Below are 70,427 nucleotides of genomic sequence, written 5' to 3'. Positions count from 1 at the left end.
CCCTTAGCCATGATGACACCATGAAGTGGCCTAACCCAGAATCTCTGCCTCGGACCTCCCTATATATACCTTCCCAGGACAATGAGGAGCCACACCCTTCACTCTGATTGGTCAGCTAGGCACTCCCCCAGCCAATGGGGGCTTTGGGAGTCTTAGACATCACAAGGTACCACGGTGCCCATCCACATGGGTTAGTGGGTGCTGAGGGAGGCCATGAAACAACTTTCCCACCCTTGACCCCTCTGTGTGTCTGATTCTGGGGAGTGGTGATTCAGGGGCATGGTGTTTCTTCTCGTGACCCTCAGACTTTCCTTCAGTGCCCTTTATTCTTTGACTTGGATGTCCCCCTTCAACACTCCTGCCCCCTCCATCCCTGTATGAACCTCTGCCAAACACTTTTCACCCCATTTCAGCATTTCAGAGTCCTCTAGTCACTTCATCTTTAGACCACCCTCTTCCTATCGGGGGTTCTTGAGGGGCTTAAGGAACTTAAGAGCGAGCAGGTAATTGAGAACAGGTTGGAAGTTCTGTCTACTCCAGTGAGCTTTAGAGACCCCAAGGCTTGGTGAATCTTCAGTCCGTTGCCCCAAGATCTATACACCGTCTCCATAAGATTACACTTCAGAGCAAAGAAAGTGTTAAATGCCTCCTCCACTAATATTGTTGGGGACACTTCAACTCTCATGTTGAGGAGGGAAACTCACTTTGCCCCATCTACCAGAAAGACATTCCCGATTTAGGCAAAAATGAAGAAAAGGAAAGGAAGGTGCCCAAAGGCAAGAGTCCGTTTTCCACTGCGCCCCTAACTCTTGAGTGAATCACTTCCCCAGTGGGCCCACATTAACAGCGATCATCAGATAGGGCCCACTGTGGAGCTGACCAATAGCTGAGCAAGAGAAGTACCAGTAGGTACCTCATTGATAGTTGGTTGCTTATGGGCAGGGCCCAGGGTTGCACTGTCCAACTGCTAGGCAAGACCGGTTGCTTAGTAACAGGATATGGAGTCATCAGGCACAGCAATGGCTACCTGCTAAGGGCTGTGCTCATGCTGCTCTGTTACCGAAGGATACGTTGGGTCCAGTGTGCTTTACTCTGTTTAATGGACTCTGTTCCAAATCAGGATTTGATTTCACAGGCTTCTTTAACTGTTGTACATCATTCTTTTCATTGTATTCCCAGGCATGCCTGTCAGCAGTGCTCATCTATATGCCCCTCCGACAGCTGCCACATGATCACATGTGCCGCATATAGCATAGCTAATATTTCAAAGCCAACAAGAATGTGAAAGCCAGCCCACCTTGAGAACGACTTTCACAAACCTTCACCTCACAGTGATTCTTATTCTATGCACAGTGTAACAGAGCAGAGTGAGCACAGCCCTATGCAGTTAGCCATTGGGCTGCTTCTTTTCAACGCACCCTGATCCTAGGCAGCAGGTGTGGCTCAGCCTTGCTTGGTGCCTCAGAGGGCCCCATTTGCAAGCAGCCAACTGTCTAGGAGTGGCCATTCATTGTCCTGCTCAGCTATTGGTCAGCACCACAGTGGGCCCTGCCCACAGTTACTGTCAATGAGGGACCATTCATTGGGGAAGTGATTAAGTAAGGGTGGTGTGGTGGTCATCAGGTGGAAAGTGAGAGAAGAGAGATTCTGGCATTCTTGTGGAGGGCCTGGAGATCACCCAACGTTGCGCCAGTGGGGGAGCTGGATGGTCCCAGGGGATAGACTGGGGACTACATCCTTTAGTGATTCAGAGCCCTCACTAAGTCCCTCCACTAGCCTTGGCCCAGGCCGTGCGGAGCGGTGAACCTCTCCCCCATCCCTGTCTCTGCAACTTAATAGCAGGTGGCCATCTTTCTGGGTCTCAGGCTGTGAGAACTGGTCTCCTCAGTTGGACAGCTTGAGGAGACAGGACCTATTGTGTTGGGTACCTGGCTCCATCAAGGATGAGAGCTGGGTCGAATATGGGAACCTTGCCCTGAAGGAGCTGCCAATGGAAACCTGTTTCTCTTTGACCAGGATGGGACATTTCACGGTGAAAGGTGTTCCTTGAGACTTTGCCCTCTCTTGGCAGGACAGAAAATGACATTCATCTGATAGAGATATTTAGGCACATCATTACCTGACCATGACCTAACCTTAAGCACAAAGGGTGTGACACCACGAAGTCTGAAACAACTTACCACAACTTTCTCTAACCTTTGCTTTTAAACATACTTACTGAAAACGTTCAGTAACTTTGGGTTCTTAGGGCAAGAGCCACCCTCATCCTTGTATGAATCTGTAATCAACCTTTCCCTGTCCCAAACTCAAACATTTCCTTTTGATGGGCCTCATTCTGCATCAAGCACATGGACTTGCAATTGTGGTAACAACAATACTGTCTAAGGGCTGACTTTGCCTCTCTTAAACAACAGCAGAGACTGGCCAAGTGCTCACAGTCATCCATAATATACCCACTCATTTGGCTTGGCTAAGCTTTAGCCAACCTTCTCTCCTCTGAACTTCAGCTTTCCCCCAAGCTTGAGCAGGCACAAAGCGTCAGACCTTTCTGGCTCCCTTAACAGCTCATTCTAAGAATCAGCTCACTACAGAAAGAAACACTTCCTGTCACACTGCTCCATCATGCTGTCTGTTCATCCATCCCCACCTCTTGACCCATCACACACACACACACACACACACAGATACACAAACTCACGCACACACACAGAGCTGTTGCTCACCCTGCTTATCCTTTCATGTTAACGAAATATCTTTTTCTGTTCCATTTTGAGACATGTTAAGAACGTGTGTTCAAAACATTCTCCCTATTGCAATCAGTTCTTTTCAGTTGCTCAGTCGTGTCCGACTCTTTGTGACCCCATGAATCACAGCACGCCAGGCCTCCCTGTCCATCACCAACTCTGCATTCAGATGCTTATATCTTTGCTTTGCTCCTTTGCTTTTTGCTTCTCTTCTTTTCACAGCTATTTGTAAGGCCTCCCCAGACAGCCCTTGTGCTTTTCTGCATTTCTTTTCCATGGGGATAGTCTTGATCCCTGTCTCCTGTACAATGTCACGAACCTCATTCCATCGTTCATCAGGCACTCTATCTATCAGATCTGGGCCCTTAAATCTATTTCTCACTTCCACTGCATAATCATAAGGGATTTGATTTAAGTCATACCTGAATGGTCTAGTGGTTTTCCCTATTTTCTTCAATTTGAGTCTGGATTTGGTAATAAGGAGTTCATGACCTGAGCCACAGTCTGCTCCTGGTCTTGTTTTTGTTGACTGTATAGACCTTCTCCATCTTTGGTGGCAAAGGATATAATCAATCTGATTTCACTCTTGACCATCAGGTGATGTCCATGTGTAGAGTCTTACTTGTGTGGTTGGAAGAGTGTATTTGTTATGACCAGTGCATTTTCTTGGCGAAACTCTATTAGCCTTTGCCGTGCTTCGTTCTGCATTCCAAGGCCAAATTTGCCTGTTACTCCAGGTGTTTCTTGACTTCCTACTTTTGCATTCCAGACCCCTATAATGAAAAGGGCATCTTTTTGGGGTGTTAGTTCTAAAAGGTCTTGTAGGTCTTCATAAAACCGTTCAATTTCAGTTTCTTAAGCATTCCTGCTTGGGGCCTAGACTTGGATAACTGTGATATTGAATGGTTTGCCTTGGAGACGAACAGAGATCATTCTGTCGTTTTTGAGATTGCGTCCAAGTACTGCATTCCGGACTCTTTCGTTGACTGTGATGGCTACTCCATGTCTTCTGAGGAGTTCCTGCCCGCAGTGGTAGATATAATGGTCATCTGAGGTAAGTCCACACTTTCCAGTCCATTTTCGTTCGCTGATCCCTAGAATGTCGACGTTCACCCTTGCCATCTCTTGTTTGACCACTTCCAATTTGCCTTCAAAGTAGATACCCCATACTCTTATATTTAAACCACAAAACTTGCAGAGCTTGGACTACAAAAGATTTTTGGGGGGAAGAATATTTTACGACTGTAGTTATTTAGAAATACGAGGGGATGATGATCAATATAAGACCAGCTTTTACTCAGTCTTATGTTGATACCTGTATCAAAAATCTCTGTCCTGACTTCTCTGGCTGTCCAGGGGTTAGGACTCCATGCTTTCACTAGAAGGGGAACCGGTTCAATCCCTGGTCAGGGAACTAAGATCCCACAAACTGCATGGTGCCCACCACCCAAAAAATTTATCTGTGTGTGGTGATCCTGTTTGTCATCTGCACCGGGATTTGGGCCAGCTCCACTGCCCTGCCCTTGAGAACACACTGCTCCCACCAATTTCTTAGGAAAACAGTGGCCTAATTGATATTTGGTCTGTTCCCTCCAAACATTATTTTAATCTTTGGGAGTGCTGGTTGTGGGTTTCAGTTGGATCAGCATTTTGTGCCTCCTGAGCACCTTTAGCTGACAGCAAAGGTGAGTGATGCAACAAAGCCCATTATGACGTAAGTGGCCAGGATGTGATTTCTGCCTGCCTCTCTCAGGGGAAGTATGACATTCACCATCCCCATGTGAAACCCTCTTCCCATCTGGGTTCTGGCAATCTAGCCCCTCATGTCATTCCACACCCCAAACAATGGCAGTAACACCACACCACTACTCCTTGCCGCTGAGATCCATTGATAAGCGGGGTTAGCCATCTTCAGTGCAGACTCCTGAGCCAGTCCAGGCCTCTCCTCTCTGGCTAACTGGGGACCTCAGGGTCTGTCCCCCAATGTCTCGGGACCTCGCACCCCTCCCCACTCAGGTGCCCACCTCTTTTCTTCCTTCCCTCCCTTCCCATCAGAAAATTCACACACACACAAATATCATCTTTTCACCCTTTGATGTTTATTTTAATCGCAGCCATCAGTTTACTATGTTAGTGTGAGAGTCAGTCTTTTCCTGGTTAACCATTTCTAAGAAAGCAGACCACTGGAGACACAATTCTAAACTGTCTGACCTTTTCTATTCAGTTACTGGCTGCCCAGGTTGTACTTCTCCAGGGTCTCTCATTCTGGGGTGGCTGAGCTTATCTTCTCTTTTGATTCTGCCCCCTTCTTTGACTCTGACTCATATTTTGGTACCTTTTTCGGCTTGGTTCAGTTTCTCACGTGCACAGGAACGGAGAAAACAGTTTGGTTCTCTTGTTTTCTTCACCTTCTTCGACGGAGTGGCGTACGATCGGATTTTCTTTCTCAAGGTTCCTTTTAGAGGTCTTCTGACCCTCATGGTCATATTTCGTGCCTTGAAAGACAAGAGAAGGCTATGAGTTTTGAGGAAAGAGTATAACAACTGAGTTGGAAAGGAGACTTCATGAAAAGGGAGGTGGCCTGATGAGGACTTTTGCGCCAGGCAAGGGCAGTGTAGAGGTCTTGGGCACCAAAGTCAATGGAGAACCTGGGGAGTGTCGATGGAATCATCTTACCTTCACGCTGCCTCTGTATCTCCGTTGCCAAAGGGTCTTCTTTCTTCCTTTCATCCTTGAAGCAAACCGCACTGCAACTCTTCTTGGCTGCCGTGGCTTCCTAGTTCCCTTAGCCATGATGACACCATGAAGTGGCCTAACCCAGAATCTCTGCCTCGGACCTCCCTATATATACCTTCCCAGGACAATGAGGAGCCACACCCTTCACTCTGATTGGTCAGCTAGGCACTCCCCCAGCCAATGGGGGCTTTGGGAGTCTTAGACATCACAAGGTACCACGGTGCCCATCCACATGGGTTAGTGGGTGCTGAGGGAGGCCATGAAACAACTTTCCCACCCTTGACCCCTCTGTGTGTCTGATTCTGGGGAGTGGTGATTCAGGGGCATGGTGTTTCTTCTCGTGACCCTCAGACTTTCCTTCAGTGCCCTTTATTCTTTGACTTGGATGTCCCCCTTCAACACTCCTGCCCCCTCCATCCCTGTATGAACCTCTGCCAAACACTTTTCATCCCATTTCAGCATTTCAGAGTCCTCTAGTCACTTCATCTTTAGACCACCCTCTTCCTATCGGGGGTTCTTGAGGGGCTTAAGGAACTTAAGAGCGAGCAGGTAATTGAGAACAGGTTGGAAGTTCTGTCTACTCCAGTGAGCTTTAGAGACCCCAAGGCTTGGTGAATCTTCAGTCCGTTGCCCCAAGATCTATACACCGTCTCCATAAGATTACACTTCAGAGCAAAGAAAGTGTTAAATGCCTCCTCCACTAATATTGTTGGGGACACTTCAACTCTCATGTTGAGGAGGGAAACTCACTTTGCCCCATCTACCAGAAAGACATTCCCGATTTAGGCAAAAATGAAGAAAAGGAAAGGAAGGTGCCCAAAGGCAAGAGTCCGTTTTCCACTGCGCCCCTAACTCTTGAGTGAATCACTTCCCCAGTGGGCCCACATTAACAGCGATCATCAGATAGGGCCCACTGTGGAGCTGACCAATAGCTGAGCAAGAGAAGTACCAGTAGGTACCTCATTGATAGTTGGTTGCTTATGGGCAGGGCCCAGGGTTGCACTGTCCAACTGCTAGGCAAGACCGGTTGCTTAGTAACAGGATATGGAGTCATCAGGCACAGCAATGGCTACCTGCTAAGGGCTGTGCTCATGCTGCTCTGTTACCGAAGGATACGTTCGGTCCAGTGTGCTTTACTCTGTTTAATGGACTCTGTTCCAAATCAGGATTTGATTTCACAGGCTTCTTTAACTGTTGTACATCATTCTTTTCATTGTATTCCCAGGCATGCCTGTCAGCAGTGCTCATCTATATGCCCCTCCGACAGCTGCCACATGATCACATGTGCCGCATATAGCATAGCTAATATTTCAAAGCCAACAAGAATGTGAAAGCCAGCCCACCTTGAGAACTACTTTGCAAACCTTCACCTCACAGTGATTCTTATTCTATGCACAGTGTAACAGAGCAGAGTGAGCACAGCCCTATGCAGTTAGCCATTGGGCTGCTTCTTTTCAACGCACCCTGATCCTAGGCAGCAGGTGTGGCTCAGCCTTGCTTGGTGCCTCAGAGGGCCCCATTTACAAGCAGCCAACTGTCTAGGAGTGGCCATTCATTGTCCTGCTCAGCTATTGATCAGCACCACAGTGGGCCCTGCCCACAGTTACTGTCAATGAGGGACCATTCATTGGGGAAGTGATTAAGTAAGGGTGGTGTGGTGGTCATCAGGTGGAAAGTGAGAGAAGAGAGATTCTGGCATTCTTGTGGAGGGCCTGGAGATCACCCAACGTTGCGCCAGTGGGTGAGCTGGATGGTCCCAGGGAATAGACTGGGGAATACATCCTTTAGTGATTCAGAGCCCTCACTAAGTCCCTGCACTAGCCTTGGCCCAGGCCGTGCGGAGCGGTGAACCTCTCCCCCATCCCTGTCTCTGCAACTTAATAGCAGGTGGCCATCTTTCTGGGTCTCAGGCTGTGAGAACTGGTCTCCTCAGTTGGACAGCTTGAGGAGACAGGACCTATTGTGTTGGGTACCTGGCTCCATCAAGGATGAGAGCTGGGTCGAATATGGGAACCTTGCCCTGAAGGAGCTGCCAATGGAATCCTGTTTCTCTTTGACCAGGATGGGACATTTCACGGTGAAAGGTGTTCCTTGAGACTTTGCCCTCTCTTGGCAGGACAGAAAATGACATTCATCTGATAGAGATATTTAGGCACATCATTACCTGACCATGACCTAACCTTAAGCACAAAGGGTGTGACACCACGAAGTCTGAAACAACTTACCACAACTTTCTCTAACCTTTGCTTTTAAACATACTTACTGAAAACGTTCAGTAACTTTGGGTTCTTAGGGCAAGAGCCACCCTCATCCTTGTATGAATCTGTAATCAACCTTTCCCTGTCCCAAACTCAAACATTTCCTTTTGATGGGCCTCATTCTGCATCAAGCACATGGACTTGCAATTGTGGTAACAACAATACTGTCTAAGGGCTGACTTTGCCTCTCTTAAACAACAGCAGAGACTGGCCAAGTGCTCACAGTCATCCATAATATACCCACTCATTTGGCTTGGCTAAGCTTTAGCCAACCTTCTCTCCTCTGAACTTCAGCTTTCCCCCAAGCTTGAGCAGGCACAAAGCGTCAGACCTTTCTGGCTCCCTTAACAGCTCATTCTAAGAATCAGCTCACTACAGAAAGAAACACTTCCTGTCACACTGCTCCATCATGCTGTCTGTTCATCCATCCCCACCTCTTGACCCATCACACACACACACACACACACACACAGATACACAAACTCACGCACACACACAGAGCTGTTGCTCACCCTGCTTATCCTTTCATGTTAACGAAATATCTTTTTCTGTTCCATTTTGAGACATGTTAAGAACGTGTGTTCAAAACATTCTCCCTATTGCAATCAGTTCTTTTCAGTTGCTCAGTCGTGTCCGACTCTTTGTGACCCCATGAATCACAGCACGCCAGGCCTCCCTGTCCATCACCAACTCTGCATTCAGATGCTTATATCTTTGCTTTGCTCCTTTGCTTTTTGCTTCTCTTCTTTTCACAGCTATTTGTAAGGCCTCCCCAGACAGCCCTTGTGCTTTTCTGCATTTCTTTTCCATGGGGATAGTCTTGATCCCTGTCTCCTGTACAATGTCACGAACCTCATTCCATCGTTCATCAGGCACTCTATCTATCAGATCTGGGCCCTTAAATCTATTTCTCACTTCCACTGCATAATCATAAGGGATTTGATTTAAGTCATACCTGAATGGTCTAGTGGTTTTCCCTATTTTCTTCAATTTGAGTCTGGATTTGGTAATAAGGAGTTCATGACCTGAGCCACAGTCTGCTCCTGGTCTTGTTTTTGTTGACTGTATAGACCTTCTCCATCTTTGGTGGCAAAGGATATAATCAATCTGATTTCACTCTTGACCATCAGGTGATGTCCATGTGTAGAGTCTTACTTGTGTGGTTGGAAGAGTGTATTTGTTATGACCAGTGCATTTTCTTGGCGAAACTCTATTAGCCTTTGCCGTGCTTCGTTCTGCATTCCAAGGCCAAATTTGCCTGTTACTCCAGGTGTTTCTTGACTTCCTACTTTTGCATTCCAGACCCCTATAATGAAAAGGGCATCTTTTTGGGGTGTTAGTTCTAAAAGGTCTTGTAGGTCTTCATAAAACCGTTCAATTTCAGTTTCTTAAGCATTCCTGCTTGGGGCCTAGACTTGGATAACTGTGATATTGAATGGTTTGCCTTGGAGACGAACAGAGATCATTCTGTCGTTTTTGAGATTGCGTCCAAGTACTGCATTCCGGACTCTTTCGTTGACTGTGATGGCTACTCCATGTCTTCTGAGGAGTTCCTGCCCGCAGTGGTAGATATAATGGTCATCTGAGGTAAGTCCACACTTTCCAGTCCATTTTCGTTCGCTGATCCCTAGAATGTCGACGTTCACCCTTGCCATCTCTTGTTTGACCACTTCCAATTTGCCTTCAAAGTAGATACCCCATACTCTTATATTTAAACCACAAAACTTGCAGAGCTTGGACTACAAAAGATTTTTGGGGGGAAGAATATTTTACGACTGTAGTTATTTAGAAATACGAGGGGATGATGATCAATATAAGACCAGCTTTTACTCAGTCTTATGTTGATACCTGTATCAAAAATCTCTGTCCTGACTTCTCTGGCTGTCCAGGGGTTAGGACTCCATGCTTTCACTAGAAGGGGAACCGGTTCAATCCCTGGTCAGGGAACTAAGATCCCACAAACTGCATGGTGCCCACCACCCAAAAAATTTATCTGTGTGTGGTGATCCTGTTTGTCATCTGCACCGGGATTTGGGCCAGCTCCACTGCCCTGCCCTTGAGAACACACTGCTCCCACCAATTTCTTAGGAAAACAGTGGCCTAATTGATATTTGGTCTGTTCCCTCCAAACATTATTTTAATCTTTGGGAGTGCTGGTTGTGGGTTTCAGTTGGATCAGCATTTTGTGCCTCCTGAGCACCTTTAGCTGACAGCAAAGGTGAGTGATGCAACAAAGCCCATTATGACGTAAGTGGCCAGGATGTGATTTCTGCCTGCCTCTCTCAGGGGAAGTATGACATTCACCATCCCCATGTGAAACCCTCTTCCCATCTGGGTTCTGGCAATCTAGCCCCTCATGTCATTCCACACCCCAAACAATGGCAGTAACACCACACCACTACTCCTTGCCGCTGAGATCCATTGATAAGCGGGGTTAGCCATCTTCAGTGCAGACTCCTGAGCCAGTCCAGGCCTCTCCTCTCTGGCTAACTGGGGACCTCAGGGTCTGTCCCCCAATGTCTCGGGACCTCGCACCCCTCCCCACTCAGGTGCCCACCTCTTTTCTTCCTTCCCTCCCTTCCCATCAGAAAATTCACACACACACAAATATCATCTTTTCACCCTTTGATGTTTATTTTAATCGCAGCCATCAGTTTACTATGTTAGTGTGAGAGTCAGTCTTTTCCTGGTTAACCATTTCTAAGAAAGCAGACCACTGGAGACACAATTCTAAACTGTCTGACCTTTTCTATTCAGTTACTGGCTGCCCAGGTTGTACTTCTCCAGGGTCTCTCATTCTGGGGTGGCTGAGCTTATCTTCTCTTTTGATTCTGCCCCCTTCTTTGACTCTGACTCATATTTTGGTACCTTTTTCGGCTTGGTTCAGTTTCTCACGTGCACAGGAACGGAGAAAACAGTTTGGTTCTCTTGTTTTCTTCACCTTCTTCGACGGAGTGGCGTACGATCGGATTTTCTTTCTCAAGGTTCCTTTTAGAGGTCTTCTGACCCTCATGGTCATATTTCGTGCCTTGAAAGACAAGAGAAGGCTATGAGTTTTGAGGAAAGAGTATAACAACTGAGTTGGAAAGGAGACTTCATGAAAAGGGAGGTGGCCTGATGAGGACTTTTGCGCCAGGCAAGGGCAGTGTAGAGGTCTTGGGCACCAAAGTCAATGGAGAACCTGGGGAGTGTCGATGGAATCATCTTACCTTCACGCTGCCTCTGTATCTCCGTTGCCAAAGGGTCTTCTTTCTTCCTTTCATCCTTGAAGCAAACCGCACTGCAACTCTTCTTGGCTGCCGTGGCTTCCTAGTTCCCTTAGCCATGATGACACCATGAAGTGGCCTAACCCAGAATCTCTGCCTCGGACCTCCCTATATATACCTTCCCAGGACAATGAGGAGCCACACCCTTCACTCTGATTGGTCAGCTAGGCACTCCCCCAGCCAATGGGGGCTTTGGGAGTCTTAGACATCACAAGGTACCACGGTGCCCATCCACATGGGTTAGTGGGTGCTGAGGGAGGCCATGAAACAACTTTCCCACCCTTGACCCCTCTGTGTGTCTGATTCTGGGGAGTGGTGATTCAGGGGCATGGTGTTTCTTCTCGTGACCCTCAGACTTTCCTTCAGTGCCCTTTATTCTTTGACTTGGATGTCCCCCTTCAACACTCCTGCCCCCTCCATCCCTGTATGAACCTCTGCCAAACACTTTTCATCCCATTTCAGCATTTCAGAGTCCTCTAGTCACTTCATCTTTAGACCACCCTCTTCCTATCGGGGGTTCTTGAGGGGCTTAAGGAACTTAAGAGCGAGCAGGTAATTGAGAACAGGTTGGAAGTTCTGTCTACTCCAGTGAGCTTTAGAGACCCCAAGGCTTGGTGAATCTTCAGTCCGTTGCCCCAAGATCTATACACCGTCTCCATAAGATTACACTTCAGAGCAAAGAAAGTGTTAAATGCCTCCTCCACTAATATTGTTGGGGACACTTCAACTCTCATGTTGAGGAGGGAAACTCACTTTGCCCCATCTACCAGAAAGACATTCCCGATTTAGGCAAAAATGAAGAAAAGGAAAGGAAGGTGCCCAAAGGCAAGAGTCCGTTTTCCACTGCGCCCCTAACTCTTGAGTGAATCACTTCCCCAGTGGGCCCACATTAACAGCGATCATCAGATAGGACCCACTGTGGAGCTGACCAATAGCTGAGCAAGAGAAGTACCAGTAGGTACCTCATTGATAGTTGGTTGCTTATGGGCAGGGCCCAGGGTTGCACTGTCCAACTGCTAGGCAAGACCGGTTGCTTAGTAACAGGATATGGAGTCATCAGGCACAGCAATGGCTACCTGCTAAGGGCTGTGCTCATGCTGCTCTGTTACCGAAGGATACGTTGGGTCCAGTGTGCTTTACTCTGTTTAATGGACTCTGTTCCAAATCAGGATTTGATTTCACAGGCTTCTTTAACTGTTGTACATCATTCTTTTCATTGTATTCCCAGGCATGCCTGTCAGCAGTGCTCATCTATATGCCCCTCCGACAGCTGCCACATGATCACATGTGCCGCATATAGCATAGCTAATATTTCAAAGCCAACAAGAATGTGAAAGCCAGCCCACCTTGAGAACTACTTTGCAAACCTTCACCTCACAGTGATTCTTATTCTATGCACAGTGTAACAGAGCAGAGTGAGCACAGCCCTATGCAGTTAGCCATTGGGCTGCTTCTTTTCAACGCACCCTGATCCTAGGCAGCAGGTGTGGCTCAGCCTTGCTTGGTGCCTCAGAGGGCCCCATTTACAAGCAGCCAACTGTCTAGGAGTGGCCATTCATTGTCCTGCTCAGCTATTGATCAGCACCACAGTGGGCCCTGCCCACAGTTACTGTCAATGAGGGACCATTCATTGGGGAAGTGATTAAGTAAGGGTGGTGTGGTGGTCATCAGGTGGAAAGTGAGAGAAGAGAGATTCTGGCATTCTTGTGGAGGGCCTGGAGATCACCCAACGTTGCGCCAGTGGGTGAGCTGGATGGTCCCAGGGAATAGACTGGGGATTACATCCTTTAGTGATTCAGAGCCCTCACTAAGTCCCTGCACTAGCCTTGGCCCAGGCCGTGCGGAGCGGTGAACCTCTCCCCCATCCCTGTCTCTGCAACTTAATAGCAGGTGGCCATCTTTCTGGGTCTCAGGCTGTGAGAACTGGTCTCCTCAGTTGGACAGCTTGAGGAGACAGGACCTATTGTGTTGGGTACCTGGCTCCATCAAGGATGAGAGCTGGGTCGAATATGGGAACCTTGCCCTGAAGGAGCTGCCAATGGAATCCTGTTTCTCTTTGACCAGGATGGGACATTTCACGGTGAAAGGTGTTCCTTGAGACTTTGCCCTCTCTTGGCAGGACAGAAAATGACATTCATCTGATAGAGATATTTAGGCACATCATTACCTGACCATGACCTAACCTTAAGCACAAAGGGTGTGACACCACGAAGTCTGAAACAACTTACCACAACTTTCTCTAACCTTTGCTTTTAAACATACTTACTGAAAACGTTCAGTAACTTTGGGTTCTTAGGGCAAGAGCCACCCTCATCCTTGTATGAATCTGTAATCAACCTTTCCCTGTCCCAAACTCAAACATTTCCTTTTGATGGGCCTCATTCTGCATCAAGCACATGGACTTGCAATTGTGGTAACAACAATACTGTCTAAGGGCTGACTTTGCCTCTCTTAAACAACAGCAGAGACTGGCCAAGTGCTCACAGTCATCCATAATATACCCACTCATTTGGCTTGGCTAAGCTTTAGCCAACCTTCTCTCCTCTGAACTTCAGCTTTCCCCCAAGCTTGAGCAGGCACAAAGCGTCAGACCTTTCTGGCTCCCTTAACAGCTCATTCTAAGAATCAGCTCACTACAGAAAGAAACACTTCCTGTCACACTGCTCCATCATGCTGTCTGTTCATCCATCCCCACCTCTTGACCCATCACACACACACACACACACACACAGATACACAAACTCACGCACACACACAGAGCTGTTGCTCACCCTGCTTATCCTTTCATGTTAACGAAATATCTTTTTCTGTTCCATTTTGAGACATGTTAAGAACGTGTGTTCAAAACATTCTCCCTATTGCAATCAGTTCTTTTCAGTTGCTCAGTCGTGTCCGACTCTTTGTGACCCCATGAATCACAGCACGCCAGGCCTCCCTGTCCATCACCAACTCTGCATTCAGATGCTTATATCTTTGCTTTGCTCCTTTGCTTTTTGCTTCTCTTCTTTTCACAGCTATTTGTAAGGCCTCCCCAGACAGCCCTTGTGCTTTTCTGCATTTCTTTTCCATGGGGATAGTCTTGATCCCTGTCTCCTGTACAATGTCACGAACCTCATTCCATCGTTCATCAGGCACTCTATCTATCAGATCTGGGCCCTTAAATCTATTTCTCACTTCCACTGCATAATCATAAGGGATTTGATTTAAGTCATACCTGAATGGTCTAGTGGTTTTCCCTATTTTCTTCAATTTGAGTCTGGATTTGGTAATAAGGAGTTCATGACCTGAGCCACAGTCTGCTCCTGGTCTTGTTTTTGTTGACTGTATAGACCTTCTCCATCTTTGGTGGCAAAGGATATAATCAATCTGATTTCACTCTTGACCATCAGGTGATGTCCATGTGTAGAGTCTTACTTGTGTGGTTGGAAGAGTGTATTTGTTATGACCAGTGCATTTTCTTGGCGAAACTCTATTAGCCTTTGCCGTGCTTCGTTCTGCATTCCAAGGCCAAATTTGCCTGTTACTCCAGGTGTTTCTTGACTTCCTACTTTTGCATTCCAGACCCCTATAATGAAAAGGGCATCTTTTTGGGGTGTTAGTTCTAAAAGGTCTTGTAGGTCTTCATAAAACCGTTCAATTTCAGTTTCTTAAGCATTCCTGCTTGGGGCCTAGACTTGGATAACTGTGATATTGAATGGTTTGCCTTGGAGACGAACAGAGATCATTCTGTCGTTTTTGAGATTGCGTCCAAGTACTGCATTCCGGACTCTTTCGTTGACTGTGATGGCTACTCCATGTCTTCTGAGGAGTTCCTGCCCGCAGTGGTAGATATAATGGTCATCTGAGGTAAGTCCACACTTTCCAGTCCATTTTCGTTCGCTGATCCCTAGAATGTCGACGTTCACCCTTGCCATCTCTTGTTTGACCACTTCCAATTTGCCTTCAAAGTAGATACCCCATACTCTTATATTTAAACCACAAAACTTGCAGAGCTTGGACTACAAAAGATTTTTGGGGGGAAGAATATTTTACGACTGTAGTTATTTAGAAATACGAGGGGATGATGATCAATATAAGACCAGCTTTTACTCAGTCTTATGTTGATACCTGTATCAAAAATCTCTGTCCTGACTTCTCTGGCTGTCCAGGGGTTAGGACTCCATGCTTTCACTAGAAGGGGAACCGGTTCAATCCCTGGTCAGGGAACTAAGATCCCACAAACTGCATGGTGCCCACCACCCAAAAAATTTATCTGTGTGTGGTGATCCTGTTTGTCATCTGCACCGGGATTTGGGCCAGCTCCACTGCCCTGCCCTTGAGAACACACTGCTCCCACCAATTTCTTAGGAAAACAGTGGCCTAATTGATATTTGGTCTGTTCCCTCCAAACATTATTTTAATCTTTGGGAGTGCTGGTTGTGGGTTTCAGTTGGATCAGCATTTTGTGCCTCCTGAGCACCTTTAGCTGACAGCAAAGGTGAGTGATGCAACAAAGCCCATTATGACGTAAGTGGCCAGGATGTGATTTCTGCCTGCCTCTCTCAGGGGAAGTATGACATTCACCATCCCCATGTGAAACCCTCTTCCCATCTGGGTTCTGGCAATCTAGCCCCTCATGTCATTCCACACCCCAAACAATGGCAGTAACACCACACCACTACTCCTTGCCGCTGAGATCCATTGATAAGCGGGGTTAGCCATCTTCAGTGCAGACTCCTGAGCCAGTCCAGGCCTCTCCTCTCTGGCTAACTGGGGACCTCAGGGTCTGTCCCCCAATGTCTCGGGACCTCGCACCCCTCCCCACTCAGGTGCCCACCTCTTTTCTTCCTTCCCTCCCTTCCCATCAGAAAATTCACACACACACAAATATCATCTTTTCACCCTTTGATGTTTATTTTAATCGCAGCCATCAGTTTACTATGTTAGTGTGAGAGTCAGTCTTTTCCTGGTTAACCATTTCTAAGAAAGCAGACCACTGGAGACACAATTCTAAACTGTCTGACCTTTTCTATTCAGTTACTGGCTGCCCAGGTTGTACTTCTCCAGGGTCTCTCATTCTGGGGTGGCTGAGCTTATCTTCTCTTTTGATTCTGCCCCCTTCTTTGACTCTGACTCATATTTTGGTACCTTTTTCGGCTTGGTTCAGTTTCTCACGTGCACAGGAACGGAGAAAACAGTTTGGTTCTCTTGTTTTCTTCACCTTCTTCGACGGAGTGGCGTACGATCGGATTTTCTTTCTCAAGGTTCCTTTTAGAGGTCTTCTGACCCTCATGGTCATATTTCGTGCCTTGAAAGACAAGAGAAGGCTATGAGTTTTGAGGAAAGAGTATAACAACTGAGTTGGAAAGGAGACTTCATGAAAAGGGAGGTGGCCTGATGAGGACTTTTGCGCCAGGCAAGGGCAGTGTAGAGGTCTTGGGCACCAAAGTCAATGGAGAACCTGGGGAGTGTCGATGGAATCATCTTACCTTCACGCTGCCTCTGTATCTCCGTTGCCAAAGGGTCTTCTTTCTTCCTTTCATCCTTGAAGCAAACCGCACTGCAACTCTTCTTGGCTGCCGTGGCTTCCTAGTTCCCTTAGCCATGATGACACCATGAAGTGGCCTAACCCAGAATCTCTGCCTCGGACCTCCCTATATATACCTTCCCAGGACAATGAGGAGCCACACCCTTCACTCTGATTGGTCAGCTAGGCACTCCCCCAGCCAATGGGGGCTTTGGGAGTCTTAGACATCACAAGGTACCACGGTGCCCATCCACATGGGTTAGTGGGTGCTGAGGGAGGCCATGAAACAACTTTCCCACCCTTGACCCCTCTGTGTGTCTGATTCTGGGGAGTGGTGATTCAGGGGCATGGTGTTTCTTCTCGTGACCCTCAGACTTTCCTTCAGTGCCCTTTATTCTTTGACTTGGATGTCCCCCTTCAACACTCCTGCCCCCTCCATCCCTGTATGAACCTCTGCCAAACACTTTTCATCCCATTTCAGCATTTCAGAGTCCTCTAGTCACTTCATCTTTAGACCACCCTCTTCCTATCGGGGGTTCTTGAGGGGCTTAAGGAACTTAAGAGCGAGCAGGTAATTGAGAACAGGTTGGAAGTTCTGTCTACTCCAGTGAGCTTTAGAGACCCCAAGGCTTGGTGAATCTTCAGTCCGTTGCCCCAAGATCTATACACCGTCTCCATAAGATTACACTTCAGAGCAAAGAAAGTGTTAAATGCCTCCTCCACTAATATTGTTGGGGACACTTCAACTCTCATGTTGAGGAGGGAAACTCACTTTGCCCCATCTACCAGAAAGACATTCCCGATTTAGGCAAAAATGAAGAAAAGGAAAGGAAGGTGCCCAAAGGCAAGAGTCCGTTTTCCACTGCGCCCCTAACTCTTGAGTGAATCACTTCCCCAGTGGGCCCACATTAACAGCGATCATCAGATAGGACCCACTGTGGAGCTGACCAATAGCTGAGCAAGAGAAGTACCAGTAGGTACCTCATTGATAGTTGGTTGCTTATGGGCAGGGCCCAGGGTTGCACTGTCCAACTGCTAGGCAAGACCGGTTGCTTAGTAACAGGATATGGAGTCATCAGGCACAGCAATGGCTACCTGCTAAGGGCTGTGCTCATGCTGCTCTGTTACCGAAGGATACGTTCGGTCCAGTGTGCTTTACTCTGTTTAATGGACTCTGTTCCAAATCAGGATTTGATTTCACAGGCTTCTTTAACTGTTGTACATCATTCTTTTCATTGTATTCCCAGGCATGCCTGTCAGCAGTGCTCATCTATATGCCCCTCCGACAGCTGCCACATGATCACATGTGCCGCATATAGCATAGCTAATATTTCAAAGCCAACAAGAATGTGAAAGCCAGCCCACCTTGAGAACTACTTTGCAAACCTTCACCTCACAGTGATTCTTATTCTATGCACAGTGTAACAGAGCAGAGTGAGCACAGCCCTATGCAGTTAGCCATTGGGCTGCTTCTTTTCAACGCACCCTGATCCTAGGCAGCAGGTGTGGCTCAGCCTTGCTTGGTGCCTCAGAGGGCCCCATTTACAAGCAGCCAACTGTCTAGGAGTGGCCATTCATTGTCCTGCTCAGCTATTGATCAGCACCACAGTGGGCCCTGCCCACAGTTACTGTCAATGAGGGACCATTCATTGGGGAAGTGATTAAGTAAGGGTGGTGTGGTGGTCATCAGGTGGAAAGTGAGAGAAGAGAGATTCTGGCATTCTTGTGGAGGGCCTGGAGATCACCCAACGTTGCGCCAGTGGGTGAGCTGGATGGTCCCAGGGAATAGACTGGGGATTACATCCTTTAGTGATTCAGAGCCCTCACTAAGTCCCTGCACTAGCCTTGGCCCAGGCCGTGCGGAGCGGTGAACCTCTCCCCCATCCCTGTCTCTGCAACTTAATAGCAGGTGGCCATCTTTCTGGGTCTCAGGCTGTGAGAACTGGTCTCCTCAGTTGGACAGCTTGAGGAGACAGGACCTATTGTGTTGGGTACCTGGCTCCATCAAGGATGAGAGCTGGGTCGAATATGGGAACCTTGCCCTGAAGGAGCTGCCAATGGAATCCTGTTTCTCTTTGACCAGGATGGGACATTTCACGGTGAAAGGTGTTCCTTGAGACTTTGCCCTCTCTTGGCAGGACAGAAAATGACATTCATCTGATAGAGATATTTAGGCACATCATTACCTGACCATGACCTAACCTTAAGCACAAAGGGTGTGACACCACGAAGTCTGAAACAACTTACCACAACTTTCTCTAACCTTTGCTTTTAAACATACTTACTGAAAACGTTCAGTAACTTTGGGTTCTTAGGGCAAGAGCCACCCTCATCCTTGTATGAATCTGTAATCAACCTTTCCCTGTCCCAAACTCAAACATTTCCTTTTGATGGGCCTCATTCTGCATCAAGCACATGGACTTGCAATTGTGGTAACAACAATACTGTCTAAGGGCTGACTTTGCCTCTCTTAAACAACAGCAGAGACTGGCCAAGTGCTCACAGTCATCCATAATATACCCACTCATTTGGCTTGGCTAAGCTTTAGCCAACCTTCTCTCCTCTGAACTTCAGCTTTCCCCCAAGCTTGAGCAGGCACAAAGCGTCAGACCTTTCTGGCTCCCTTAACAGCTCATTCTAAGAATCAGCTCACTACAGAAAGAAACACTTCCTGTCACACTGCTCCATCATGCTGTCTGTTCATCCATCCCCACCTCTTGACCCATCACACACACACACACACACACACAGATACACAAACTCACGCACACACACAGAGCTGTTGCTCACCCTGCTTATCCTTTCATGTTAACGAAATATCTTTTTCTGTTCCATTTTGAGACATGTTAAGAACGTGTGTTCAAAACATTCTCCCTATTGCAATCAGTTCTTTTCAGTTGCTCAGTCGTGTCCGACTCTTTGTGACCCCATGAATCACAGCACGCCAGGCCTCCCTGTCCATCACCAACTCTGCATTCAGATGCTTATATCTTTGCTTTGCTCCTTTGCTTTTTGCTTCTCTTCTTTTCACAGCTATTTGTAAGGCCTCCCCAGACAGCCCTTGTGCTTTTCTGCATTTCTTTTCCATGGGGATAGTCTTGATCCCTGTCTCCTGTACAATGTCACGAACCTCATTCCATCGTTCATCAGGCACTCTATCTATCAGATCTGGGCCCTTAAATCTATTTCTCACTTCCACTGCATAATCATAAGGGATTTGATTTAAGTCATACCTGAATGGTCTAGTGGTTTTCCCTATTTTCTTCAATTTGAGTCTGGATTTGGTAATAAGGAGTTCATGACCTGAGCCACAGTCTGCTCCTGGTCTTGTTTTTGTTGACTGTATAGACCTTCTCCATCTTTGGTGGCAAAGGATATAATCAATCTGATTTCACTCTTGACCATCAGGTGATGTCCATGTGTAGAGTCTTACTTGTGTGGTTGGAAGAGTGTATTTGTTATGACCAGTGCATTTTCTTGGCGAAACTCTATTAGCCTTTGCCGTGCTTCGTTCTGCATTCCAAGGCCAAATTTGCCTGTTACTCCAGGTGTTTCTTGACTTCCTACTTTTGCATTCCAGACCCCTATAATGAAAAGGGCATCTTTTTGGGGTGTTAGTTCTAAAAGGTCTTGTAGGTCTTCATAAAACCGTTCAATTTCAGTTTCTTAAGCATTCCTGCTTGGGGCCTAGACTTGGATAACTGTGATATTGAATGGTTTGCCTTGGAGACGAACAGAGATCATTCTGTCGTTTTTGAGATTGCGTCCAAGTACTGCATTCCGGACTCTTTCGTTGACTGTGATGGCTACTCCATGTCTTCTGAGGAGTTCCTGCCCGCAGTGGTAGATATAATGGTCATCTGAGGTAAGTCCACACTTTCCAGTCCATTTTCGTTCGCTGATCCCTAGAATGTCGACGTTCACCCTTGCCATCTCTTGTTTGACCACTTCCAATTTGCCTTCAAAGTAGATACCCCATACTCTTATATTTAAACCACAAAACTTGCAGAGCTTGGACTACAAAAGATTTTTGGGGGGAAGAATATTTTACGACTGTAGTTATTTAGAAATACGAGGGGATGATGATCAATATAAGACCAGCTTTTACTCAGTCTTATGTTGATACCTGTATCAAAAATCTCTGTCCTGACTTCTCTGGCTGTCCAGGGGTTAGGACTCCATGCTTTCACTAGAAGGGGAACCGGTTCAATCCCTGGTCAGGGAACTAAGATCCCACAAACTGCATGGTGCCCACCACCCAAAAAATTTATCTGTGTGTGGTGATCCTGTTTGTCATCTGCACCGGGATTTGGGCCAGCTCCACTGCCCTGCCCTTGAGAACACACTGCTCCCACCAATTTCTTAGGAAAACAGTGGCCTAATTGATATTTGGTCTGTTCCCTCCAAACATTATTTTAATCTTTGGGAGTGCTGGTTGTGGGTTTCAGTTGGATCAGCATTTTGTGCCTCCTGAGCACCTTTAGCTGACAGCAAAGGTGAGTGATGCAACAAAGCCCATTATGACGTAAGTGGCCAGGATGTGATTTCTGCCTGCCTCTCTCAGGGGAAGTATGACATTCACCATCCCCATGTGAAACCCTCTTCCCATCTGGGTTCTGGCAATCTAGCCCCTCATGTCATTCCACACCCCAAACAATGGCAGTAACACCACACCACTACTCCTTGCCGCTGAGATCCATTGATAAGCGGGGTTAGCCATCTTCAGTGCAGACTCCTGAGCCAGTCCAGGCCTCTCCTCTCTGGCTAACTGGGGACCTCAGGGTCTGTCCCCCAATGTCTCGGGACCTCGCACCCCTCCCCACTCAGGTGCCCACCTCTTTTCTTCCTTCCCTCCCTTCCCATCAGAAAATTCACACACACACAAATATCATCTTTTCACCCTTTGATGTTTATTTTAATCGCAGCCATCAGTTTACTATGTTAGTGTGAGAGTCAGTCTTTTCCTGGTTAACCATTTCTAAGAAAGCAGACCACTGGAGACACAATTCTAAACTGTCTGACCTTTTCTATTCAGTTACTGGCTGCCCAGGTTGTACTTCTCCAGGGTCTCTCATTCTGGGGTGGCTGAGCTTATCTTCTCTTTTGATTCTGCCCCCTTCTTTGACTCTGACTCATATTTTGGTACCTTTTTCGGCTTGGTTCAGTTTCTCACGTGCACAGGAACGGAGAAAACAGTTTGGTTCTCTTGTTTTCTTCACCTTCTTCGACGGAGTGGCGTACGATCGGATTTTCTTTCTCAAGGTTCCTTTTAGAGGTCTTCTGACCCTCATGGTCATATTTCGTGCCTTGAAAGACAAGAGAAGGCTATGAGTTTTGAGGAAAGAGTATAACAACTGAGTTGGAAAGGAGACTTCATGAAAAGGGAGGTGGCCTGATGAGGACTTTTGCGCCAGGCAAGGGCAGTGTAGAGGTCTTGGGCACCAAAGTCAATGGAGAACCTGGGGAGTGTCGATGGAATCATCTTACCTTCACGCTGCCTCTGTATCTCCGTTGCCAAAGGGTCTTCTTTCTTCCTTTCATCCTTGAAGCAAACCGCACTGCAACTCTTCTTGGCTGCCGTGGCTTCCTAGTTCCCTTAGCCATGATGACACCATGAAGTGGCCTAACCCAGAATCTCTGCCTCGGACCTCCCTATATATACCTTCCCAGGACAATGAGGAGCCACACCCTTCACTCTGATTGGTCAGCTAGGCACTCCCCCAGCCAATGGGGGCTTTGGGAGTCTTAGACATCACAAGGTACCACGGTGCCCATCCACATGGGTTAGTGGGTGCTGAGGGAGGCCATGAAACAACTTTCCCACCCTTGACCCCTCTGTGTGTCTGATTCTGGGGAGTGGTGATTCAGGGGCATGGTGTTTCTTCTCGTGACCCTCAGACTTTCCTTCAGTGCCCTTTATTCTTTGACTTGGATGTCCCCCTTCAACACTCCTGCCCCCTCCATCCCTGTATGAACCTCTGCCAAACACTTTTCATCCCATTTCAGCATTTCAGAGTCCTCTAGTCACTTCATCTTTAGACCACCCTCTTCCTATCGGGGGTTCTTGAGGGGCTTAAGGAACTTAAGAGCGAGCAGGTAATTGAGAACAGGTTGGAAGTTCTGTCTACTCCAGTGAGCTTTAGAGACCCCAAGGCTTGGTGAATCTTCAGTCCGTTGCCCCAAGATCTATACACCGTCTCCATAAGATTACACTTCAGAGCAAAGAAAGTGTTAAATGCCTCCTCCACTAATATTGTTGGGGACACTTCAACTCTCATGTTGAGGAGGGAAACTCACTTTGCCCCATCTACCAGAAAGACATTCCCGATTTAGGCAAAAATGAAGAAAAGGAAAGGAAGGTGCCCAAAGGCAAGAGTCCGTTTTCCACTGCGCCCCTAACTCTTGAGTGAATCACTTCCCCAGTGGGCCCACATTAACAGCGATCATCAGATAGGACCCACTGTGGAGCTGACCAATAGCTGAGCAAGAGAAGTACCAGTAGGTACCTCATTGATAGTTGGTTGCTTATGGGCAGGGCCCAGGGTTGCACTGTCCAACTGCTAGGCAAGACCGGTTGCTTAGTAACAGGATATGGAGTCATCAGGCACAGCAATGGCTACCTGCTAAGGGCTGTGCTCATGCTGCTCTGTTACCGAAGGATACGTTGGGTCCAGTGTGCTTTACTCTGTTTAATGGACTCTGTTCCAAATCAGGATTTGATTTCACAGGCTTCTTTAACTGTTGTACATCATTCTTTTCATTGTATTCCCAGGCATGCCTGTCAGCAGTGCTCATCTATATGCCCCTCCGACAGCTGCCACATGATCACATGTGCCGCATATAGCATAGCTAATATTTCAAAGCCAACAAGAATGTGAAAGCCAGCCCACCTTGAGAACGACTTTCACAAACCTTCACCTCACAGTGATTCTTATTCTATGCACAGTGTAACAGAGCAGAGTGAGCACAGCCCTATGCAGTTAGCCATTGGGCTGCTTCTTTTCAACGCACCCTGATCCTAGGCAGCAGGTGTGGCTCAGCCTTGCTTGGTGCCTCAGAGGGCCCCATTTGCAAGCAGCCAACTGTCTAGGAGTGGCCATTCATTGTCCTGCTCAGCTATTGGTCAGCACCACAGTGGGCCCTGCCCACAGTTACTGTCAATGAGGGACCATTCATTGGGGAAGTGATTAAGTAAGGGTGGTGTGGTGGTCATCAGGTGGAAAGTGAGAGAAGAGAGATTCTGGCATTCTTGTGGAGGGCCTGGAGATCACCCAACGTTGCGCCAGTGGGGGAGCTGGATGGTCCCAGGGGATAGACTGGGGACTACATCCTTTAGTGATTCAGAGCCCTCACTAAGTCCCTCCACTAGCCTTGGCCCAGGCCGTGCGGAGCGGTGAACCTCTCCCCCATCCCTGTCTCTGCAACTTAATAGCAGGTGGCCATCTTTCTGGGTCTCAGGCTGTGAGAACTGGTCTCCTCAGTTGGACAGCTTGAGGAGACAGGACCTATTGTGTTGGGTACCTGGCTCCATCAAGGATGAGAGCTGGGTCGAATATGGGAACCTTGCCCTGAAGGAGCTGCCAATGGAAACCTGTTTCTGTTTGACCAGGATGGGACATTTCACGGTGAAAGGTGTTCCTTGAGACTTTGCCCTCTCTTGGCAGGACAGAAAATGACATTCATCTGATAGAGATATTTAGGCACATCATTACCTGACCATGACCTAACCTTAAGCACAAAGGGTGTGACACCACGAAGTCTGAAACAACTTACCACAACTTTCTCTAACCTTTGCTTTTAAACATACTTACTGAAAACGTTCAGTAACTTTGGGTTCTTAGGGCAAGAGCCACCCTCATCCTTGTATGAATCTGTAATCAACCTTTCCCTGTCCCAAACTCAAACATTTCCTTTTGATGGGCCTCATTCTGCATCAAGCACATGGACTTGCAATTGTGGTAACAACAATACTGTCTAAGGGCTGACTTTGCCTCTCTTAAACAACAGCAGAGACTGGCCAAGTGCTCACAGTCATCCATAATATACCCACTCATTTGGCTTGGCTAAGCTTTAGCCAACCTTCTCTCCTCTGAACTTCAGCTTTCCCCCAAGCTTGAGCAGGCACAAAGCGTCAGACCTTTCTGGCTCCCTTAACAGCTCATTCTAAGAATCAGCTCACTACAGAAAGAAACACTTCCTGTCACACTGCTCCATCATGCTGTCTGTTCATCCATCCCCACCTCTTGCCCCATCTCACACACACACACACACACTCACACACACACACACACACACAGATACACAAACTCACGCACACACACAGAGCTGTTGCTCACCCTGCTTATCCTTTCATGTTAACGAAATATCTTTTTCTGTTCCATTTTGAGACATGTTAAGAACGTGTGTTCAAAACATTCTCCCTATTGCAATCAGTTCTTTTCAGTTGCTCAGTCGTGTCCGACTCTTTGTGACCCCATGAATCACAGCACGCCAGGCCTCCCTGTCCATCACCAACTCTGCATTCAGATGCTTATATCTTTGCTTTGCTCCTTTGCTTTTTGCTTCTCTTCTTTTCACAGCTATTTGTAAGGCCTCCCCAGACAGCCCTTGTGCTTTTCTGCATTTCTTTTCCATGGGGATAGTCTTGATCCCTGTCTCCTGTACAATGTCACGAACCTCATTCCATCGTTCATCAGGCACTCTATCTATCAGATCTGGGCCCTTAAATCTATTTCTCACTTCCACTGCATAATCATAAGGGATTTGATTTAAGTCATACCTGAATGGTCTAGTGGTTTTCCCTATTTTCTTCAATTTGAGTCTGGATTTGGTAATAAGGAGTTCATGACCTGAGCCACAGTCTGCTCCTGGTCTTGTTTTTGTTGACTGTATAGACCTTCTCCATCTTTGGTGGCAAAGGATATAATCAATCTGATTTCACTCTTGACCATCAGGTGATGTCCATGTGTAGAGTCTTACTTGTGTGGTTGGAAGAGTGTATTTGTTATGACCAGTGCATTTTCTTGGCGAAACTCTATTAGCCTTTGCCGTGCTTCGTTCTGCATTCCAAGGCCAAATTTGCCTGTTACTCCAGGTGTTTCTTGACTTCCTACTTTTGCATTCCAGACCCCTATAATGAAAAGGGCATCTTTTTGGGGTGTTAGTTCTAAAAGGTCTTGTAGGTCTTCATAAAACCGTTCAATTTCAGTTTCTTAAGCATTCCTGCTTGGGGCCTAGACTTGGATAACTGTGATATTGAATGGTTTGCCTTGGAGACGAACAGAGATCATTCTGTCGTTTTTGAGATTGCGTCCAAGTACTGCATTCCGGACTCTTTCGTTGACTGTGATGGCTACTCCATGTCTTCTGAGGAGTTCCTGCCCGCAGTGGTAGATATAATGGTCATCTGAGGTAAGTCCACACTTTCCAGTCCATTTTCGTTCGCTGATCCCTAGAATGTCGACGTTCACCCTTGCCATCTCTTGTTTGACCACTTCCAATTTGCCTTCAAAGTAGATACCCCATACTCTTATATTTAAACCACAAAACTTGCAGAGCTTGGACTACAAAAGATTTTTGGGGGGAAGAATATTTTACGACTGTAGTTATTTAGAAATACGAGGGGATGATGATCAATATAAGACCAGCTTTTACTCAGTCTTATGTTGATACCTGTATCAAAAATCTCTGTCCTGACTTCTCTGGCTGTCCAGGGGTTAGGACTCCATGCTTTCACTAGAAGGGGAACCGGTTCAATCCCTGGTCAGGGAACTAAGATCCCACAAACTGCATGGTGCCCACCACCCAAAAAATTTATCTGTGTGTGGTGATCCTGTTTGTCATCTGCACCGGGATTTGAGCCAGCTCCACTGCCCTGCCCTTGAGAACACACTGCTCCCACCAATTTCTTAGGAAAACAGTGGCCTAATTGATATTTGGTCTGTTCCCTCCAAACATTATTTTAATCTTTGGGAGTGCTGGTTGTGGGTTTCAGTTGGATCAGCATTTTGTGCCTCCTGAGCACCTTTAGCTGACAGCAAAGGTGAGTGATGCAACAAAGCCCATTATGACGTAAGTGGCCAGGATGTGATTTCTGCCTGCCTCTCTCAGGGGAAGTATGACATTCACCATCCCCATGTGAAACCCTCTTCCCATCTGGGTTCTGGCAATCTAGCCCCTCATGTCATTCCACACCCCAAACAATGGCAGTAACACCACACCACTACTCCTTGCCGCTGAGATCCATTGATAAGCGGGGTTAGCCATCTTCAGTGCAGACTCCTGAGCCAGTCCAGGCCTCTCCTCTCTGGCTAACTGGGGACCTCAGGGTCTGTCCCCCAATGTCTCGGGACCTCGCACCCCTCCCCACTCAGGTGCCCACCTCTTTTCTTCCTTCCCTCCCTTCCCATCAGAAAATTCACACACACACAAATATCATCTTTTCACCCTTTGATGTTTATTTTAATCGCAGCCATCAGTTTACTATGTTAGTGTGAGAGTCAGTCTTTTCCTGGTTAACCATTTCTAAGAAAGCAGACCACTGGAGACACAATTCTAAACTGTCTGACCTTTTCTATTCAGTTACTGGCTGCCCAGGTTGTACTTCTCCAGGGTCTCTCATTCTGGGGTGGCTGAGCTTATCTTCTCTTTTGATTCTGCCCCCTTCTTTGACTCTGACTCATATTTTGGTACCTTTTTCGGCTTGGTTCAGTTTCTCACGTGCACAGGAACGGAGAAAACAGTTTGGTTCTCTTGTTTTCTTCACCTTCTTCGACGGAGTGGCGTACGATCGGATTTTCTTTCTCAAGGTTCCTTTTAGAGGTCTTCTGACCCTCATGGTCATATTTCGTGCCTTGAAAGACAAGAGAAGGCTATGAGTTTTGAGGAAAGAGTATAACAACTGAGTTGGAAAGGAGACTTCATGAAAAGGGAGGTGGCCTGATGAGGACTTTTGCGCCAGGCAAGGGCAGTGTAGAGGTCTTGGGCACCAAAGTCAATGGAGAACCTGGGGAGTGTCGATGGAATCATCTTACCTTCACGCTGCCTCTGTATCTCCGTTGCCAAAGGGTCTTCTTTCTTCCTTTCATCCTTGAAGCAAACCGCACTGCAACTCTTCTTGGCTGCCGTGGCTTCCTAGTTCCCTTAGCCATGATGACACCATGAAGTGGCCTAACCCAGAATCTCTGCCTCGGACCTCCCTATATATACCTTCCCAGGACAATGAGGAGCCACACCCTTCACTCTGATTGGTCAGCTAGGCACTCCCCCAGCCAATGGGGGCTTTGGGAGTCTTAGACATCACAAGGTACCACGGTGCCCATCCACATGGGTTAGTGGGTGCTGAGGGAGGCCATGAAACAACTTTCCCACCCTTGACCCCTCTGTGTGTCTGATTCTGGGGAGTGGTGATTCAGGGGCATGGTGTTTCTTCTCGTGACCCTCAGACTTTCCTTCAGTGCCCTTTATTCTTTGACTTGGATGTCCCCCTTCAACACTCCTGCCCCCTCCATCCCTGTATGAACCTCTGCCAAACACTTTTCATCCCATTTCAGCATTTCAGAGTCCTCTAGTCACTTCATCTTTAGACCACCCTCTTCCTATCGGGGGTTCTTGAGGGGCTTAAGGAACTTAAGAGCGAGCAGGTAATTGAGAACAGGTTGGAAGTTCTGTCTACTCCAGTGAGCTTTAGAGACCCCAAGGCTTGGTGAATCTTCAGTCCGTTGCCCCAAGATCTATACACCGTCTCCATAAGATTACACTTCAGAGCAAAGAAAGTGTTAAATGCCTCCTCCACTAATATTGTTGGGGACACTTCAACTCTCATGTTGAGGAGGGAAACTCACTTTGCCCCATCTACCAGAAAGACATTCCCGATTTAGGCAAAAATGAAGAAAAGGAAAGGAAGGTGCCCAAAGGCAAGAGTCCGTTTTCCACTGCGCCCCTAACTCTTGAGTGAATCACTTCCCCAGTGGGCCCACATTAACAGCGATCATCAGATAGGGCCCACTGTGGAGCTGACCAATAGCTGAGCAAGAGAAGTACCAGTAGGTACCTCATTGATAGTTGGTTGCTTATGGGCAGGGCCCAGGGTTGCACTGTCCAACTGCTAGGCAAGACCGGTTGCTTAGTAACAGGATATGGAGTCATCAGGCACAGCAATGGCTACCTGCTAAGGGCTGTGCTCATGCTGCTCTGTTACCGAAGGATACGTTGGGTCCAGTGTGCTTTACTCTGTTTAATGGACTCTGTTCCAAATCAGGATTTGATTTCACAGGCTTCTTTAACTGTTGTACATCATTCTTTTCATTGTATTCCCAGGCATGCCTGTCAGCAGTGCTCATCTATATGCCCCTCCGACAGCTGCCACATGATCACATGTGCCGCATATAGCATAGCTAATATTTCAAAGCCAACAAGAATGTGAAAGCCAGCCCACCTTGAGAACTACTTTGCAAACCTTCACCTCACAGTGATTCTTATTCTATGCACAGTGTAACAGAGCAGAGTGAGCACAGCCCTATGCAGTTAGCCATTGGGCTGCTTCTTTTCAACGCACCCTGATCCTAGGCAGCAGGTGTGGCTCAGCCTTGCTTGGTGCCTCAGAGGGCCCCATTTACAAGCAGCCAACTGTCTAGGAGTGGCCATTCATTGTCCTGCTCAGCTATTGATCAGCACCACAGTGGGCCCTGCCCACAGTTACTGTCAATGAGGGACCATTCATTGGGGAAGTGATTAAGTAAGGGTGGTGTGGTGGTCATCAGGTGGAAAGTGAGAGAAGAGAGATTCTGGCATTCTTGTGGAGGGCCTGGAGATCACCCAACGTTGCGCCAGTGGGTGAGCTGGATGGTCCCAGGGAATAGACTGGGGATTACATCCTTTAGTGATTCAGAGCCCTCACTAAGTCCCTGCACTAGCCTTGGCCCAGGCCGTGCGGAGCGGTGAACCTCTCCCCCATCCCTGTCTCTGCAACTTAATAGCAGGTGGCCATCTTTCTGGGTCTCAGGCTGTGAGAACTGGTCTCCTCAGTTGGACAGCTTGAGGAGACAGGACCTATTGTGTTGGGTACCTGGCTCCATCAAGGATGAGAGCTGGGTCGAATATGGGAACCTTGCCCTGAAGGAGCTGCCAATGGAATCCTGTTTCTCTTTGACCAGGATGGGACATTTCACGGTGAAAGGTGTTCCTTGAGACTTTGCCCTCTCTTGGCAGGACAGAAAATGACATTCATCTGATAGAGATATTTAGGCACATCATTACCTGACCATGACCTAACCTTAAGCACAAAGGGTGTGACACCACGAAGTCTGAAACAACTTACCACAACTTTCTCTAACCTTTGCTTTTAAACATACTTACTGAAAACGTTCAGTAACTTTGGGTTCTTAGGGCAAGAGCCACCCTCATCCTTGTATGAATCTGTAATCAACCTTTCCCTGTCCCAAACTCAAACATTTCCTTTTGATGGGCCTCATTCTGCATCAAGCACATGGACTTGCAATTGTGGTAACAACAATACTGTCTAAGGGCTGACTTTGCCTCTCTTAAACAACAGCAGAGACTGGCCAAGTGCTCACAGTCATCCATAATATACCCACTCATTTGGCTTGGCTAAGCTTTAGCCAACCTTCTCTCCTCTGAACTTCAGCTTTCCCCCAAGCTTGAGCAGGCACAAAGCGTCAGACCTTTCTGGCTCCCTTAACAGCTCATTCTAAGAATCAGCTCACTACAGAAAGAAACACTTCCTGTCACACTGCTCCATCATGCTGTCTGTTCATCCATCCCCACCTCTTGCCCCATCTCACACACACACACACACACTCACACACACACACACACACACAGATACACAAACTCACGCACACACACAGAGCTGTTGCTCACCCTGCTTATCCTTTCATGTTTACGAAATATCTTTTTCTGTTCCATTTTGAGACATGTTAAGAACGTGTGTTCAAAACATTCTCCCTATTGCAATCAGTTCTTTTCAGTTGCTCAGTCGTGTCCGACTCTTTGTGACCCCATGAATCACAGCACGCCAGGCCTCCCTGTCCATCACCAACTCTGCATTCAGATGCTTATATCTTTGCTTTGCTCCTTTGCTTTTTGCTTCTCTTCTTTTCACAGCTATTTGTAAGGCCTCCCCAGACAGCCCTTGTGCTTTTCTGCATTTCTTTTCCATGGGGATAGTCTTGATCCCTGTCTCCTGTACAATGTCACGAACCTCATTCCATCGTTCATCAGGCACTCTATCTATCAGATCTGGGCCCTTTAATCTATTTCTCACTTCCACTGCATAATCATAAGGGATTTGATTTAAGTCATACCTGAATGGTCTAGTGGTTTTCCCTATTTTCTTCAATTTGAGTCTGGATTTGGTAATAAGGAGTTCATGACCTGAGCCACAGTCTGCTCCTGGTCTTGTTTTTGTTGACTGTATAGACCTTCTCCATCTTTGGTGGCAAAGGATATAATCAATCTGATTTCACTCTTGACCATCAGGTGATGTCCATGTGTAGAGTCTTACTTGTGTGGTTGGAAGAGTGTATTTGTTATGACCAGTGCATTTTCTTGGCGAAACTCTATTAGCCTTTGCCGTGCTTCGTTCTGCATTCCAAGGCCAAATTTGCCTGTTACTCCAGGTGTTTCTTGACTTCCTACTTTTGCATTCCAGACCCCTATAATGAAAAGGGCATCTTTTTGGGGTGTTAGTTCTAAAAGGTCTTGTAGGTCTTCATAAAACCGTTCAATTTCAGTTTCTTAAGCATTCCTGCTTGGGGCCTAGACTTGGATAACTGTGATATTGAATGGTTTGCCTTGGAGACGAACAGAGATCATTCTGTCGTTTTTGAGATTGCGTCCAAGTACTGCATTCCGGACTCTTTCGTTGACTGTGATGGCTACTCCATGTCTTCTGAGGAGTTCCTGCCCGCAGTGGTAGATATAATGGTCATCTGAGGTAAGTCCACACTTTCCAGTCCATTTTCGTTCGCTGATCCCTAGAATGTCGACGTTCACCCTTGCCATCTCTTGTTTGACCACTTCCAATTTGCCTTCAAAGTAGATACCCCATACTCTTATATTTAAACCACAAAACTTGCAGAGCTTGGACTACAAAAGATTTTTGGGGGGAAGAATATTTTACGACTGTAGTTATTTAGAAATACGAGGGGATGATGATCAATATAAGACCAGCTTTTACTCAGTCTTATGTTGATACCTGTATCAAAAATCTCTGTCCTGACTTCTCTGGCTGTCCAGGGGTTAGGACTCCATGCTTTCACTAGAAGGGGAACCGGTTCAATCCCTGGTCAGGGAACTAAGATCCCACAAACTGCATGGTGCCCACCACCCAAAAAATTTATCTGTGTGTGGTGATCCTGTTTGTCATCTGCACCGGGATTTGGGCCAGCTCCACTGCCCTGCCCTTGAGAACACACTGCTCCCACCAATTTCTTAGGAAAACAGTGGCCTAATTGATATTTGGTCTGTTCCCTCCAAACATTATTTTAATCTTTGGGAGTGCTGGTTGTGGGTTTCAGTTGGATCAGCATTTTGTGCCTCCTGAGCACCTTTAGCTGACAGCAAAGGTGAGTGATGCAACAAAGCCCATTATGACGTAAGTGGCCAGGATGTGATTTCTGCCTGCCTCTCTCAGGGGAAGTATGACATTCACCATCCCCATGTGAAACCCTCTTCCCATCTGGGTTCTGGCAATCTAGCCCCTCATGTCATTCCACACCCCAAACAATGGCAGTAACACCACACCACTACTCCTTGCCGCTGAGATCCATTGATAAGCGGGGTTAGCCATCTTCAGTGCAGACTCCTGAGCCAGTCCAGGCCTCTCCTCTCTGGCTAACTGGGGACCTCAGGGTCTGTCCCCCAATGTCTCGGGACCTCGCACCCCTCCCCACTCAGGTGCCCACCTCTTTTCTTCCTTCCCTCCCTTCCCATCAGAAAATTCACACACACACAAATATCATCTTTTCACCCTTTGATGTTTATTTTAATCGCAGCCATCAGTTTACTATGTTAGTGTGAGAGTCAGTCTTTTCCTGGTTAACCATTTCTAAGAAAGCAGACCACTGGAGACACAATTCTAAACTGTCTGACCTTTTCTATTCAGTTACTGGCTGCCCAGGTTGTACTTCTCCAGGGTCTCTCATTCTGGGGTGGCTGAGCTTATCTTCTCTTTTGATTCTGCCCCCTTCTTTGACTCTGACTCATATTTTGGTACCTTTTTCGGCTTGGTTCAGTTTCTCACGTGCACAGGAACGGAGAAAACAGTTTGGTTCTCTTGTTTTCTTCACCTTCTTCGACGGAGTGGCGTACGATCGGATTTTCTTTCTCAAGGTTCCTTTTAGAGGTCTTCTGACCCTCATGGTCATATTTCGTGCCTTGAAAGACAAGAGAAGGCTATGAGTTTTGAGGAAAGAGTATAACAACTGAGTTGGAAAGGAGACTTCATGAAAAGGGAGGTGGCCTGATGAGGACTTTTGCGCCAGGCAAGGGCAGTGTAGAGGTCTTGGGCACCAAAGTCAATGGAGAACCTGGGGAGTGTCGATGGAATCATCTTACCTTCACGCTGCCTCTGTATCTCCGTTGCCAAAGGGTCTTCTTTCTTCCTTTCATCCTTGAAGCAAACCGCACTGCAACTCTTCTTGGCTGCCGTGGCTTCCTAGTTCCCTTAGCCATGATGACACCATGAAGTGGCCTAACCCAGAATCTCTGCCTCGGACCTCCCTATATATACCTTCCCAGGACAATGAGGAGCCACACCCTTCACTCTGATTGGTCAGCTAGGCACTCCCCCAGCCAATGGGGGCTTTGGGAGTCTTAGACATCACAAGGTACCACGGTGCCCATCCACATGGGTTAGTGGGTGCTGAGGGAGGCCATGAAACAACTTTCCCACCCTTGACCCCTCTGTGTGTCTGATTCTGGGGAGTGGTGATTCAGGGGCATGGTGTTTCTTCTCGTGACCCTCAGACTTTCCTTCAGTGCCCTTTATTCTTTGACTTGGATGTCCCCCTTCAACACTCCTGCCCCCTCCATCCCTGTATGAACCTCTGCCAAACACTTTTCATCCCATTTCAGCATTTCAGAGTCCTCTAGTCACTTCATCTTTAGACCACCCTCTTCCTATCGGGGGTTCTTGAGGGGCTTAAGGAACTTAAGAGCGAGCAGGTAATTGAGAACAGGTTGGAAGTTCTGTCTACTCCAGTGAGCTTTAGAGACCCCAAGGCTTGGTGAATCTTCAGTCCGTTGCCCCAAGATCTATACACCGTCTCCATAAGATTACACTTCAGAGCAAAGAAAGTGTTAAATGCCTCCTCCACTAATATTGTTGGGGACACTTCAACTCTCATGTTGAGGAGGGAAACTCACTTTGCCCCATCTACCAGAAAGACATTCCCGATTTAGGCAAAAATGAAGAAAAGGAAAGGAAGGTGCCCAAAGGCAAGAGTCCGTTTTCCACTGCGCCCCTAACTCTTGAGTGAATCACTTCCCCAGTGGGCCCACATTAACAGCGATCATCAGATAGGGCCCACTGTGGAGCTGACCAATAGCTGAGCAAGAGAAGTACCAGTAGGTACCTCATTGATAGTTGGTTGCTTATGGGCAGGGCCCAGGGTTGCACTGTCCAACTGCTAGGCAAGACCGGTTGCTTAGTAACAGGATATGGAGTCATCAGGCACAGCAATGGCTACCTGCTAAGGGCTGTGCTCATGCTGCTCTGTTACCGAAGGATACGTTGGGTCCAGTGTGCTTTACTCTGTTTAATGGACTCTGTTCCAAATCAGGATTTGATTTCACAGGCTTCTTTAACTGTTGTACATCATTCTTTTCATTGTATTCCCAGGCATGCCTGTCAGCAGTGCTCATCTATATGCCCCTCCGACAGCTGCCACATGATCACATGTGCCGCATATAGCATAGCTAATATTTCAAAGCCAACAAGAATGTGAAAGCCAGCCCACCTTGAGAACGACTTTCACAAACCTTCACCTCACAGTGATTCTTATTCTATGCACAGTGTAACAGAGCAGAGTGAGCACAGCCCTATGCAGTTAGCCATTGGGCTGCTTCTTTTCAACGCACCCTGATCCTAGGCAGCAGGTGTGGCTCAGCCTTGCTTGGTGCCTCAGAGGGCCCCATTTGCAAGCAGCCAACTGTCTAGGAGTGGCCATTCATTGTCCTGCTCAGCTATTGGTCAGCACCACAGTGGGCCCTGCCCACAGTTACTGTCAATGAGGGACCATTCATTGGGGAAGTGATTAAGTAAGGGTGGTGTGGTGGTCATCAGGTGGAAAGTGAGAGAAGAGAGATTCTGGCATTCTTGTGGAGGGCCTGGAGATCACCCAACGTTGCGCCAGTGGGGGAGCTGGATGGTCCCAGGGGATAGACTGGGGACTACATCCTTTAGTGATTCAGAGCCCTCACTAAGTCCCTCCACTAGCCTTGGCCCAGGCCGTGCGGAGCGGTGAACCTCTCCCCCATCCCTGTCTCTGCAACTTAATAGCAGGTGGCCATCTTTCTGGGTCTCAGGCTGTGAGAACTGGTCTCCTCAGGTGGACAGCTTGAGGAGACAGGACCTATTGTGTTGGGTACCTGGCTCCATCAAGGATGAGAGCTGGGTCGAATATGGGAACCTTGCCCTGAAGGAGCTGCCAATGGAATCCTGTTTCTCTTTGACCAGGATGGGACATTTCACGGTGAAAGGTGTTCCTTGAGACTTTGCCCTCTCTTGGCAGGACAGAAAATGACATTCATCTGATAGAGATATTTAGGCACATCATTACCTGACCATGACCTAACCTTAAGCACAAAGGGTGTGACACCACGAAGTCTGAAACAACTTACCACAACTTTCTCTAACCTTTGCTTTTAAACATACTTACTGAAAACGTTCAGTAACTTTGGGTTCTTAGGGCAAGAGCCACCCTCATCCTTGTATGAATCTGTAATCAACCTTTCCCTGTCCCAAACTCAAACATTTCCTTTTGATGGGCCTCATTCTGCATCAAGCACATGGACTTGCAATTGTGGTAACAACAATACTGTCTAAGGGCTGACTTTGCCTCTCTTAAACAACAGCAGAGACTGGCCAAGTGCTCACAGTCATCCATAATATACCCACTCATTTGGCTTGGCTAAGCTTTAGCCAACCTTCTCTCCTCTGAACTTCAGCTTTCCCCCAAGCTTGAGCAGGCACAAAGCGTCAGACCTTTCTGGCTCCCTTAACAGCTCATTCTAAGAATCAGCTCACTACAGAAAGAAACACTTCCTGTCACACTGCTCCATCATGCTGTCTGTTCATCCATCCCCACCTCTTGCCCCATCTCACACACACACACACACACTCACACACACACACACACACACAGATACACAAACTCACGCACACACACAGAGCTGTTGCTCACCCTGCTTATCCTTTCATGTTAACGAAATATCTTTTTCTGTTCCATTTTGAGACATGTTAAGAACGTGTGTTCAAAACATTCTCCCTATTGCAATCAGTTCTTTTCAGTTGCTCAGTCGTGTCCGACTCTTTGTGACCCCATGAATCACAGCACGCCAGGCCTCCCTGTCCATCACCAACTCTGCATTCAGATGCTTATATCTTTGCTTTGCTCCTTTGCTTTTTGCTTCTCTTCTTTTCACAGCTATTTGTAAGGCCTCCCCAGACAGCCCTTGTGCTTTTCTGCATTTCTTTTCCATGGGGATAGTCTTGATCCCTGTCTCCTGTACAATGTCACGAACCTCATTCCATCGTTCATCAGGCACTCTATCTATCAGATCTGGGCCCTTAAATCTATTTCTCACTTCCACTGCATAATCATAAGGGATTTGATTTAAGTCATACCTGAATGGTCTAGTGGTTTTCCCTATTTTCTTCAATTTGAGTCTGGATTTGGTAATAAGGAGTTCATGACCTGAGCCACAGTCTGCTCCTGGTCTTGTTTTTGTTGACTGTATAGACCTTCTCCATCTTTGGTGGCAAAGGATATAATCAATCTGATTTCACTCTTGACCATCAGGTGATGTCCATGTGTAGAGTCTTACTTGTGTGGTTGGAAGAGTGTATTTGTTATGACCAGTGCATTTTCTTGGCGAAACTCTATTAGCCTTTGCCGTGCTTCGTTCTGCATTCCAAGGCCAAATTTGCCTGTTACTCCAGGTGTTTCTTGACTTCCTACTTTTGCATTCCAGACCCCTATAATGAAAAGGGCATCTTTTTGGGGTGTTAGTTCTAAAAGGTCTTGTAGGTCTTCATAAAACCGTTCAATTTCAGTTTCTTAAGCATTCCTGCTTGGGGCCTAGACTTGGATAACTGTGATATTGAATGGTTTGCCTTGGAGACGAACAGAGATCATTCTGTCGTTTTTGAGATTGCGTCCAAGTACTGCATTCCGGACTCTTTCGTTGACTGTGATGGCTACTCCTTGTCTTCTGAGGAGTTCCTGCCCGCAGTGGTAGATATAATGGTCATCTGAGGTAAGTCCACACTTTCCAGTCCATTTTCGTTCGCTGATCCCTAGAATGTCGACGTTCACCCTTGCCATCTCTTGTTTGACCACTTCCAATTTGCCTTCAAAGTAGATACCCCATACTCTTATATTTAAACCACAAAACTTGCAGAGCTTGGACTACAAAAGATTTTTGGGGGGAAGAATATTTTACGACTGTAGTTATTTAGAAATACGAGGGGATGATGATCAATATAAGACCAGCTTTTACTCAGTCTTATGTTGATACCTGTATCAAAAATCTCTGTCCTGACTTCTCTGGCTGTCCAGGGGTTAGGACTCCATGCTTTCACTAGAAGGGGAACCGGTTCAATCCCTGGTCAGGGAACTAAGATCCCACAAACTGCATGGTGCCCACCACCCAAAAAATTTATCTGTGTGTGGTGATCCTGTTTGTCATCTGCACCGGGATTTGGGCCAGCTCCTCTGCCCTGCCCTTGAGAACACACTGCTCCCACCAATTTCTTAGGAAAACAGTGGCCTAATTGATATTTGGTCTGTTCCCTCCAAACATTATTTTAATCTTTGGGAGTGCTGGTTGTGGGTTTCAGTTGGATCAGCATTTTGTGCCTCCTGAGCACCTTTAGCTGACAGCAAAGGTGAGTGATGCAACAAAGCCCATTATGACGTAAGTGGCCAGGATGTGATTTCTGCCTGCCTCTCTCAGGGGAAGTATGACATTCACCATCCCCATGTGAAACCCTCTTCCCATCTGGGTTCTGGCAATCTAGCCCCTCATGTCATTCCACACCCCAAACAATGGCAGTAACACCACACCACTACTCCTTGCCGCTGAGATCCATTGATAAGCGGGGTTAGCCATCTTCAGTGCAGACTCCTGAGCCAGTCCAGGCCTCTCCTCTCTGGCTAACTGGGGACCTCAGGGTCTGTCCCCCAATGTCTCGGGACCTCGCACCCCTCCCCACTCAGGTGCCCACCTCTGTTCTTCCTTCCCTCCCTTCCCATCAGAAAATTCACACACACACAAATATCATCTTTTCACCCTTTGATGTTTATTTTAATCGCAGCCATCAGTTTACTATGTTAGTGTGAGAGTCAGTCTTTTCCTGGTTAACCATTTCTAAGAAAGCAGACCACTGGAGACACAATTCTAAACTGTCTGACCTTTTCTATTCAGTTACTGGCTGCCCAGGTTGTACTTCTCCAGGGTCTCTCATTCTGGGGTGGCTGAGCTTATCTTCTCTTTTGATTCTGCCCCCTTCTTTGACTCTGACTCATATTTTGGTACCTTTTTCGGCTTGGTTCAGTTTCTCACGTGCACAGGAACGGAGAAAACAGTTTGGTTCTCTTGTTTTCTTCACCTTCTTCGACGGAGTGGCGTACGATCGGATTTTCTTTCTCAAGGTTCCTTTTAGAGGTCTTCTGACCCTCATGGTCATATTTCGTGCCTTGAAAGACAAGAGAAGGCTATGAGTTTTGAGGAAAGAGTATAACAACTGAGTTGGAAAGGAGACTTCATGAAAAGGGAGGTGGCCTGATGAGGACTTTTGCGCCAGGCAAGGGCAGTGTAGAGGTCTTGGGCACCAAAGTCAATGGAGAACCTGGGGAGTGTCGATGGAATCATCTTACCTTCACGCTGCCTCTGTATCTCCGTTGCCAAAGGGTCTTCTTTCTTCCTTTCATCCTTGAAGCAAACCGCACTGCAACTCTTCTTGGCTGCCGTGGCTTCCTAGTTCCCTTAGCCATGATGACACCATGAAGTGGCCTAACCCAGAATCTCTGCCTCGGACCTCCCTATATATACCTTCCCAGGACAATGAGGAGCCACACCCTTCACTCTGATTGGTCAGCTAGGCACTCCCCCAGCCAATGGGGGCTTTGGGAGTCTTAGACATCACAAGGTACCACGGTGCCCATCCACATGGGTTAGTGGGTGCTGAGGGAGGCCATGAAACAACTTTCCCACCCTTGACCCCTCTGTGTGTCTGATTCTGGGGAGTGGTGATTCAGGGGCATGGTGTTTCTTCTCGTGACCCTCAGACTTTCCTTCAGTGCCCTTTATTCTTTGACTTGGATGTCCCCCTTCAACACTCCTGCCCCCTCCATCCCTGTATGAACCTCTGCCAAACACTTTTCATCCCATTTCAGCATTTCAGAGTCCTCTAGTCACTTCATCTTTAGACCACCCTCTTCCTATCGGGGGTTCTTGAGGGGCTTAAGGAACTTAAGAGCGAGCAGGTAATTGAGAACAGGTTGGAAGTTCTGTCTACTCCAGTGAGCTTTAGAGACCCCAAGGCTTGGTGAATCTTCAGTCCGTTGCCCCAAGATCTATACACCGTCTCCATAAGATTACACTTCAGAGCAAAGAAAGTGTTAAATGCCTCCTCCACTAATATTGTTGGGGACACTTCAACTCTCATGTTGAGGAGGGAAACTCACTTTGCCCCATCTACCAGAAAGACATTCCCGATTTAGGCAAAAATGAAGAAAAGGAAAGGAAGGTGCCCAAAGGCAAGAGTCCGTTTTCCACTGCGCCCCTAACTCTTGAGTGAATCACTTCCCCAGTGGGCCCACATTAACAGCGATCATCAGATAGGGCCCACTGTGGAGCTGACCAATAGCTGAGCAAGAGAAGTACCAGTAGGTACCTCATTGATAGTTGGTTGCTTATGGGCAGGGCCCAGGGTTGCACTGTCCAACTGCTAGGCAAGACCGGTTGCTTAGTAACAGGATATGGAGTCATCAGGCACAGCAATGGCTACCTGCTAAGGGCTGTGCTCATGCTGCTCTGTTACCGAAGGATACGTTGGGTCCAGTGTGCTTTACTCTGTTTAATGGACTCTGTTCCAAATCAGGATTTGATTTCACAGGCTTCTTTAACTGTTGTACATCATTCTTTTCATTGTATTCCCAGGCATGCCTGTCAGCAGTGCTCATCTATATGCCCCTCCGACAGCTGCCACATGATCACATGTGCCGCATATAGCATAGCTAATATTTCAAAGCCAACAAGAATGTGAAAGCCAGCCCACCTTGAGAACGACTTTCACAAACCTTCACCTCACAGTGATTCTTATTCTATGCACAGTGTAACAGAGCAGAGTGAGCACAGCCCTATGCAGTTAGCCATTGGGCTGCTTCTTTTCAACGCACCCTGATCCTAGGCAGCAGGTGTGGCTCAGCCTTGCTTGGTGCCTCAGAGGGCCCCATTTGCAAGCAGCCAACTGTCTAGGAGTGGCCATTCATTGTCCTGCTCAGCTATTGGTCAGCACCACAGTGGGCCCTGCCCACAGTTACTGTCAATGAGGGACCATTCATTGGGGAAGTGATTAAGTAAGGGTGGTGTGGTGGTCATCAGGTGGAAAGTGAGAGAAGAGAGATTCTGGCATTCTTGTGGAGGGCCTGGAGATCACCCAACGTTGCGCCAGTGGGGGAGCTGGATGGTCCCAGGGGATAGACTGGGGACTACATCCTTTAGTGATTCAGAGCCCTCACTAAGTCCCTCCACTAGCCTTGGCCCAGGCCGTGCGGAGCGGTGAACCTCTCCCCCATCCCTGTCTCTGCAACTTAATAGCAGGTGGCCATCTTTCTGGGTCTCAGGCTGTGAGAACTGGTCTCCTCAGTTGGACAGCTTGAGGAGACAGGACCTATTGTGTTGGGTACCTGGCTCCATCAAGGATGAGAGCTGGGTCGAATATGGGAACCTTGCCCTGAAGGAGCTGCCAATGGAAACCTGTTTCTGTTTGACCAGGATGGGACATTTCACGGTGAAAGGTGTTCCTTGAGACTTTGCCCTCTCTTGGCAGGACAGAAAATGACATTCATCTGATAGAGATATTTAGGCACATCATTACCTGACCATGACCTAACCTTAAGCACAAAGGGTGTGACACCACGAAGTCTGAAACAACTTACCACAACTTTCTCTAACCTTTGCTTTTAAACATACTTACTGAAAACGTTCAGTAACTTTGGGTTCTTAGGGCAAGAGCCACCCTCATCCTTGTATGAATCTGTAATCAACCTTTCCCTGTCCCAAACTCAAACATTTCCTTTTGATGGGCCTCATTCTGCATCAAGCACATGGACTTGCAATTGTGGTAACAACAATACTGTCTAAGGGCTGACTTTGCCTCTCTTAAACAACAGCAGAGACTGGCCAAGTGCTCACAGTCATCCATAATATACCCACTCATTTGGCTTGGCTAAGCTTTAGCCAACCTTCTCTCCTCTGAACTTCAGCTTTCCCCCAAGCTTGAGCAGGCACAAAGCGTCAGACCTTTCTGGCTCCCTTAACAGCTCATTCTAAGAATCAGCTCACTACAGAAAGAAACACTTCCTGTCACACTGCTCCATCATGCTGTCTGTTCATCCATCCCCACCTCTTGCCCCATCTCACACACACACACACACACTCACACACACACACACACACACAGATACACAAACTCACGCACACACACAGAGCTGTTGCTCACCCTGCTTATCCTTTCATGTTAACGAAATATCTTTTTCTGTTCCATTTTGAGACATGTTAAGAACGTGTGTTCAAAACATTCTCCCTATTGCAATCAGTTCTTTTCAGTTGCTCAGTCGTGTCCGACTCTTTGTGACCCCATGAATCACAGCACGCCAGGCCTCCCTGTCCATCACCAACTCTGCATTCAGATGCTTATATCTTTGCTTTGCTCCTTTGCTTTTTGCTTCTCTTCTTTTCACAGCTATTTGTAAGGCCTCCCCAGACAGCCCTTGTGCTTTTCTGCATTTCTTTTCCATGGGGATAGTCTTGATCCCTGTCTCCTGTACAATGTCACGAACCTCATTCCATCGTTCATCAGGCACTCTATCTATCAGATCTGGGCCCTTAAATCTATTTCTCACTTCCACTGCATAATCATAAGGGATTTGATTTAAGTCATACCTGAATGGTCTAGTGGTTTTCCCTATTTTCTTCAATTTGAGTCTGGATTTGGTAATAAGGAGTTCATGACCTGAGCCACAGTCTGCTCCTGGTCTTGTTTTTGTTGACTGTATAGACCTTCTCCATCTTTGGTGGCAAAGGATATAATCAATCTGATTTCACTCTTGACCATCAGGTGATGTCCATGTGTAGAGTCTTACTTGTGTGGTTGGAAGAGTGTATTTGTTATGACCAGTGCATTTTCTTGGCGAAACTCTATTAGCCTTTGCCGTGCTTCGTTCTGCATTCCAAGGCCAAATTTGCCTGTTACTCCAGGTGTTTCTTGACTTCCTACTTTTGCATTCCAGACCCCTATAATGAAAAGGGCATCTTTTTGGGGTGTTAGTTCTAAAAGGTCTTGTAGGTCTTCATAAAACCGTTCAATTTCAGTTTCTTAAGCATTCCTGCTTGGGGCCTAGACTTGGATAACTGTGATATTGAATGGTTTGCCTTGGAGACGAACAGAGATCATTCTGTCGTTTTTGAGATTGCGTCCAAGTACTGCATTCCGGACTCTTTCGTTGACTGTGATGGCTACTCCTTGTCTTCTGAGGAGTTCCTGCCCGCAGTGGTAGATATAATGGTCATCTGAGGTAAGTCCACACTTTCCAGTCCATTTTCGTTCGCTGATCCCTAGAATGTCGACGTTCACCCTTGCCATCTCTTGTTTGACCACTTCCAATTTGCCTTCAAAGTAGATACCCCATACTCTTATATTTAAACCACAAAACTTGCAGAGCTTGGACTACAAAAGATTTTTGGGGGGAAGAATATTTTACGACTGTAGTTATTTAGAAATACGAGGGGATGATGATCAATATAAGACCAGCTTTTACTCAGTCTTATGTTGATACCTGTATCAAAAATCTCTGTCCTGACTTCTCTGGCTGTCCAGGGGTTAGGACTCCATGCTTTCACTAGAAGGGGAACCGGTTCAATCCCTGGTCAGGGAACTAAGATCCCACAAACTGCATGGTGCCCACCACCCAAAAAATTTATCTGTGTGTGGTGATCCTGTTTGTCATCTGCACCGGGATTTGGGCCAGCTCCACTGCCCTGCCCTTGAGAACACACTGCTCCCACCAATTTCTTAGGAAAACAGTGGCCTAATTGATATTTGGTCTGTTCCCTCCAAACATTATTTTAATCTTTGGGAGTGCTGGTTGTGGGTTTCAGTTGGATCAGCATTTTGTGCCTCCTGAGCACCTTTAGCTGACAGCAAAGGTGAGTGATGCAACAAAGCCCATTATGACGTAAGTGGCCAGGATGTGATTTCTGCCTGCCTCTCTCAGGGGAAGTATGACATTCACCATCCCCATGTGAAACCCTCTTCCCATCTGGGTTCTGGCAATCTAGCCCCTCATGTCATTCCACACCCCAAACAATGGCAGTAACACCACACCACTACTCCTTGCCGCTGAGATCCATTGATAAGCGGGGTTAGCCATCTTCAGTGCAGACTCCTGAGCCAGTCCAGGCCTCTCCTCTCTGGCTAACTGGGGACCTCAGGGTCTGTCCCCCAATGTCTCGGGACCTCGCACCCCTCCCCACTCAGGTGCCCACCTCTTTTCTTCCTTCCCTCCCTTCCCATCAGAAAATTCACACACACACAAATATCATCTTTTCACCCTTTGATGTTTATTTTAATCGCAGCCATCAGTTTACTATGTTAGTGTGAGAGTCAGTCTTTTCCTGGTTAACCATTTCTAAGAAAGCAGACCACTGGAGACACAATTCTAAACTGTCTGACCTTTTCTATTCAGTTACTGGCTGCCCAGGTTGTACTTCTCCAGGGTCTCTCATTCTGGGGTGGCTGAGCTTATCTTCTCTTTTGATTCTGCCCCCTTCTTTGACTCTGACTCATATTTTGGTACCTTTTTCGGCTTGGTTCAGTTTCTCACGTGCACAGGAACGGAGAAAACAGTTTGGTTCTCTTGTTTTCTTCACCTTCTTCGACGGAGTGGCGTACGATCGGATTTTCTTTCTCAAGGTTCCTTTTAGAGGTCTTCTGACCCTCATGGTCATATTTCGTGCCTTGAAAGACAAGAGAAGGCTATGAGTTTTGAGGAAAGAGTATAACAACTGAGTTGGAAAGGAGACTTCATGAAAAGGGAGGTAGCCTGATGAGGACTTTTGCGCCAGGCAAGGGCAGTGTAGAGGTCTTGGGCACCAAAGTCAATGGAGAACCTGGGGAGTGTCGATGGAATCATCTTACCTTCACGCTGCCTCTGTATCTCCGTTGCCAAAGGGTCTTCTTTCTTCCTTTCATCCTTGAAGCAAACCGCACTGCAACTCTTCTTGGCTGCCGTGGCTTCCTAGTTCCCTTAGCCATGATGACACCATGAAGTGGCCTAACCCAGAATCTCTGCCTCGGACCTCCCTATATATACCTTCCCAGGACAATGAGGAGCCACACCCTTCACTCTGATTGGTCAGCTAGGCACTCCCCCAGCCAATGGGGGCTTTGGGAGTCTTAGACATCACAAGGTACCACGGTGCCCATCCACATGGGTTAGTGGGTGCTGAGGGAGGCCATGAAACAACTTTCCCACCCTTGACCCCTCTGTGTGTCTGCTTCTGGGGAGTGGTGATTCAGGGGCATGGTGTTTCTTCTCGTGACCCTCAGACTTTCCTTCAGTGCCCTTTATTCTTTGACTTGGATGTCCCCCTTCAACACTCCTGCCCCCTCCATCCCTGTATGAACCTCTGCCAAACACTTTTCATCCCATTTCAGCATTTCAGAGTCCTCTAGTCACTTCATCTTTAGACCACCCTCTTCCTATCGGGGGTTCTTGAGGGGCTTAAGGAACTTAAGAGCGAGCAGGTAATTGAGAACAGGTTGGAAGTTCTGTCTACTCCAGTGAGCTTTAGAGACCCCAAGGCTTGGTGAATCTTCAGTCCGTTGCCCCAAGATCTATACACCGTCTCCATAAGATTACACTTCAGAGCAAAGAAAGTGTTAAATGCCTCCTCCACTAATATTGTTGGGGACACTTCAACTCTCATGTTGAGGAGGGAAACTCACTTTGCCCCATCTACCAGAAAGACATTCCCGATTTAGGCAAAAATGAAGAAAAGGAAAGGAAGGTGCCCAAAGGCAAGAGTCCGTTTTCCACTGCGCCCCTAACTCTTGAGTGAATCACTTCCCCAGTGGGCCCACATTAACAGCGATCATCAGATAGGGCCCACTGTGGAGCTGACCAATAGCTGAGCAAGAGAAGTACCAGTAGGTACCTCATTGATAGTTGGTTGCTTATGGGCAGGGCCCAGGGTTGCACTGTCCAACTGCTAGGCAAGACCGGTTGCTTAGTAACAGGATATGGAGTCATCAGGCACAGCAATGGCTACCTGCTAAGGGCTGTGCTCATGCTGCTCTGTTACCGAAGGATACGTTGGGTCCAGTGTGCTTTACTCTGTTTAATGGACTCTGTTCCAAATCAGGATTTGATTTCACAGGCTTCTTTAACTGTTGTACATCATTCTTTTCATTGTATTCCCAGGCATGCCTGTCAGCAGTGCTCATCTATATGCCCCTCCGACAGCTGCCACATGATCACATGTGCCGCATATAGCATAGCTAATATTTCAAAGCCAACAAGAATGTGAAAGCCAGCCCACCTTGAGAACGACTTTCACAAACCTTCACCTCACAGTGATTCTTATTCTATGCACAGTGTAACAGAGCAGAGTGAGCACAGCCCTATGCAGTTAGCCATTGGGCTGCTTCTTTTCAACGCACCCTGATCCTAGGCAGCAGGTGTGGCTCAGCCTTGCTTGGTGCCTCAGAGGGCCCCATTTGCAAGCAGCCAACTGTCTAGGAGTGGCCATTCATTGTCCTGCTCAGCTATTGGTCAGCACCACAGTGGGCCCTGCCCACAGTTACTGTCAATGAGGGACCATTCATTGGGGAAGTGATTAAGTAAGGGTGGTGTGGTGGTCATCAGGTGGAAAGTGAGAGAAGAGAGATTCTGGCATTCTTGTGGAGGGCCTGGAGATCACCCAACGTTGCGCCAGTGGGGGAGCTGGATGGTCCCAGGGGATAGACTGGGGACTACATCCTTTAGTGATTCAGAGCCCTCACTAAGTCCCTCCACTAGCCTTGGCCCAGGCCGTGCGGAGCGGTGAACCTCTCCCCCATCCCTGTCTCTGCAACTTAATAGCAGGTGGCCATCTTTCTGGGTCTCAGGCTGTGAGAACTGGTCTCCTCAGGTGGACAGCTTGAGGAGACAGGACCTATTGTGTGGGGTACCTGGCTCCATCAAGGATGAGAGCTGGGTCGAATATGGGAACCTTGCCCTGAAGGAGCTGCCAATGGAAACCTGTTTCTGTTTGACCAGGATGGGACATTTCACGGTGAAAGGTGTTCCTTGAGACTTTGCCCTCTCTTGGCAGGACAGAAAATGACATTCATCTGATAGAGATATTTAGGCACATCATTACCTGACCATGACCTAACCTTAAGCACAAAGGGTGTGACACCACGAAGTCTGAAACAACTTACCACAACTTTCTCTAACCTTTGCTTTTAAACATACTTACTGAAAACGTTCAGTAACTTTGGGTTCTTAGGGCAAGAGCCACCCTCATCCTTGTATGAATCTGTAATCAACCTTTCCCTGTCCCAAACTCAAACATTTCCTTTTGATGGGCCTCATTCTGCATCAAGCACATGGACTTGCAATTGTGGTAACAACAATACTGTCTAAGGGCTGACTTTGCCTCTCTTAAACAACAGCAGAGACTGGCCAAGTGCTCACAGTCATCCATAATATACCCACTCATTTGGCTTGGCTAAGCTTTAGCCAACCTTCTCTCCTCTGAACTTCAGCTTTCCCCCAAGCTTGAGCAGGCACAAAGCGTCAGACCTTTCTGGCTCCCTTAACAGCTCATTCTAAGAATCAGCTCACTACAGAAAGAAACACTTCCTGTCGCACTGCTCCATCATGCTGTCTGTTCATCCATCCCCACCTCTTGCCCCATCTCACACACACACACACACACTCACACACACACACACACACAGATACACAAACTCACGCACACACACAGAGCTGTTGCTCACCCTGCTTATCCTTTCATGTTAACGAAATATCTTTTTCTGTTCCATTTTGAGACATGTTAAGAACGTGTGTTCAAAACATTCTCCCTATTGCAATCAGTTCTTTTCAGTTGCTCAGTCGTGTCCGACTCTTTGTGACCCCATGAATCACAGCACGCCAGGCCTCCCTGTCCATCACCAACTCTGCATTCAGATGCTTATATCTTTGCTTTGCTCCTTTGCTTTTTGCTTCTCTTCTTTTCACAGCTATTTGTAAGGCCTCCCCAGACAGCCCTTGTGCTTTTCTGCATTTCTTTTCCATGGGGATAGTCTTGATCCCTGTCTCCTGTACAATGTCACGAACCTCATTCCATCGTTCATCAGGCACTCTATCTATCAGATCTGGGCCCTTAAATCTATTTCTCACTTCCACTGCATAATCATAAGGGATTTTATTTAAGTCATACCTGAATGGTCTAGTGGTTTTCCCTATTTTCTTCAATTTGAGTCTGGATTTGGTAATAAGGAGTTCATGACCTGAGCCACAGTCTGCTCCTGGTCTTGTTTTTGTTGACTGTATAGACCTTCTCCATCTTTGGTGGCAAAGGATATAATCAATCTGATTTCACTCTTGACCATCAGGTGATGTCCATGTGTAGAGTCTTACTTGTGTGGTTGGAAGAGTGTATTTGTTATGACCAGTGCATTTTCTTGGCGAAACTCTATTAGCCTTTGCCGTGCTTCCTTCTGCATTCCAAGGCCAAATTTGCCTGTTACTCCAGGTGTTTCTTGACTTCCTACTTTTGCATTCCAGACCCCTATAATGAAAAGGGCATCTTTTTGGGGTGTTAGTTCTAAAAGGTCTTGTAGGTCTTCATAAAACCGTTCAATTTCAGTTTCTTAAGCATTCCTGCTTGGGGCCTAGACTTGGATAACTGTGATATTGAATGGTTTGCCTTGGAGACGAACAGAGATCATTCTGTCGTTTTTGAGATTGCGTCCAAGTACTGCATTCCGGACTCTTTCGTTGACTGTGATGGCTACTCCATGTCTTCTGAGGAGTTCCTGCCCGCAGTGGTAGATATAATGGTCATCTGAGGTAAGTCCACACTTTCCAGTCCATTTTCGTTCGCTGATCCCTAGAATGTCGACGTTCACCCTTGCCATCTCTTGTTTGACCACTTCCAATTTGCCTTCAAAGTAGATACCCCATACTCTTATATTTAAACCACAAAACTTGCAGAGCTTGGACTACAAAAGATTTTTGGGGGGAAGAATATTTTACGACTGTAGTTATTTAGAAATACGAGGGGATGATGATCAATATAAGACCAGCTTTTACTCAGTCTTATGTTGATACCTGTATCAAAAATCTCTGTCCTGACTTCTCTGGCTGTCCAGGGGTTAGGACTCCATGCTTTCACTAGAAGGGGAACCGGTTCAATCCCTGGTCAGGGAACTAAGATCCCACAAACTGCATGGTGCCCACCACCCAAAAAATTTATCTGTGTGTGGTGATCCTGTTTGTCATCTGCACCGGGATTTGGGCCAGCTCCACTGCCCTGCCCTTGAGAACACACTGCTCCCACCAATTTCTTAGGAAAACAGTGGCCTAATTGATATTTGGTCTGTTCCCTCCAAACATTATTTTAATCTTTGGGAGTGCTGGTTGTGGGTTTCAGTTGGATCAGCATTTTGTGCCTCCTGAGCACCTTTAGCTGACAGCAAAGGTGAGTGATGCAACAAAGCCCATTATGACGTAAGTGGCCAGGATGTGATTTCTGCCTGCCTCTCTCAGGGGAAGTATGACATTCACCATCCCCATGTGAAACCCTCTTCCCATCTGGGTTCTGGCAATCTAGCCCCTCATGTCATTCCACACCCCAAACAATGGCAGTAACACCACACCACTACTCCTTGCCGCTGAGATCCATTGATAAGCGGGGTTAGCCATCTTCAGTGCAGACTCCTGAGCCAGTCCAGGCCTCTCCTCTCTGGCTAACTGGGGACCTCAGGGTCTGTCCCCCAATGTCTCGGGACCTCGCACCCCTCCCCACTCAGGTGCCCACCTCTTTTCTTCCTTCCCTCCCTTCCCATCAGAAAATTCACACACACACAAATATCATCTTTTCACCCTTTGATGTTTATTTTAATCGCAGCCATCAGTTTACTATGTTAGTGTGAGAGTCAGTCTTTTCCTGGTTAACCATTTCTAAGAAAGCAGACCACTGGAGACACAATTCTAAACTGTCTGACCTTTTCTATTCAGTTACTGGCTGCCCAGGTTGTACTTCTCCAGGGTCTCTCATTCTGGGGTGGCTGAGCTTATCTTCTCTTTTGATTCTGCCCCCTTCTTTGACTCTGACTCATATTTTGGTACCTTTTTCGGCTTGGTTCAGTTTCTCACGTGCACAGGAACGGAGAAAACAGTTTGGTTCTCTTGTTTTCTTCACCTTCTTCGACGGAGTGGCGTACGATCGGATTTTCTTTCTCAAGGTTCCTTTTAGAGGTCTTCTGACCCTCATGGTCATATTTCGTGCCTTGAAAGACAAGAGAAGGCTATGAGTTTTGAGGAAAGAGTATAACAACTGAGTTGGAAAGGAGACTTCATGAAAAGGGAGGTGGCCTGATGAGGACTTTTGCGCCAGGCAAGGGCAGTGTAGAGGTCTTGGGCACCAAAGTCAATGGAGAACCTGGGGAGTGTCGATGGAATCATCTTACCTTCACGCTGCCTCTGTATCTCCGTTGCCAAAGGGTCTTCTTTCTTCCTTTCATCCTTGAAGCAAACCGCACTGCAACTCTTCTTGGCTGCCGTGGCTTCCTAGTTCCCTTAGCCATGATGACACCATGAAGTGGCCTAACCCAGAATCTCTGCCTCGGACCTCCCTATATATACCTTCCCAGGACAATGAGGAGCCACACCCTTCACTCTGATTGGTCAGCTAGGCACTCCCCCAGCCAATGGGGGCTTTGGGAGTCTTAGACATCACAAGGTACCACGGTGCCCATCCACATGGGTTAGTGGGTGCTGAGGGAGGCCATGAAACAACTTTCCCACCCTTGACCCCTCTGTGTGTCTGATTCTGGGGAGTGGTGATTCAGGGGCATGGTGTTTCTTCTCGTGACCCTCAGACTTTCCTTCAGTGCCCTTTATTCTTTGACTTGGATGTCCCCCTTCAACACTCCTGCCCCCTCCATCCCTGTATGAACCTCTGCCAAACACTTTTCATCCCATTTCAGCATTTCAGAGTCCTCTAGTCACTTCATCTTTAGACCACCCTCTTCCTATCGGGGGTTCTTGAGGGGCTTAAGGAACTTAAGAGCGAGCAGGTAATTGAGAACAGGTTGGAAGTTCTGTCTACTCCAGTGAGCTTTAGAGACCCCAAGGCTTGGTGAATCTTCAGTCCGTTGCCCCAAGATCTATACACCGTCTCCATAAGATTACACTTCAGAGCAAAGAAAGTGTTAAATGCCTCCTCCACTAATATTGTTGGGGACACTTCAACTCTCATGTTGAGGAGGGAAACTCACTTTGCCCCATCTACCAGAAAGACATTCCCGATTTAGGCAAAAATGAAGAAAAGGAAAGGAAGGTGCCCAAAGGCAAGAGTCCGTTTTCCACTGCGCCCCTAACTCTTGAGTGAATCACTTCCCCAGTGGGCCCACATTAACAGCGATCATCAGATAGGGCCCACTGTGGAGCTGACCAATAGCTGAGCAAGAGAAGTACCAGTAGGTACCTCATTGATAGTTGGTTGCTTATGGGCAGGGCCCAGGGTTGCACTGTCCAACTGCTAGGCAAGACCGGTTGCTTAGTAACAGGATATGGAGTCATCAGGCACAGCAATGGCTACCTGCTAAGGGCTGTGCTCATGCTGCTCTGTTACCGAAGGATACGTTGGGTCCAGTGTGCTTTACTCTGTTTAATGGACTCTGTTCCAAATCAGGATTTGATTTCACAGGCTTCTTTAACTGTTGTACATCATTCTTTTCATTGTATTCCCAGGCATGCCTGTCAGCAGTGCTCATCTATATGCCCCTCCGACAGCTGCCACATGATCACATGTGCCGCATATAGCATAGCTAATATTTCAAAGCCAACAAGAATGTGAAAGCCAGCCCACCTTGAGAACGACTTTCACAAACCTTCACCTCACAGTGATTCTTATTCTATGCACAGTGTAACAGAGCAGAGTGAGCACAGCCCTATGCAGTTAGCCATTGGGCTGCTTCTTTTCAACGCACCCTGATCCTAGGCAGCAGGTGTGGCTCAGCCTTGCTTGGTGCCTCAGAGGGCCCCATTTGCAAGCAGCCAACTGTCTAGGAGTGGCCATTCATTGTCCTGCTCAGCTATTGGTCAGCACCACAGTGGGCCCTGCCCACAGTTACTGTCAATGAGGGACCATTCATTGGGGAAGTGATTAAGTAAGGGTGGTGTGGTGGTCATCAGGTGGAAAGTGAGAGAAGAGAGATTCTGGCATTCTTGTGGAGGGCCTGGAGATCACCCAACGTTGCGCCAGTGGGGGAGCTGGATGGTCCCAGGGGATAGACTGGGGACTACATCCTTTAGTGATTCAGAGCCCTCACTAAGTCCCTCCACTAGCCTTGGCCCAGGCCGTGCGGAGCGGTGAACCTCTCCCCCATCCCTGTCTCTGCAACTTAATAGCAGGTGGCCATCTTTCTGGGTCTCAGGCTGTGAGAACTGGTCTCCTCAGGTGGACAGCTTGAGGAGACAGGACCTATTGTGTGGGGTACCTGGCTCCATCAAGGATGAGAGCTGGGTCGAATATGGGAACCTTGCCCTGAAGGAGCTGCCAATGGAAACCTGTTTCTGTTTGACCAGGATGGGACATTTCACGGTGAAAGGTGTTCCTTGAGACTTTGCCCTCTCTTGGCAGGACAGAAAATGACATTCATCTGATAGAGATATTTAGGCACATCATTACCTGACCATGACCTAACCTTAAGCACAAAGGGTGTGACACCACGAAGTCTGAAACAACTTACCACAACTTTCTCTAACCTTTGCTTTTAAACATACTTACTGAAAACGTTCAGTAACTTTGGGTTCTTAGGGCAAGAGCCACCCTCATCCTTGTATGAATCTGTAATCAACCTTTCCCTGTCCCAAACTCAAACATTTCCTTTTGATGGGCCTCATTCTGCATCAAGCACATGGACTTGCAATTGTGGTAACAACAATACTGTCTAAGGGCTGACTTTGCCTCTCTTAAACAACAGCAGAGCCTGGCCAAGTGCTCACAGTCATCCATAATATACCCACTCATTTGGCTTGGCTAAGCTTTAGCCAACCTTCTCTCCTCTGAACTTCAGCTTTCCCCCAAGCTTGAGCAGGCACAAAGCGTCAGACCTTTCTGGCTCCCTTAACAGCTCATTCTAAGAATCAGCTCACTACAGAAAGAAACACTTCCTGTCGCACTGCTCCATCATGCTGTCTGTTCATCCATCCCCACCTCTTGCCCCATCTCACACACACACACACACACTCACACACACACACACACACAGATACACAAACTCACGCACACACACAGAGCTGTTGCTCACCCTGCTTATCCTTTCATGTTAACGAAATATCTTTTTCTGTTCCATTTTGAGACATGTTAAGAACGTGTGTTCAAAACATTCTCCCTATTGCAATCAGTTCTTTTCAGTTGCTCAGTCGTGTCCGACTCTTTGTGACCCCATGAATCACAGCACGCCAGGCCTCCCTGTCCATCACCAACTCTGCATTCAGATGCTTATATCTTTGCTTTGCTCCTTTGCTTTTTGCTTCTCTTCTTTTCACAGCTATTTGTAAGGCCTCCCCAGACAGCCCTTGTGCTTTTCTGCATTTCTTTTCCATGGGGATAGTCTTGATCCCTGTCTCCTGTACAATGTCACGAACCTCATTCCATCGTTCATCAGGCACTCTATCTATCAGATCTGGGCCCTTAAATCTATTTCTCACTTCCACTGCATAATCATAAGGGATTTGATTTAAGTCATACCTGAATGGTCTAGTGGTTTTCCCTATTTTCTTCAATTTGAGTCTGGATTTGGTAATAAGGAGTTCATGACCTGAGCCACAGTCTGCTCCTGGTCTTGTTTTTGTTGACTGTATAGACCTTCTCCATCTTTGGTGGCAAAGGATATAATCAATCTGATTTCACTCTTGACCATCAGGTGATGTCCATGTGTAGAGTCTTACTTGTGTGGTTGGAAGAGTGTATTTGTTATGACCAGTGCATTTTCTTGGCGAAACTCTATTAGCCTTTGCCGTGCTTCGTTCTGCATTCCAAGGCCAAATTTGCCTGTTACTCCAGGTGTTTCTTGACTTCCTACTTTTGCATTCCAGACCCCTATAATGAAAAGGGCATCTTTTTGGGGTGTTAGTTCTAAAAGGTCTTGTAGGTCTTCATAAAACCGTTCAATTTCAGTTTCTTAAGCATTCCTGCTTGGGGCCTAGACTTGGATAACTGTGATATTGAATGGTTTGCCTTGGAGACGAACAGAGATCATTCTGTCGTTTTTGAGATTGCGTCCAAGTACTGCATTCCGGACTCTTTCGTTGACTGTGATGGCTACTCCATGTCTTCTGAGGAGTTCCTGCCCGCAGTGGTAGATATAATGGTCATCTGAGGTAAGTCCACACTTTCCAGTCCATTTTCGTTCGCTGATCCCTAGAATGTCGACGTTCACCCTTGCCATCTCTTGTTTGACCACTTCCAATTTGCCTTCAAAGTAGATACCCCATACTCTTATATTTAAACCACAAAACTTGCAGAGCTTGGACTACAAAAGATTTTTGGGGGGAAGAATATTTTACGACTGTAGTTATTTAGAAATACGAGGGGATGATGATCAATATAAGACCAGCTTTTACTCAGTCTTATGTTGATACCTGTATCAAAAATCTCTGTCCTGACTTCTCTGGCTGTCCAGGGGTTAGGACTCCATGCTTTCACTAGAAGGGGAACCGGTTCAATCCCTGGTCAGGGAACTAAGATCCCACAAACTGCATGGTGCCCACCACCCAAAAAATTTATCTGTGTGTGGTGATCCTGTTTGTCATCTGCACCGGGATTTGGGCCAGCTCCACTGCCCTGCCCTTGAGAACACACTGCTCCCACCAATTTCTTAGGAAAACAGTGGCCTAATTGATATTTGGTCTGTTCCCTCCAAACATTATTTTAATCTTTGGGAGTGCTGGTTGTGGGTTTCAGTTGGATCAGCATTTTGTGCCTCCTGAGCACCTTTAGCTGACAGCAAAGGTGAGTGATGCAACAAAGCCCATTATGACGTAAGTGGCCAGGATGTGATTTCTGCCTGCCTCTCTCAGGGGAAGTATGACATTCACCATCCCCATGTGAAACCCTCTTCCCATCTGGGTTCTGGCAATCTAGCCCCTCATGTCATTCCACACCCCAAACAATGGCAGTAACACCACACCACTACTCCTTGCCGCTGAGATCCATTGATAAGCGGGGTTAGCCATCTTCAGTGCAGACTCCTGAGCCAGTCCAGGCCTCTCCTCTCTGGCTAACTGGGGACCTCAGGGTCTGTCCCCCAATGTCTCGGGACCTCGCACCCCTCCCCACTCAGGTGCCCACCTCTTTTCTTCCTTCCCTCCCTTCCCATCAGAAAATTCACACACACACAAATATCATCTTTTCACCCTTTGATGTTTATTTTAATCGCAGCCATCAGTTTACTATGTTAGTGTGAGAGTCAGTCTTTTCCTGGTTAACCATTTCTAAGAAAGCAGACCACTGGAGACACAATTCTAAACTGTCTGACCTTTTCTATTCAGTTACTGGCTGCCCAGGTTGTACTTCTCCAGGGTCTCTCATTCTGGGGTGGCTGAGCTTATCTTCTCTTTTGATTCTGCCCCCTTCTTTGACTCTGACTCATATTTTGGTACCTTTTTCGGCTTGGTTCAGTTTCTCACGTGCACAGGAACGGAGAAAACAGTTTGGTTCTCTTGTTTTCTTCACCTTCTTCGACGGAGTGGCGTACGATCGGATTTTCTTTCTCAAGGTTCCTTTTAGAGGTCTTCTGACCCTCATGGTCATATTTCGTGCCTTGAAAGACAAGAGAAGGCTATGAGTTTTGAGGAAAGAGTATAACAACTGAGTTGGAAAGGAGACTTCATGAAAAGGGAGGTGGCCTGATGAGGACTTTTGCGCCAGGCAAGGGCAGTGTAGAGGTCTTGGGCACCAAAGTCAATGGAGAACCTGGGGAGTGTCGATGGAATCATCTTACCTTCACGCTGCCTCTGTATCTCCGTTGCCAAAGGGTCTTCTTTCTTCCTTTCATCCTTGAAGCAAACCGCACTGCAACTCTTCTTGGCTGCCGTGGCTTCCTAGTTCCCTTAGCCATGATGACACCATGAAGTGGCCTAACCCAGAATCTCTGCCTCGGACCTCCCTATATATACCTTCCCAGGACAATGAGGAGCCACACCCTTCACTCTGATTGGTCAGCTAGGCACTCCCCCAGCCAATGGGGGCTTTGGGAGTCTTAGACATCACAAGGTACCACGGTGCCCATCCACATGGGTTAGTGGGTGCTGAGGGAGGCCATGAAACAACTTTCCCACCCTTGACCCCTCTGTGTGTCTGATTCTGGGGAGTGGTGATTCAGGGGCATGGTGTTTCTTCTCGTGACCCTCAGACTTTCCTTCAGTGCCCTTTATTCTTTGACTTGGATGTCCCCCTTCAACACTCCTGCCCCCTCCATCCCTGTATGAACCTCTGCCAAACACTTTTCATCCCATTTCAGCATTTCAGAGTCCTCTAGTCACTTCATCTTTAGACCACCCTCTTCCTATCGGGGGTTCTTGAGGGGCTTAAGGAACTTAAGAGCGAGCAGGTAATTGAGAACAGGTTGGAAGTTCTGTCTACTCCAGTGAGCTTTAGAGACCCCAAGGCTTGGTGAATCTTCAGTCCGTTGCCCCAAGATCTATACACCGTCTCCATAAGATTACACTTCAGAGCAAAGAAAGTGTTAAATGCCTCCTCCACTAATATTGTTGGGGACACTTCAACTCTCATGTTGAGGAGGGAAACTCACTTTGCCCCATCTACCAGAAAGACATTCCCGATTTAGGCAAAAATGAAGAAAAGGAAAGGAAGGTGCCCAAAGGCAAGAGTCCGTTTTCCACTGCGCCCCTAACTCTTGAGTGAATCACTTCCCCAGTGGGCCCACATTAACAGCGATCATCAGATAGGGCCCACTGTGGAGCTGACCAATAGCTGAGCAAGAGAAGTACCAGTAGGTACCTCATTGATAGTTGGTTGCTTATGGGCAGGGCCCAGGGTTGCACTGTCCAACTGCTAGGCAAGACCGGTTGCTTAGTAACAGGATATGGAGTCATCAGGCACAGCAATGGCTACCTGCTAAGGGCTGTGCTCATGCTGCTCTGTTACCGAAGGATACGTTGGGTCCAGTGTGCTTTACTCTGTTTAATGGACTCTGTTCCAAATCAGGATTTGATTTCACAGGCTTCTTTAACTGTTGTACATCATTCTTTTCATTGTATTCCCAGGCATGCCTGTCAGCAGTGCTCATCTATATGCCCCTCCGACAGCTGCCACATGATCACATGTGCCGCATATAGCATAGCTAATATTTCAAAGCCAACAAGAATGTGAAAGCCAGCCCACCTTGAGAACTACTTTCACAAACCTTCACCTCACAGTGATTCTTATTCTATGCACAGTGTAACAGAGCAGAGTGAGCACAGCCCTATGCAGTTAGCCATTGGGCTGCTTCTTTTCAACGCACCCTGATCCTAGGCAGCAGGTGTGGCTCAGCCTTGCTTGGTGCCTCAGAGGGCCCCATTTGCAAGCAGCCAACTGTCTAGGAGTGGCCATTCATTGTCCTGCTCAGCTATTGGTCAGCACCACAGTGGGCCCTGCCCACAGTTACTGTCAATGAGGGACCATTCATTGGGGAAGTGATTAAGTAAGGGTGGTGTGGTGGTCATCAGGTGGAAAGTGAGAGAAGAGAGATTCTGGCATTCTTGTGGAGGGCCTGGAGATCACCCAACGTTGCGCCAGTGGGGGAGCTGGATGGTCCCAGGGGATAGACTGGGGACTACATCCTTTAGTGATTCAGAGCCCTCACTAAGTCCCTCCACTAGCCTTGGCCCAGGCCGTGCGGAGCGGTGAACCTCTCCCCCATCCCTGTCTCTGCAACTTAATAGCAGGTGGCCATCTTTCTGGGTCTCAGGCTGTGAGAACTGGTCTCCTCAGTTGGACAGCTTGAGGAGACAGGACCTATTGTGTGGGGTACCTGGCTCCATCAAGGATGAGAGCTGGGTCGAATATGGGAACCTTGCCCTGAAGGAGCTGCCAATGGAAACCTGTTTCTGTTTGACCAGGATGGGACATTTCACGGTGAAAGGTGTTCCTTGAGACTTTGCCCTCTCTTGGCAGGACAGAAAATGACATTCATCTGATAGAGATATTTAGGCACATCATTACCTGACCATGACCTAACCTTAAGCACAAAGGGTGTGACACCACGAAGTCTGAAACAACTTACCACAACTTTCTCTAACCTTTGCTTTTAAACATACTTACTGAAAACGTTCAGTAACTTTGGGTTCTTAGGGCAAGAGCCACCCTCATCCTTGTATGAATCTGTAATCAACCTTTCCCTGTCCCAAACTCAAACATTTCCTTTTGATGGGCCTCATTCTGCATCAAGCACATGGACTTGCAATTGTGGTAACAACAATACTGTCTAAGGGCTGACTTTGCCTCTCTGAAACAACAGCAGAGACTGGCCAAGTGCTCACAGTCATCCATAATATACCCACTCATTTGGCTTGGCTAAGCTTTAGCCAACCTTCTCTCCTCTGAACTTCAGCTTTCCCCCAAGCTTGAGCAGGCACAAAGCGTCAGACCTTTCTGGCTCCCTTAACAGCTCATTCTAAGAATCAGCTCACTACAGAAAGAAACACTTCCTGTCGCACTGCTCCATCATGCTGTCTGTTCATCCATCCCCACCTCTTGCCCCATCTCACACACACACACACACACTCACACACACACACACACACACAGATACACAAACTCACGCACACACACAGAGCTGTTGCTCACCCTGCTTATCCTTTCATGTTAACGAAATATCTTTTTCTGTTCCATTTTGAGACATGTTAAGAACGTGTGTTCAAAACATTCTCCCTATTGCAATCAGTTCTTTTCAGTTGCTCAGTCGTGTCCGACTCTTTGTGACCCCATGAATCACAGCACGCCAGGCCTCCCTGTCCATCACCAACTCTGCATTCAGATGCTTATATCTTTGCTTTGCTCCTTTGCTTTTTGCTTCTCTTCTTTTCACAGCTATTTGTAAGGCCTCCCCAGACAGCCCTTGTGCTTTTCTGCATTTCTTTTCCATGGGGATAGTCTTGATCCCTGTCTCCTGTACAATGTCACGAACCTCATTCCATCGTTCATCAGGCACTCTATCTATCAGATCTGGGCCCTTAAATCTATTTCTCACTTCCACTGCATAATCATAAGGGATTTGATTTAAGTCATACCTGAATGGTCTAGTGGTTTTCCCTATTTTCTTCAATTTGAGTCTGGATTTGGTAATAAGGAGTTCATGACCTGAGCCACAGTCTGCTCCTGGTCTTGTTTTTGTTGACTGTATAGACCTTCTCCATCTTTGGTGGCAAAGGATATAATCAATCTGATTTCACTCTTGACCATCAGGTGATGTCCATGTGTAGAGTCTTACTTGTGTGGTTGGAAGAGTGTATTTGTTATGACCAGTGCATTTTCTTGGCGAAACTCTATTAGCCTTTGCCGTGCTTCGTTCTGCATTCCAAGGCCAAATTTGCCTGTTACTCCAGGTGTTTCTTGACTTCCTACTTTTGCATTCCAGACCCCTATAATGAAAAGGGCATCTTTTTGGGGTGTTAGTTCTAAAAGGTCTTGTAGGTCTTCATAAAACCGTTCAATTTCAGTTTCTTAAGCATTCCTGCTTGGGGCCTAGACTTGGATAACTGTGATATTGAATGGTTTGCCTTGGAGACGAACAGAGATCATTCTGTCGTTTTTGAGATTGCGTCCAAGTACTGCATTCCGGACTCTTTCGTTGACTGTGATGGCTACTCCATGTCTTCTGAGGAGTTCCTGCCCGCAGTGGTAGATATAATGGTCATCTGAGGTAAGTCCACACTTTCCAGTCCATTTTCGTTCGCTGATCCCTAGAATGTCGACGTTCACCCTTGCCATCTCTTGTTTGACCACTTCCAATTTGCCTTCAAAGTAGATACCCCATACTCTTATATTTAAACCACAAAACTTGCAGAGCTTGGACTACAAAAGATTTTTGGGGGGAAGAATATTTTACGACTGTAGTTATTTAGAAATACGAGGGGATGATGATCAATATAAGACCAGCTTTTACTCAGTCTTATGTTGATACCTGTATCAAAAATCTCTGTCCTGACTTCTCTGGCTGTCCAGGGGTTAGGACTCCATGCTTTCACTAGAAGGGGAACCGGTTCAATCCCTGGTCAGGGAACTAAGATCCCACAAACTGCATGGTGCCCACCACCCAAAAAATTTATCTGTGTGTGGTGATCCTGTTTGTCATCTGCACCGGGATTTGGGCCAGCTCCACTGCCCTGCCCTTGAGAACACACTGCTCCCACCAATTTCTTAGGAAAACAGTGGCCTAATTGATATTTGGTCTGTTCCCTCCAAACATTATTTTAATCTTTGGGAGTGCTGGTTGTGGGTTTCAGTTGGATCAGCATTTTGTGCCTCCTGAGCACCTTTAGCTGACAGCAAAGGTGAGTGATGCAACAAAGCCCATTATGACGTAAGTGGCCAGGATGTGATTTCTGCCTGCCTCTCTCAGGGGAAGTATGACATTCACCATCCCCATGTGAAACCCTCTTCCCATCTGGGTTCTGGCAATCTAGCCCCTCATGTCATTCCACACCCCAAACAATGGCAGTAACACCACACCACTACTCCTTGCCGCTGAGATCCATTGATAAGCGGGGTTAGCCATCTTCAGTGCAGACTCCTGAGCCAGTCCAGGCCTCTCCTCTCTGGCTAACTGGGGACCTCAGGGTCTGTCCCCCAATGTCTCGGGACCTCGCACCCCTCCCCACTCAGGTGCCCACCTCTTTTCTTCCTTCCCTCCCTTCCCATCAGAAAATTCACACACACACAAATATCATCTTTTCACCCTTTGATGTTTATTTTAATCGCAGCCATCAGTTTACTATGTTAGTGTGAGAGTCAGTCTTTTCCTGGTTAACCATTTCTAAGAAAGCAGACCACTGGAGACACAATTCTAAACTGTCTGACCTTTTCTATTCAGTTACTGGCTGCCCAGGTTGTACTTCTCCAGGGTCTCTCATTCTGGGGTGGCTGAGCTTATCTTCTCTTTTGATTCTGCCCCCTTCTTTGACTCTGACTCATATTTTGGTACCTTTTTCGGCTTGGTTCAGTTTCTCACGTGCACAGGAACGGAGAAAACAGTTTGGTTCTCTTGTTTTCTTCACCTTCTTCGACGGAGTGGCGTACGATCGGATTTTCTTTCTCAAGGTTCCTTTTAGAGGTCTTCTGACCCTCATGGTCATATTTCGTGCCTTGAAAGACAAGAGAAGGCTATGAGTTTTGAGGAAAGAGTATAACAACTGAGTTGGAAAGGAGACTTCATGAAAAGGGAGGTGGCCTGATGAGGACTTTTGCGCCAGGCAAGGGCAGTGTAGAGGTCTTGGGCACCAAAGTCAATGGAGAACCTGGGGAGTGTCGATGGAATCATCTTACCTTCACGCTGCCTCTGTATCTCCGTTGCCAAAGGGTCTTCTTTCTTCCTTTCATCCTTGAAGCAAACCGCACTGCAACTCTTCTTGGCTGCCGTGGCTTCCTAGTTCCCTTAGCCATGATGACACCATGAAGTGGCCTAACCCAGAATCTCTGCCTCGGACCTCCCTATATATACCTTCCCAGGACAATGAGGAGCCACACCCTTCACTCTGATTGGTCAGCTAGGCACTCCCCCAGCCAATGGGGGCTTTGGGAGTCTTAGACATCACAAGGTACCACGGTGCCCATCCACATGGGTTAGTGGGTGCTGAGGGAGGCCATGAAACAACTTTCCCACCCTTGACCCCTCTGTGTGTCTGATTCTGGGGAGTGGTGATTCAGGGGCATGGTGTTTCTTCTCGTGACCCTCAGACTTTCCTTCAGTGCCCTTTATTCTTTGACTTGGATGTCCCCCTTCAACACTCCTGCCCCCTCCATCCCTGTATGAACCTCTGCCAAACACTTTTCATCCCATTTCAGCATTTCAGAGTCCTCTAGTCACTTCATCTTTAGACCACCCTCTTCCTATCGGGGGTTCTTGAGGGGCTTAAGGAACTTAAGAGCGAGCAGGTAATTGAGAACAGGTTGGAAGTTCTGTCTACTCCAGTGAGCTTTAGAGACCCCAAGGCTTGGTGAATCTTCAGTCCGTTGCCCCAAGATCTATACACCGTCTCCATAAGATTACACTTCAGAGCAAAGAAAGTGTTAAATGCCTCCTCCACTAATATTGTTGGGGACACTTCAACTCTCATGTTGAGGAGGGAAACTCACTTTGCCCCATCTACCAGAAAGACATTCCCGATTTAGGCAAAAATGAAGAAAAGGAAAGGAAGGTGCCCAAAGGCAAGAGTCCGTTTTCCACTGCGCCCCTAACTCTTGAGTGAATCACTTCCCCAGTGGGCCCACATTAACAGCGATCATCAGATAGGGCCCACTGTGGAGCTGACCAATAGCTGAGCAAGAGAAGTACCAGTAGGTACCTCATTGATAGTTGGTTGCTTATGGGCAGGGCCCAGGGTTGCACTGTCCAACTGCTAGGCAAGACCGGTTGCTTAGTAACAGGATATGGAGTCATCAGGCACAGCAATGGCTACCTGCTAAGGGCTGTGCTCATGCTGCTCTGTTACCGAAGGATACGTTGGGTCCAGTGTGCTTTACTCTGTTTAATGGACTCTGTTCCAAATCAGGATTTGATTTCACAGGCTTCTTTAACTGTTGTACATCATTCTTTTCATTGTATTCCCAGGCATGCCTGTCAGCAGTGCTCATCTATATGCCCCTCCGACAGCTGCCACATGATCACATGTGCCGCATATAGCATAGCTAATATTTCAAAGCCAACAAGAATGTGAAAGCCAGCCCACCTTGAGAACGACTTTCACAAACCTTCACCTCACAGTGATTCTTATTCTATGCACAGTGTAACAGAGCAGAGTGAGCACAGCCCTATGCAGTTAGCCATTGGGCTGCTTCTTTTCAACGCACCCTGATCCTAGGCAGCAGGTGTGGCTCAGCCTTGCTTGGTGCCTCAGAGGGCCCCATTTGCAAGCAGCCAACTGTCTAGGAGTGGCCATTCATTGTCCTGCTCAGCTATTGGTCAGCACCACAGTGGGCCCTGCCCACAGTTACTGTCAATGAGGGACCATTCATTGGGGAAGTGATTAAGTAAGGGTGGTGTGGTGGTCATCAGGTGGAAAGTGAGAGAAGAGAGATTCTGGCATTCTTGTGGAGGGCCTGGAGATCACCCAACGTTGCGCCAGTGGGGGAGCTGGATGGTCCCAGGGGATAGACTGGGGACTACATCCTTTAGTGATTCAGAGCCCTCACTAAGTCCCTCCACTAGCCTTGGCCCAGGCCGTGCGGAGCGGTGAACCTCTCCCCCATCCCTGTCTCTGCAACTTAATAGCAGGTGGCCATCTTTCTGGGTCTCAGGCTGTGAGAACTGGTCTCCTCAGTTGGACAGCTTGAGGAGACAGGACCTATTGTGTTGGGTACCTGGCTCCATCAAGGATGAGAGCTGGGTCGAATATGGGAACCTTGCCCTGAAGGAGCTGCCAATGGAATCCTGTTTCTCTTTGACCAGGATGGGACATTTCACGGTGAAAGGTGTTCCTTGAGACTTTGCCCTCTCTTGGCAGGACAGAAAATGACATTCATCTGATAGAGATATTTAGGCACATCATTACCTGACCATGACCTAACCTTAAGCACAAAGGGTGTGACACCACGAAGTCTGAAACAACTTACCACAACTTTCTCTAACCTTTGCTTTTAAACATACTTACTGAAAACGTTCAGTAACTTTGGGTTCTTAGGGCAAGAGCCACCCTCATCCTTGTATGAATCTGTAATCAACCTTTCCCTGTCCCAAACTCAAACATTTCCTTTTGATGGGCCTCATTCTGCATCAAGCACATGGACTTGCAATTGTGGTAACAACAATACTGTCTAAGGGCTGACTTTGCCTCTCTGAAACAACAGCAGAGACTGGCCAAGTGCTCACAGTCATCCATAATATACCCACTCATTTGGCTTGGCTAAGCTTTAGCCAACCTTCTCTCCTCTGAACTTCAGCTTTCCCCCAAGCTTGAGCAGGCACAAAGCGTCAGACCTTTCTGGCTCCCTTAACAGCTCATTCTAAGAATCAGCTCACTACAGAAAGAAACACTTCCTGTCGCACTGCTCCATCATGCTGTCTGTTCATCCATCCCCACCTCTTGCCCCATCTCACACACACACACACACACTCACACACACACACACACACACAGATACACAAACTCACGCACACACACAGAGCTGTTGCTCACCCTGCTTATCCTTTCATGTTAACGAAATATCTTTTTCTGTTCCATTTTGAGACATGTTAAGAACGTGTGTTCAAAACATTCTCCCTATTGCAATCAGTTCTTTTCAGTTGCTCAGTCGTGTCCGACTCTTTGTGACCCCATGAATCACAGCACGCCAGGCCTCCCTGTCCATCACCAACTCTGCATTCAGATGCTTATATCTTTGCTTTGCTCCTTTGCTTTTTGCTTCTCTTCTTTTCACAGCTATTTGTAAGGCCTCCCCAGACAGCCCTTGTGCTTTTCTGCATTTCTTTTCCATGGGGATAGTCTTGATCCCTGTCTCCTGTACAATGTCACGAACCTCATTCCATCGTTCATCAGGCACTCTATCTATCAGATCTGGGCCCTTAAATCTATTTCTCACTTCCACTGCATAATCATAAGGGATTTGATTTAAGTCATACCTGAATGGTCTAGTGGTTTTCCCTATTTTCTTCAATTTGAGTCTGGATTTGGTAATAAGGAGTTCATGACCTGAGCCACAGTCTGCTCCTGGTCTTGTTTTTGTTGACTGTATAGACCTTCTCCATCTTTGGTGGCAAAGGATATAATCAATCTGATTTCACTCTTGACCATCAGGTGATGTCCATGTGTAGAGTCTTACTTGTGTGGTTGGAAGAGTGTATTTGTTATGACCAGTGCATTTTCTTGGCGAAACTCTATTAGCCTTTGCCGTGCTTCCTTCTGCATTCCAAGGCCAAATTTGCCTGTTACTCCAGGTGTTTCTTGACTTCCTACTTTTGCATTCCAGACCCCTATAATGAAAAGGGCATCTTTTTGGGGTGTTAGTTCTAAAAGGTCTTGTAGGTCTTCATAAAACCGTTCAATTTCAGTTTCTTAAGCATTCCTGCTTGGGGCCTAGACTTGGATAACTGTGATATTGAATGGTTTGCCTTGGAGACGAACAGAGATCATTCTGTCGTTTTTGAGATTGCGTCCAAGTACTGCATTCCGGACTCTTTCGTTGACTGTGATGGCTACTCCATGTCTTCTGAGGAGTTCCTGCCCGCAGTGGTAGATATAATGGTCATCTGAGGTAAGTCCACACTTTCCAGTCCATTTTCGTTCGCTGATCCCTAGAATGTCGACGTTCACCCTTGCCATCTCTTGTTTGACCACTTCCAATTTGCCTTCAAAGTAGATACCCCATACTCTTATATTTAAACCACAAAACTTGCAGAGCTTGGACTACAAAAGATTTTTGGGGGGAAGAATATTTTACGACTGTAGTTATTTAGAAATACGAGGGGATGATGATCAATATAAGACCAGCTTTTACTCAGTCTTATGTTGATACCTGTATCAAAAATCTCTGTCCTGACTTCTCTGGCTGTCCAGGGGTTAGGACTCCATGCTTTCACTAGAAGGGGAACCGGTTCAATCCCTGGTCAGGGAACTAAGATCCCACAAACTGCATGGTGCCCACCACCCAAAAAATTTATCTGTGTGTGGTGATCCTGTTTGTCATCTGCACCGGGATTTGGGCCAGCTCCACTGCCCTGCCCTTGAGAACACACTGCTCCCACCAATTTCTTAGGAAAACAGTGGCCTAATTGATATTTGGTCTGTTCCCTCCAAACATTATTTTAATCTTTGGGAGTGCTGGTTGTGGGTTTCAGTTGGATCAGCATTTTGTGCCTCCTGAGCACCTTTAGCTGACAGCAAAGGTGAGTGATGCAACAAAGCCCATTATGACGTAAGTGGCCAGGATGTGATTTCTGCCTGCCTCTCTCAGGGGAAGTATGACATTCACCATCCCCATGTGAAACCCTCTTCCCATCTGGGTTCTGGCAATCTAGCCCCTCATGTCATTCCACACCCCAAACAATGGCAGTAACACCACACCACTACTCCTTGCCGCTGAGATCCATTGATAAGCGGGGTTAGCCATCTTCAGTGCAGACTCCTGAGCCAGTCCAGGCCTCTCCTCTCTGGCTAACTGGGGACCTCAGGGTCTGTCCCCCAATGTCTCGGGACCTCGCACCCCTCCCCACTCAGGTGCCCACCTCTTTTCTTCCTTCCCTCCCTTCCCATCAGAAAATTCACACACACACAAATATCATCTTTTCACCCTTTGATGTTTATTTTAATCGCAGCCATCAGTTTACTATGTTAGTGTGAGAGTCAGTCTTTTCCTGGTTAACCATTTCTAAGAAAGCAGACCACTGGAGACACAATTCTAAACTGTCTGACCTTTTCTATTCAGTTACTGGCTGCCCAGGTTGTACTTCTCCAGGGTCTCTCATTCTGGGGTGGCTGAGCTTATCTTCTCTTTTGATTCTGCCCCCTTCTTTGACTCTGACTCATATTTTGGTACCTTTTTCGGCTTGGTTCAGTTTCTCACGTGCACAGGAACGGAGAAAACAGTTTGGTTCTCTTGTTTTCTTCACCTTCTTCGACGGAGTGGCGTACGATCGGATTTTCTTTCTCAAGGTTCCTTTTAGAGGTCTTCTGACCCTCATGGTCATATTTCGTGCCTTGAAAGACAAGAGAAGGCTATGAGTTTTGAGGAAAGAGTATAACAACTGAGTTGGAAAGGAGACTTCATGAAAAGGGAGGTGGCCTGATGAGGACTTTTGCGCCAGGCAAGGGCAGTGTAGAGGTCTTGGGCACCAAAGTCAATGGAGAACCTGGGGAGTGTCGATGGAATCATCTTACCTTCACGCTGCCTCTGTATCTCCGTTGCCAAAGGGTCTTCTTTCTTCCTTTCATCCTTGAAGCAAACCGCACTGCAACTCTTCTTGGCTGCCGTGGCTTCCTAGTTCCCTTAGCCATGATGACACCATGAAGTGGCCTAACCCAGAATCTCTGCCTCGGACCTCCCTATATATACCTTCCCAGGACAATGAGGAGCCACACCCTTCACTCTGATTGGTCAGCTAGGCACTCCCCCAGCCAATGGGGGCTTTGGGAGTCTTAGACATCACAAGGTACCACGGTGCCCATCCACATGGGTTAGTGGGTGCTGAGGGAGGCCATGAAACAACTTTCCCACCCTTGACCCCTCTGTGTGTCTGATTCTGGGGAGTGGTGATTCAGGGGCATGGTGTTTCTTCTCGTGACCCTCAGACTTTCCTTCAGTGCCCTTTATTCTTTGACTTGGATGTCCCCCTTCAACACTCCTGCCCCCTCCATCCCTGTATGAACCTCTGCCAAACACTTTTCATCCCATTTCAGCATTTCAGAGTCCTCTAGTCACTTCATCTTTAGACCACCCTCTTCCTATCGGGGGTTCTTGAGGGGCTTAAGGAACTTAAGAGCGAGCAGGTAATTGAGAACAGGTTGGAAGTTCTGTCTACTCCAGTGAGCTTTAGAGACCCCAAGGCTTGGTGAATCTTCAGTCCGTTGCCCCAAGATCTATACACCGTCTCCATAAGATTACACTTCAGAGCAAAGAAAGTGTTAAATGCCTCCTCCACTAATATTGTTGGGGACACTTCAACTCTCATGTTGAGGAGGGAAACTCACTTTGCCCCATCTACCAGAAAGACATTCCCGATTTAGGCAAAAATGAAGAAAAGGAAAGGAAGGTGCCCAAAGGCAAGAGTCCGTTTTCCACTGCGCCCCTAACTCTTGAGTGAATCACTTCCCCAGTGGGCCCACATTAACAGCGATCATCAGATAGGGCCCACTGTGGAGCTGACCAATAGCTGAGCAAGAGAAGTACCAGTAGGTACCTCATTGATAGTTGGTTGCTTATGGGCAGGGCCCAGGGTTGCACTGTCCAACTGCTAGGCAAGACCGGTTGCTTAGTAACAGGATATGGAGTCATCAGGCACAGCAATGGCTACCTGCTAAGGGCTGTGCTCATGCTGCTCTGTTACCGAAGGATACGTTGGGTCCAGTGTGCTTTACTCTGTTTAATGGACTCTGTTCCAAATCAGGATTTGATTTCACAGGCTTCTTTAACTGTTGTACATCATTCTTTTCATTGTATTCCCAGGCATGCCTGTCAGCAGTGCTCATCTATATGCCCCTCCGACAGCTGCCACATGATCACATGTGCCGCATATAGCATAGCTAATATTTCAAAGCCAACAAGAATGTGAAAGCCAGCCCACCTTGAGAACTACTTTCACAAACCTTCACCTCACAGTGATTCTTATTCTATGCACAGTGTAACAGAGCAGAGTGAGCACAGCCCTATGCAGTTAGCCATTGGGCTGCTTCTTTTCAACGCACCCTGATCCTAGGCAGCAGGTGTGGCTCAGCCTTGCTTGGTGCCTCAGAGGGCCCCATTTGCAAGCAGCCAACTGTCTAGGAGTGGCCATTCATTGTCCTGCTCAGCTATTGGTCAGCACCACAGTGGGCCCTGCCCACAGTTACTGTCAATGAGGGACCATTCATTGGGGAAGTGATTAAGTAAGGGTGGTGTGGTGGTCATCAGGTGGAAAGTGAGAGAAGAGAGATTCTGGCATTCTTGTGGAGGGCCTGGAGATCACCCAACGTTGCGCCAGTGGGGGAGCTGGATGGTCCCAGGGGATAGACTGGGGACTACATCCTTTAGTGATTCAGAGCCCTCACTAAGTCCCTCCACTAGCCTTGGCCCAGGCCGTGCGGAGCGGTGAACCTCTCCCCCATCCCTGTCTCTGCAACTTAATAGCAGGTGGCCATCTTTCTGGGTCTCAGGCTGTGAGAACTGGTCTCCTCAGTTGGACAGCTTGAGGAGACAGGACCTATTGTGTTGGGTACCTGGCTCCATCAAGGATGAGAGCTGGGTCGAATATGGGAACCTTGCCCTGCAGGAGCTGCCAATGGAAACCTGTTTCTGTTTGACCAGGATGGGACATTTCACGGTGAAAGGTGTTCCTTGAGACTTTGCCCTCTCTTGGCAGGACAGAAAATGACATTCATCTGATAGAGATATTTAGGCACATCATTACCTGACCATGACCTAACCTTAAGCACAAAGGGTGTGACACCACGAAGTCTGAAACAACTTACCACAACTTTCTCTAACCTTTGCTTTTAAACATACTTACTGAAAACGTTCAGTAACTTTGGGTTCTTAGGGCAAGAGCCACCCTCATCCTTGTATGAATCTGTAATCAACCTTTCCCTGTCCCAAACTCAAACATTTCCTTTTGATGGGCCTCATTCTGCATCAAGCACATGGACTTGCAATTGTGGTAACAACAATACTGTCTAAGGGCTGACTTTGCCTCTCTGAAACAACAGCAGAGACTGGCCAAGTGCTCACAGTCATCCATAATATACCCACTCATTTGGCTTGGCTAAGCTTTAGCCAACCTTCTCTCCTCTGAACTTCAGCTTTCCCCCAAGCTTGAGCAGGCACAAAGCGTCAGACCTTTCTGGCTCCCTTAACAGCTCATTCTAAGAATCAGCTCACTACAGAAAGAAACACTTCCTGTCGCACTGCTCCATCATGCTGTCTGTTCATCCATCCCCACCTCTTGACCCATCTCACACACACACACACACACACACACACACACACACACACACAGATACACAAACTCACGCACACACACAGAGCTGTTGCTCACCCTGCTTATCCTTTCATGTTAACGAAATATCTTTTTCTGTTCCATTTTGAGACATGTTAAGAACGTGTGTTCAAAACATTCTCCCTATTGCAATCAGTTCTTTTCAGTCGTTCAGTTGTGTCCGACTCGGCCAGAGTCCAGCTCCAGCAGCCAGGGATTCCATCTGAAGGGAGGGATGGTGTCGGCGAGTAGCGACGCAGCCTCTCAGTTTTCTTGGACTGCACATTTATTTCAAGTTTAAGGTTTTCTTTTATCCTTTTACAAAAGCATTAGGTCAGAAGTTGACATTTTCAGTTCCCCCTCACCCTGATTTATTATCTCCATAAATCATTGTTGCTCTTCAAACAGAGTTCCTGCTTCAGCGATTCTCTCGGACTCAGCTTTACCATCTATTATCTAGTTCCTCTTAATGTGTCCTATATTTAACTTGTGATTATATTGTAACTCATGCTGCATTCCTCAGTTTGTTTCTTATCTTTCTAAATCCTATTTGCCCCTAACATCCTGCGCTCACTATCTCTTAAAAAGGCTTCTAGCTATTAGTATCTTTAAATTTCCTAACCTCTATAAGCTATAATAAAATATGCTAACATTACAACGTTCCTTAAATCTTTAACTTCTAACTATTTAATTATTTCTAAGCTCTAAATTCAGTAAATGCCTTTGCCATAAACATTTTCCTCACAAATAGGCTTCAGCTACCAATCCCTCCCGTGGCCTCAAGCTGACCTATTTGCTCATCCTGGAACACTCTTTTGTAAAAGTCCTTGAACAAATATCAGTGTTTAACTTTCTGAATTTTTCTCTGAGCACAGCTGCAGACAAGGCTTTCTGCCTTCTCGTGCTCCTCTCAAGAACATTAAGCACCTTAATATTCCTTTTCAGTCAACTCAGCCAAGGAAAGGAAAAGACAAGTCAGAATCCCAAGTCCTAACTCCTTCATCCTGGGTCTGTGCCTTCGTGAAGAACAGATGGGCTTGAAGCCATGCCTCCGTTTTGTCAGTAATGCCTAACGTGGCTCCCTACATGACTCTGTGCAACCCCATGGACTGCAGCACACCAGGCTTCCCTGTCCATCACCAACTCCCAGAGCTTGCTGAAACTCAAGTCCATCGAATCTCTGATGCCATCCAACCATCTCATCCTCTGTCATCTCCTTCTCCTCTGGCCTTCACTCCTTGCCAGCATCAGAATCTTTTCCAATGAGTCAGTTCTTTG

At 47.3% G+C, this 70,427-nt stretch overlaps 4 protein-coding genes across 4 annotated transcripts; all 4 read right to left on the bottom strand.

Annotated features, from left to right (window-relative positions):
* Positions 1 to 21,679: 21,679 nt before the first annotated feature.
* Positions 21,680 to 27,660, bottom strand: LOC138930787 (spermatid nuclear transition protein 3-like). The gene is made up of 3 exons (XM_070291211.1): positions 27,544 to 27,660; positions 27,230 to 27,362; positions 21,680 to 21,816 (listed from the first exon to the last, which is right to left on the bottom strand). Exons 1-3 carry the CDS (start codon positions 27,658 to 27,660, stop codon positions 21,680 to 21,682), a joined length of 387 nt encoding a protein of 128 aa, XP_070147312.1.
* Positions 27,661 to 32,770: 5,110 nt separating this feature from the next.
* Positions 32,771 to 38,751, bottom strand: LOC138930786 (spermatid nuclear transition protein 3-like). Its single transcript, XM_070291210.1, has 3 exons — positions 38,635 to 38,751; positions 38,321 to 38,453; positions 32,771 to 32,907 (listed from the first exon to the last, which is right to left on the bottom strand). Exons 1-3 carry the CDS (start codon positions 38,749 to 38,751, stop codon positions 32,771 to 32,773), a joined length of 387 nt encoding a protein of 128 aa, XP_070147311.1.
* Positions 38,752 to 43,862: 5,111 nt separating this feature from the next.
* On the bottom strand, positions 43,863 to 49,841 carry LOC138930785 (spermatid nuclear transition protein 3-like). The gene is made up of 3 exons (XM_070291209.1): positions 49,725 to 49,841; positions 49,411 to 49,543; positions 43,863 to 43,999 (listed from the first exon to the last, which is right to left on the bottom strand). Exons 1-3 carry the CDS (start codon positions 49,839 to 49,841, stop codon positions 43,863 to 43,865), a joined length of 387 nt encoding a protein of 128 aa, XP_070147310.1.
* A 5,109-nt stretch (positions 49,842 to 54,950) lies between these two features.
* On the bottom strand, positions 54,951 to 60,931 carry LOC138930784 (spermatid nuclear transition protein 3-like). Its single transcript, XM_070291208.1, has 3 exons — positions 60,815 to 60,931; positions 60,501 to 60,633; positions 54,951 to 55,087 (listed from the first exon to the last, which is right to left on the bottom strand). The coding sequence occupies exons 1-3, from the start codon at positions 60,929 to 60,931 to the stop codon at positions 54,951 to 54,953; spliced, it is 387 nt and encodes a 128-aa protein (XP_070147309.1).
* Between the last annotated feature and the right edge of the window lie 9,496 nt (positions 60,932 to 70,427).

Source organism: Ovis canadensis, chromosome X (assembly GCF_042477335.2).
Source record: "Ovis canadensis isolate MfBH-ARS-UI-01 breed Bighorn chromosome X, ARS-UI_OviCan_v2, whole genome shotgun sequence".
Classification (NCBI taxonomy): Eukaryota; Metazoa; Chordata; class Mammalia; order Artiodactyla; family Bovidae; genus Ovis; species Ovis canadensis.
Note: the sequence above shows the minus strand (reverse complement) of the source record. Positions and strands in the feature narration are given on the sequence as shown.

Excerpts from the sequence above, each read along its gene's own strand:
- LOC138930787 (XM_070291211.1), bottom strand. The coding sequence starts at position 27,660 with ATGGCTAAGGGAACTAGGAAGCCACGGCAGCCAAGAAGAGTTGCAGTG. Across the intron at positions 27,363-27,543 it reads GATACAGAGGCAGCGTGAAG|GCACGAAATATGACCATGAG; the intron begins GTAAGATGATTC and ends TTGTCTTTCAAG. Across the intron at positions 21,817-27,229 it reads TTTTCTCCGTTCCTGTGCAC|GCACGAAATATGACCATGAG; the intron begins GTGAGAAACTGA and ends TTGTCTTTCAAG.
- LOC138930786 (XM_070291210.1), bottom strand. The coding sequence starts at position 38,751 with ATGGCTAAGGGAACTAGGAAGCCACGGCAGCCAAGAAGAGTTGCAGTG. Across the intron at positions 38,454-38,634 it reads GATACAGAGGCAGCGTGAAG|GCACGAAATATGACCATGAG; the intron begins GTAAGATGATTC and ends TTGTCTTTCAAG. Across the intron at positions 32,908-38,320 it reads TTTTCTCCGTTCCTGTGCAC|GCACGAAATATGACCATGAG; the intron begins GTGAGAAACTGA and ends TTGTCTTTCAAG.
- LOC138930785 (XM_070291209.1), bottom strand. The coding sequence starts at position 49,841 with ATGGCTAAGGGAACTAGGAAGCCACGGCAGCCAAGAAGAGTTGCAGTG. Across the intron at positions 49,544-49,724 it reads GATACAGAGGCAGCGTGAAG|GCACGAAATATGACCATGAG; the intron begins GTAAGATGATTC and ends TTGTCTTTCAAG. Across the intron at positions 44,000-49,410 it reads TTTTCTCCGTTCCTGTGCAC|GCACGAAATATGACCATGAG; the intron begins GTGAGAAACTGA and ends TTGTCTTTCAAG.
- LOC138930784 (XM_070291208.1), bottom strand. The coding sequence starts at position 60,931 with ATGGCTAAGGGAACTAGGAAGCCACGGCAGCCAAGAAGAGTTGCAGTG. Across the intron at positions 60,634-60,814 it reads GATACAGAGGCAGCGTGAAG|GCACGAAATATGACCATGAG; the intron begins GTAAGATGATTC and ends TTGTCTTTCAAG. Across the intron at positions 55,088-60,500 it reads TTTTCTCCGTTCCTGTGCAC|GCACGAAATATGACCATGAG; the intron begins GTGAGAAACTGA and ends TTGTCTTTCAAG.